At 41.3% G+C, this 72,089-nt stretch overlaps 3 long non-coding RNA genes across 3 annotated transcripts; 2 read left to right on the forward strand and 1 right to left on the reverse strand.

The window, feature by feature from the left end:
• Positions 1-22,094: 22,094 nt before the first annotated feature.
• On the reverse strand, positions 22,095-24,802 carry LOC143683512 (uncharacterized). Its single transcript, XR_013175505.1, has 2 exons — positions 24,569-24,802; positions 22,095-22,312 (listed from the first exon to the last, which is right to left on the reverse strand). It is a non-coding gene; the product is annotated as an uncharacterized LOC143683512 (long non-coding RNA).
• LOC143683514 (uncharacterized) lies at positions 24,765-25,774 on the forward strand. Its single transcript, XR_013175509.1, has 2 exons — positions 24,765-25,122; positions 25,441-25,774. It is a non-coding gene; the product is annotated as an uncharacterized LOC143683514 (long non-coding RNA).
• A 10,494-nt stretch (positions 25,775-36,268) lies between these two features.
• LOC143683518 (uncharacterized) lies at positions 36,269-44,272 on the forward strand. The gene is made up of 3 exons (XR_013175510.1): positions 36,269-36,415; positions 37,676-37,847; positions 44,118-44,272. It is a non-coding gene; the product is annotated as an uncharacterized LOC143683518 (long non-coding RNA).
• The last annotated feature ends 27,817 nt before the right edge of the window (positions 44,273-72,089 follow it).

Below are 72,089 nucleotides of genomic sequence, written 5' to 3' on the forward strand. Positions count from 1 at the left end.
AGATCAATAGTTGCATACTAGGTACCAGGCAATGTGTTGATTTGCTCAAGCAATGATACCACATCTGGAATAGCATCTGCAATTGGAGCCACCAAATTTGGTTAAGTTTATGATAATCTACTATCATCCTCCAAGTCCCATCTGTTTTCTGCACAGGCCAAATAGGAAAGTTGAATGGGGGATGTGATGGGAATCACCACCCCTGCATCCTTCAAATCCTTAAGAGTGGCACGAATATCTGTAAACCCTCCAGAATATGGCATTGTTTCTGATTCACCATTTTGCAAGGTTGGGGCAATTCTAGTGGCTTTCACTTGACCTTTCCTACTATAACAGCCCTCACTCAGTGAGTCAGAGAACCAATGTGGGGATTCTGCCAGTTGCTGAGCACGTTGATTCCAATTATGCATTCTGAACCTGAAGAGATGACCACAGAATGTGGGTCCCTGGACCAACTGGACCCATTGTGAGACAGACCTGAGCTAAAATTCCATCAATCACCTGACCTCCCTAAGTCCTTACTCTGACTGGTGGACCAGAGTGATGTTTTGAGTCTCCTGGAATTAGTGTCGCTTCAGAGCCAGTGTCTAATAATCCATGAAATATCTGATTTTTTTCCTTTTCCTCAGTGCACAGTTACCCTGATAAAAGGCCATAGGTCTCCTTGGGGAAGACCGGGGAAAAGGTTAACAGTGTAAATTCTGAGCAATGTAAAAGTGTCCTTCTCCAAGGGTACCCAGCCCTCCCTTCATTCATGGGGCACTGGATCTGTAAACCGTCTGAAGTCTGGGAATTGAGTGACTCTCTGTTTTTGTAATTCAAGTTAGACTTCTGTTTACTTGACTTAGAATTCTTCTACTTACACAGCTCAAACAACAATTTAGTAGACTGCCCATCTATTTTACTTCTAGCTACCCCATCACCTACTAGCCAATGCCACATGTCTCTTTGAACCAGGTTATTTTGACTACTGCTTTGAATCCATTATAGTGGCCATGCCCATCTAGTCTGTGGTGATTTACTGTTGCCACATGGCTTCTGTGAACTTGGGATCTTCTCATCCCCATTAGGTTTAAGGATTCCAGCTCAGTGACAGCAGTTCCCACAGTAATATCTGACCTACAGAGAAGCACAACTACAGAGCTCTTCAGGGATGATGAAGCTAATCTCACAAATGTATTTCTCATGTTTGTGGTAAAAGATGTGTCCTCTGGACATTCCTAGGGTGTGTGAGCATGTCTTCCATGATAAATCCACTCTAGCATTCCCATCTCTCTAAGCCTCTGGATCCCTTCATCTACATTATACCAGGGCAGTTCTGGCATTTTTACCTTAGGAAATATCAGCCATCTTTTGATTCATGTTTCAGCCAACCATCCAAACAAACTGCTAATGCCTTTCTAACCCCTCAAGCATCAACACTGAATGTAGAATCTCTGCTTAGTGGGCCCATATATTCAATTCAGCTTGATCCAACTTCATATTCCTTCCACCATTATTCCACATCCTTAATATCCATTCCCATACATATTCCCTCAATTTCTGTCTATATAGATTGGAAAACTCAGGCAGTTCTTTTGAAGTATAGCGTATCTCCTCATGAGGCATACTTTGTACCTCACCTTTCAGGGTCTGTTGAGAATTTAGTCTAGTTTTAGGTCTTGAACAAAAGAGGGGTGGGGGTTGGGTCATGAAAAGAAATAGAAGTGTCTTTCAAGCCAATTACTTCAGGGCATTCTGTTGCAGTTTCATCTGGTAAAACAGGATTAGTTGCTCCCAACAGAGGAGTGAGGGCTGTTTCCCCAGGGGAGGGGGTTACAAGGTGAGCAAGGATTAGAGGATTAATCTCATTAAGTGGAGGTTGAAGCAGACTCCTCTGGGGAGATTGGAGGCTGGGAAGCTCTTTCCTCAGGGCAGTCCATTACAGGTCTATCTAGCAAAATTCAGCAGATTCCAGGGATCCCATCTCCCCATCACCATCATTATCAAGCCATATATCACCATCCCATGTTTTAGGATCCCATTCTTTTCCAATAAAAGCTCCTGCTTTAATAGCAGACACCCTGCAAGGTTGATATTTTAGTTAATGTTGTAAATCTGCTACTCACACAATGGTGCTTTGTGTCTGGTTTTCAAAGATCTCAAGTCTGCGACCACAGGAAATAAGATTTTCTTTCAGGGCACACATGGAAACTTTTACATCATTCATCAGTGCTTAACATGCAACTTTGAAGCCTTCAGCTCATCCCTTTCCCTCATCACTGTATCCAGCATATCTAACAACAATGAGTCAATATCATTATACCTCTTAACACCACAAAACTCTGTAATGATGTAAAAAACATTATCACCCAGAGCCTTGCCTTATATAAGCATACAATCGGAGGAATGTAATGGTAATATTTTGAGTATCTCTTTCGCCAGCTCATCCCATGGACTGTCAGTGCCATCTTGATTATTGATAACTTAGTGATTAGTGCCTCTGTCTAGTCAGAGTAGAAAACCAATTGTAAAAACTCATTCTTAAGAGGCTATTTCTCAAGAACCCAGGACCAAGTTGTCTCTAGAGAAACAGAACCAACAGGAGAGCTCTGTAATATGAGATTTATAAAGGCATCTCATGAAACCATGGGAATGGAAGAGTCCAAAATCCACAGGGCAGGCTGTGAAGCTGGCAGCTCCAATGAAAGGTCTGAACGAACTCCACAGAAGAGGCTCAATGACTGAAGAAGCAGTGAAAGAATCTTCTTTCTTAAAAGCCCCAACTGAGTGGATTATCTCATTGTGGGAAATGCATTTTAGTTGATACAATCAACTGACTGATGGTTTAATCCACCAGGCTTCCGGTTTATTAACCAGCCACAAAATATCCTTGCAGCAACAGACAGGCCAGTACTTGCCTGACCACACAACTAGGCCTCATCCCTTAGCCAAGTTGACAACAGATCCTAATCATCACATGGAGTAACTAAGCCCAAGCCCAAAGTTGAACCAAAATGACATGTTGTTCCAGTAACGAGCCCCCAGCATAATTTTGACTTTTCAGTTTTACCATTTGCTGATCTCATAAAGGAAATGAGAGTACACTATTCACATTACCCATTACACATCAATAACTTGGCTGAGGCCCACCTCTCTAAGGAAGGGAGGGATACATGAGGCCACCATTCATCCTGGTTTACAGCAGTACCCGTACACACAAGATGTCCTGTGTTCCATGTGATTTAGGATTCGTCATCTTGCATTCTTTTACCCTTAAAAGTACTGGGTTATATCCAATGGGAGATAATATTTGGAAATCACATATCAGATAAGGGTTTAGTATTCAGCATCCATAAAGGCATTTTTCAGTTCAATAACAAATAGACAAACAACCCTATTAAAAAATGGACAAAAGACATGAACAGACACTTCTCATAAGAGGAAATACAAATGGCTAAAAGGCACCTGAAAAAATGCTCAACTTCCCTGGCTATTAGGGAAATGCAAATCAAAACCACAATGAGATATCATTTCACACCCACTAGAATGGTCATTATAAAAAAAACAGAAAATGACAAGTGCTGGAGAGGATGTGGAGAAAGAAACACAGTTATCCACTGTTGGTGGGAATGTAAAATGGTACAACTGCTGTGGAAGGCAGTTTGGTGGCTCCTGAGGGAGCTAAGTATAGAATTGCCCTATGCTCCAGTAATACCATTGCAAGGTATCTATTCAGAGAACAAGAGTGCAAGGACACAAATGGACATTTGCACATCAATGTTTATAGCAGCATTATTTACAATTCCAAAGAGATGGAAACAGTCCAAATGTCCATCAATGGATGAGTGACTAAACAAGCTGCGGTATATACATATGACGGAATGTTACACAGCTGTAAGACAGAATAAAGTCATGAAACATGTAACAATGTGGGTGGACCTTGAGGACATTATGCTGAGTGAGATTAGCTAGAAAAAAAAGAACAAATACTGTATGGTCTCACTAATATGGACTAACATTAATAAGTGAACTTGGATAATTTTAAGTTAAAAACACAGGTTATCAGGAGATAGAAATAGGGTAGAGTTTGGACATTAGGTGATGAAGGAATACATATTGTGCAACAGAACTGCCTGTAAAAATGCAGAAATAGAGAGCACAATACTACCTGATTGTAGCACAATAATATGAGTACACTGAATGAAGCCGAATGTGAGTACGATAGAGGGAGGAGGGCTGGGGGCACGTGTGAAACCAGAAGAAAAGATAGATGATAAAGACTGAGATGGTATAATTTAGGAATGCCTAGAATGTACAATTTTGGTGATTAAATGTACAAATTAAAAAATGTTTTTTGCAGGAGGAAGAAGAAAGGAATATCAGTTTTGCAGGGTGTTGAAAATAGATGGTAAATGGGAAAAAGTACAATCAATACAAGCTAGGGTCTATAGTCAACAGCAGCAATTCTAATATGTAAGAAAAGCATTATGTCAAAACTAAATGTCAACAGGCAGGGGAATTGGGAAAGGAATATGGATTCTTTGTGGAAGAAAAGTAAAGTCTTCAGATAGAGGATGGTGGTAAAAGCATTTCTTTCAGATAGAGTATGGTGGTGAAAGGCTGGATTGTATGATGTGTGAATAAAACTGTTTAAAAATGAACAGAGAGAAACAAATGCTAGAGAAAATGCAGAGAAAGAGATGTGCTTATTCGCTATCGGTAGGGAAATGAGAGGTGAAGCCCCTTGGAGAGCAGTGTGGTGGTTCCACAGGAGGGTGGGGGTGGGTTTGCCGTGTGATCCTGAAACCCCGTTGTTCAGTATATACCTGGAGGAACTGAGTGTGGGGACAGGAATGGACACTTGCACACTGATGTTTCTGGCAGTAGTGTTCATGATCCACAATGAATCAAGGTGGCCTAAGGGTACAACAATTGAGGATGGAAGCAGGGACTATGGTGTATACATACAATGGACTACTGCTGCAAGAAGGAATGAAGTTAGTAGGCATGCAACTAGAGGAATGAACCTTAAGAGCTGTATGGTGAATGAAATGTGAGGAGCAAAAAGACAAATATTATCATGCCTCAATCATATGGACGAACTAAAATATAAAAATTTGGTAAACTAAAGTTGAGAGAGCTTTATTGTAAAGGGTCCTAGACTGTAAGCTCCTACAGCAGTCACATATATTCAGAAGGTGTAACTGTTAATTCTAAGTTCTCAGATAGTAAGCTATTTGTATAGAACATGGGTTTTCCTAGAAACTTTGGGTATCTATGTGACACCAGAGACTCAGAGTTAGAGCTCCGAAGCTATGAAAATCAGCAGTTCCCCACACAGGAACAGTTTAAATAGTTGAAAAAGTGATCAGACATCGAGTAGAGATATGAATGAAGTTGATCTGTATAGGACTAAGATATAGCAGAAGACTGGGTAAAGGATGATATCATCCATATTTTAAAACCTCAACTTCTGTGTGAGCCGAAAGGGATAGATGTTTATTTGGTGCAAAATTTATATTTTGGGTAGTGCATTTCCTAATTTAATTTGTATGGTCAGTTTAGTTGAACACCGTAAGTAAGTACATGGAACCTTGACTAGGGCATGAGATTTTGTTGCTTTGTCCAGGTTTGTGTGATGCTCTCATAAAGCCCAGAGTGATGTGGACAGTGAATAAAGAAGTATTTGCAAAGTCCCCTTGGGGAAAGGGAGGAAATATTCAACTTCCCCATTTGGAGAATTTCTGATGTTCTCACAAGCAGTGGGGACAACCAAATCAATAAGCCGAGCCCTCGATCTTGGGGTTCACCCCTATGAAATTATTTCCGCAAAGGATAGGCTAAGCCTACTTAAATTAGATCTAAGAGTCACCCTCAGAGAACCTCTTTGTTGTTCAGATGTGGCCTCTTTCTCTAAGCCAAAGCAACAAGGGAACTCACTGCTCTCCCTGCCCCCACTCCCAACATGGGACATGACTCTCAGGGGTGTAAATCTTCCTGGAAATGTGGGGCAGAAACCCCAGGATGAGGTGGGACCCACATCAAGGGATTGAGAAAAGCTTCTTGATCAAAAGGGGGAAGAGAGAAAGGAGAAAAAATAAAGTGTCAGTGGCTGAGAGATTTCAAACAGAATGGAGAGTTTATCCTGGAGTTTATTCTTATGCGTTACGTAGATATCCCTTTTTTAGTTTATGGTGTACTGGAGTGGCTGGAGGGAAGTACCTAAAACTGTAGAGCTGTGTTTCAGTAGCCTTGATTCTTGAAGACAATTGTATAACTAAATAGCTTTTATAATGTGACTGTGGGATTGTGAAAACCTTGTGTCTGCTGCTCCTTTTATCTAGAATATGGACAAATGTGCAAAAAGTATGGATAAAAAAAACAAATAATAGGAGGAACAAAGGTTAAAATAGAATTGGGTAGATGGAAATAATAGTGGTCAAATATGTATGAGTTTTTTCTTTTTTCTTTTTTCTTTTTGTTTCAGTGCATGGTCAGGGAATTGAACCTGGGTCTCCCACATGAAAGGTGGGCATTCTAACCACTGAACTACCTGTGCACCCTCTTTTTTCTTTTTATTTCTTTTTTTAGAGTGATGCAAATGTCCTAAAAAATGATCATGGTGATGGATACACAACTATGTGAAGATATTGTGAACCATTGATTGTACACCATGTATGGAATGTATGTGTATTTGTATATTAAGTTTTACCAATAAAAAAAGCACTTTTTTAATAAAGTACTGGGTTAGGTGGGGACATCATAGGGCCATCTAGAGTAGAGGCTTTGTGGGTCAGATTGAATGATTCCAAGGTGTGGGGGCCATGCCCAGGCTGAGACAGTGCCTGCTACACACAATAAGGAGCACAGTGAGGCATGGGGACAGGGTGAATTCCCCTACTAAAAGTAGGGCATTGTTGGAGGGGAAGCTGGTAATCAATACTGGGAAGTAAATAAGAAACTCCTCTCCTGTACTCTAATGATAGATTCATATTGCTTTCTTTAGCTATCAGCCAACTGTTAATTCGTCCATTGAAGAGACTTTATTCTAGCACCTGTCATATGCCAAATGAGCTGAGGATACAGTGATGAGTATGATAGGGCAACTGGTGATGAAGCACTCACAGTACATGGTTAATTATAATATACTAGAACAACTGAAATGCAACTGCTGCAAGAACCCCAAAGAGGAGACCGTTATCTGGAGGATGAAGGGATACATGCTAGAGAGAGCATTTTCCCAGGTCTGAAAAGATGTCTGGTTTTCCTGGCAGGGTTGTGTTGGGGTGGGGAGAGGAAAGAAGTTTTTGCAGGCAGAGGGCATTGCATGGGCAATGGCACAAAGGCCTGGGCAAGGCAGCAGTTCCCAGGAACGGTGGAAATTTACCTGCAGGTGAAACTCAGGGTGATGGCCGGAGCACGGCGGGAGGCAGGGAGAAAGTCTGGGATGGGTCAGAGGTGCTAGTGGGACAGAGAAGTGACATTTCATATCAGTGGGTTTCTAGCCACAGATCAGAGACAATTGGCTGAACAGCTGAGGAACAAAAAAGTTTGTTTCTTATCTTTTACCATAAAAGAATATAAATTACATATTGAGTGAAAGTTATAGTGATGAAATGAAAACATGAAAAATATCCTGGCATTGGAGCGATATTATAAAGTGTACTAGCTAGGGGTCTCTAGAGAAACAGAATCAGCAGGAAATATCCGTAGATATAAAATTTATAAAAGTATCTCATATAAGCATGGGAATGAAGAGTCCAAGGTCTATAGGGCAGGCCGCAAGCTGGAAATTCCCGTGAAGTTTCTCAACAAGCTCTCAGGAGAGGCTGGCTGGATGACCGTGGAAATGGAAGAGTCCAAAATCCACAGGGCAGGCTGTGAAGCTGATGACTCTGATGAAAGGTCTGGACCAATTCCACAGGAGAGGCTCGCCGGAGAACCAGGAAGACAGCCTGTCTCTTCTGAATCCTCCTTACAAGGCTTCCAATGATTAGATTAAGCATCACTCATCGCAGAAGACACTCCCCTTGGCTGATTACTAATGCTATCAGCTGTGGATGCAGCCGATGTGATCATGATTTAATTCTATGAAATGTCTTCATAGCAACAGACAGGCCAGCACTTGCCCACAGACAAACAGGTACCACCACCTGGCTAAGTCAACGCATGAACCTGACCATGGCACCAAGTATTTCACAAAAGCTGGAAAACATAATGACTAAAACTGAGGCATAAATATTTGAACTCTCTTAAAATTAACAACTACATGTGTAAAATTTTAGAAGGGAAAATGAGGAAACAAACACCTATGTGAAAAGGAAATTTTGATATCTTCAGTTTAAAAAGGGATCTTATGATTCAATTAGGAAAAATTGTATAAAGTAATAGTCAAGGAATCTGAGAAATGAAACTATGGTAAGATCATGAAAATATGTTTCATCTCATTGGTAATAAAATGAACACAAATTAAAGCACATTATAATTTTGATCAAATTGGAAAAAGATTGTTTGTTGTTTTTTTCAGTTGTTTGCTTTACACAATACTTACCACTGCTGGTGTGTGGTGGAAACTCACCTAATTATGCGGTCTTTCCAAAGGACAAAATGGCCACAGCTATCAAAAGTTTTCAAAATGGCCCTGCCACATCACCTTTTAGAATTGATCTGAAATACGTAATTAAGGCTATGTACAGAAATTGTGCATAGAAAGCTGTCTATCTCAACGTCATTTATAATGGGGTAAATTTCCTTAAGAGGAAATAATCTAACACTCAATGACAAGTAAAATTAAGTAAGAGATATCTAGCCAGGATGATATTGTTCAGTAATTTAAAACTGATGTTGACAAATACTTATTGGCATGGAAAGATAGATATTATACAATTTAAAGCATGTTTTAAAATGTTTCATGTATTATAAAACACTCATTTTGTTAAGATGTATATATCCATAAAGTGCATTTACTGTCAAAATAAAGGAGGGAGGGTAGCTCACACACATAAATGCCAGGCTGTTTGTAGTAGCTACTCTGTAGGTGGCAAAATTATGGGCTTTCTTTATAATTTTTTTTGCAAACCTGTTTTCCCCTTCTTTCTTGTTCTCATTCTTTTAAATGCTAAACACCTGTTTATATATATTGAAAATATTAAAGTTATATTAATATTTTAAGATTCCATCATGCCTTAACTTAAATGTAATGAATGTGATAGTGGAGGGAGGTTGGGGTGAGGAGAAGAAAGAAGGCAGAGATGGAGAGGGGGTGGTGGGCCAAAAGCCCATGGAGTGGTGGGGTCTGGGGGTGAACTGCCCTCAGAAGAAATGGGCTCTGAGGGGTTCTGCAGGAGCACAGGGCAGGGCTCAGTCTGCTGAAACACTGAATGAAAGGATGGACGGGTGGTTGGGTAGAAGATGACAGAAAGCCTGAGAACCTTAATGTCTTTTTCTGAAAAAAATGGAATAATAGTCCTTTCCCCATTTCAATATTCTTTGTAAGGCTCCATATGAATTCTGAATATGCTGTGCTGGCAAGTGGTAAGCACTGAACTTGAGAAAAGGAGACTGTTTTGGGGGTGATTGAGGGGTGGTCTGAGCTTGGAGGCCCTCTGTGGACGAGGGACCCCAGCAAAACAGACGCTAACTTTCCTTTTCCCTGCATAGGGTCTTCCATAATACTTGCTCATGCTTGTAGAAAGCTTGACCCAGCATAGTTCTAAGCACTCTTACATGGGCTAACGTATTTATGCACACAAGGAAACTGAGGCACTGAGCAGTGATATGATGATGACCCATGGCAGTTAAGAGAAAGAACAGAGTTTTAACCCAGGCATTGCAGCCCCTGAGTTGTGCATTAACCACTGCTACTCCCCATCTGTGAACGAGGTGGGATGGGTAGATAGAGGAAGCAAGACATGAAGCTTGCATAGGAGGAAAGAGGAGGAAGACCATGGAAGTGTTACGCTGGGTGGGTGACAGACAGTATTGGGGAGACATTAAAAGAGAGAGCAATCACATCCAAGTAGCTCGGCAGGCATTTGCTGGGCCCCTTCCATGGCAAGGAGCATGGCCAGGGGATTAAACAGGGCAAGGAACTCTCACCCACCTTGGTTACCAAAGAGCGAATGGGGAGAAGAAATTTCTAGCAACCACGTTTTACTCCGACAATCAGGGAAGGCTCTGCTTAAAGAATATTTTCTCCATTAGAATTTCTTCATTTGATTTGTTCTGACTGGCTCAGAAATGTGGGGGCTGACCTGGCCAGGAGGGAGAACGCACCCCTTTGGCCAGAGGGCTCCCTGCAGGTGGGGGTCCTGGCCTGCCCGCAGAAACTTCCTCCGTGCACACTTGGAGCCTGGGGTCTGAGCGTCTCAGCCCAGACCTCCATTCCTGTCTTCCTTCCTCGGCATGGCAGTGCTCCCCACGGTGCTTAAGGGCTCTGTGCCTGGTGAACTGACTCACAGTCCAGGCCAACCCATGATGCTGAAGCAAGGTGGGCATTCGACCTGGGACGGAAGGGCAGGCCTTGCTTTAGGAAATGCTAAGAGAAACTGACTGGCTGTGCCTGCTAAACTAAGCAAGCTCTACCCTATATGCCAGTAATTTCAGTCCTAGGAAAATACCCAAGAAAAATGTGCATCTGTGTTCACCAAAAGACACATACAAGAATGCTCGTTAAAGCTTAATTCATAATAGCCCCAAACTGGAAGCAACCCAAAGATTCATCAACAGAAGAATAGATAAAAATAATAATTGTGGTATGTCCATACTGAGGAAGATGAACCACACAAAAAAATGAATGAATCCCATGGACATTCTGAGTGGAAGGAGCCAAACACAAAGGAAAAACTAACTCACTGGGCTAAGGTTCAGGGACATCCCTGAATAGTGTCTGTTGACTCAGAAGGAGCAGTCAGGAACCTTCTGGGCTGCTAGAAATGTTCTCTGCCATCATCACACAGATGTCTGCATATATAAAGCTTCACCAAAACATACAGTTAAGATATTTAGACTTTACTGTATATAAATTATGTCCTAAAACACCACTTAGGTGGGAAGTCTTCTAATTTCTTATTCCTGAAAATGTGTTATGGGATTCAAAGATACAGAAGTTGAATAATTGATTTCCATATCATAAAATGATCCAATTCCTCAGAAGTCAAAGCCTATTATAAAAGTCCAAAACACTTTTACATGTTTCCAATATTTCATGCACAGTCACTTTTGAGCATAGTGTTCTCTAGCTTAGGGCTGTTGAGTTAAGTTAATCAGTTAACGTCTGATTAAGGCTAATGACAAAAGCTTACTGTTCACTGGGTATGGTCTAAGCCCTTTAGTTATTTGAGTTGTTCAATTTCATAACAAAGCCTTGAGACACCATCACCAGCATGATCATTTCTCCGTTGTGTGCAGGGAGCAGAAAGTGTCATGGTGATCTGAGGGTACATAATTAAAGATTAGCAGCACCTGTGTCCAAACCCAGGCATTCCGGCTTTAAAAGCTATTTGCTTAACCCTATTCCATACTTCCTCTGTTTAAACAGTCACCTCCTTGCAAGCCTAACTGTGGCCGTCTTTATGTCAATTATCTCACATTTGGGAAACTCAAAGTTTTCAGCACTACATTAGTACTTCCATGTTGTCATGGCCCACTCTATTTGAAATAATATTACGTGCAAATTGCAAGAAGAGAAAGGGGTTCCAAGATGGCGGCTTAGTAAGGTACATGCATCTTAGTTCCTCCTCCTCCAAAGCAACTACTAGGTGAATTGAAACAGTGCAGAACAGCTCCCGGGGCTACGGCAGGGAATGGACACACAGCGTACCCCAGTCTGGACTGGCTAGTCTGACTGCGAGACTCGGCTGCGGTGAGATCCCCGAGCGGTGCACGATTTCCCAAGCAGCGGCAGCTGCGGCGGTCAGAGCTACTCCCTCCCTCCTTCCCGGGCCGGCTGAGAGTCTTGGAGAGGCAAGTTTCCCAAGCCGAGGTGGCCGGCGCCCCTCTTTTGCAGGCGGCTTTGAGTCTCAGCTTCGAGTCCGCGGCTACGAGTCTCGGATCAGAGGGCTATCCAAGCCGTGGTGGCCCACCCCTCGCGGGCGGATTCCTGGTCCGGTGGGGAATTCCCCAGGCCGCGGTGGCCGGTGACCGACGCCGCTCCCCCACGGGTGACATCCTGGTCCGGTGGTGAATTCCCCGGGCCCGCTGCGGCGGGCAACCAGCCCCAGGGTCCCCTCAAGCAGTGGCAGCTGATGCCCCCACCACGCGCGGCCCCTGAAACAACAAAGAGAATTGGATCGGAAATCCCCAGGCCACAGAGATCGGTGACCGGGGGGGATCCATTCCAAACACTTGAGACAAACGTGTGCCATGAGCGCCACCTTCTGGGCAGGATAAGAAAAACAGAACCCAGAGATTTCACAGAAAAATCTTACAACATTGTTGGGTCCGACACCCAGGGAAATCTGACTAAATGCCCAGACGCCAGCAGCAGAAGATAACTGCCCACGCTCAGAAGATTGAGAATATGGCCCAGTCAAAGGAACAAACCAATAGTTCAAATGAGATACAAGAGCTGAGACAACTAATGCTAAATATACGAACAGAAATGGAAAACCTCTTCAAAAACGAAATCGATAAATTGAGGGAGGACATGAAGAGGACATGGGCTGAACATAAAGAAGAAATAGAAAAACTGAAAAAACAAATCACAGAACTTATGGAAATGAAGGATAAAGTAGAAAAGATGGAAAAAACAATGGATACCTACAATGATAGATTTAAAGAGACAGAAGATAGAATTAGTAATTTGGAGAATGGAACATCTGAATTCCAAAAAGAAACAGAAACTATCGGGAAAAGAATGGAAAAATTTGAACAGGGTATCAGGGAACTCAAGGACAATATGAAGCGCAAAAATATACGTGTTGTGGGTGTCCCAGAAGGAGAAGAGAAGGGAAAAGGAGGAGAAAAACTAATGGAAGAAATTATCACTGAAAATTTCCCAACTCTTATGAAAGACCTAAAATTACAGATCCAAGAAGTGCAGCGCACCCCAAAGAGATTAGACCCAAATAGGCGTTCTCCAAGACACTTACTAGTTAGAATGTCAGAGGTCAAAGAGAAAGAGAGGATCTTGAAAGCAGCAAGAGAAAAACAATCCATCACATACAAGGGAAACCCAATAAGACTATGTGTAGATTTCTCAGCAGAAACCATGGAGGCTAGAAGACAGTGGGATGATATATTTAAATTACTAAAAGAGAAAAACTGCCAACCAAGACTCCTATATCCAGCAAAATTATCCTTCAAAAATGAGGGAGAAATTAAAACATTCTCAGACAAAAAGTCACTGAGAGAATTTGTGACCAAGAGACCAGCTCTGCAAGAAATACTAAAGGGAGCACTAGAGTCAGATACAAAAAGACAGAGAGAGAGGTATGGAGAAGAGTGTAGAAAAAAGGAAAATCAGATATGATATATATAATACAAAAGGCAAAATGTTAGAGGAAAATATTATCCAAACAGTAATAACACTAAATGTCAATGCACTGAATTCCCCAATCAAAAGACATAGATTGGCAGAATGGATTAAAAAACAGGATCCTTCTATACGTTGTCTACAGGAAACACATCTTAGACCCAAAGATAAACATAAGTTGAAAGTGAAAGGTTGGGAAAAGATATTTCATGCAAATAACAACCAGAAAAGAGCAGGAGTGGCTATACTAATATCCAACACATTAGACTTCAAATGTAAAACAGTTAAAAGAGACAAAGAAGGACACTATATACTAATAAAAGAAACAATTAAACAAGAAGACATAACAATCATAAATATTTATGCACTGAACCAGAATGCCCCAAAATACGTGAGAAATACACTGCAAACACTGAAAAGGGAAATAGACACAAATACCATAATAGTTGGAGACTTCAATTCCCCACTCTCATCAATGGACAGAACATCTAGACAGAGGATCAATAAAGAAATAGAGAATCTGAATTTTACTATAAATGAGCTAGACTTAACAGACATTTATAGGACATTACATCCCACAACAGCAGGATACACCTTTTTCTCAAGTGCTCATGGATCATTCTCAAAGATAGACCATATGCTGGGTCACAAAGCAAGTCTTAACAAATTTAAAAAGATTGAGATCATACACAACACTTTCTCGGATCATAAAGGAATGAAGTTGGAAATCAATAATAGGCAGAGTGCCAGAAAATTCACAAATACGTGGAAGCTCAACAACACACTCCTAAACAACGAGTGGGTCAAAGAAGAAATTGCTAGAGAAATTAGCAAATGCCTCGAGGCGAATGAAAATGAAAACACAACATATCAAAACTTATGGGACGCAGCAAAGGCAGTGCTAAGAGGGAAATTTATTGCCCTAAATGCCTATATCAGAAAAGAAGAAAAGGCAAAAATTCAGGAATTAACTATCCATTTGGAAGAACTGGAGAAAGAACAGCAAACTAATTCCAAAGCAAGCAAAAGGAAAGAAATAATAAAGATTAGAGCAGAAATAAATGAAATTGAAAACATGAAAACAATAGAGAAAATCAATAAGACCAGAAGTTGGTTCTATGAGAAAATCAATAAGATTGATGGGCCCTTAGCAAGATTGACAAAAAGAAGAAGAGAAAGGATGCAAATAAATAAGATCAGAAATGGAAGAGGAGACATAACTACTGACCTCACAGAAATAAAGGAGGTAATAACAGGATACTATGAACAACTTTACGCTAATAAATACAATAATTTAGATGAAATGGACGGATTCCTGGAAAGACATGAACAACCAACTTTGACTCAAGAAGACATAGATGACCTCAACAAACCAATCACAAGTAAAGAAATTGAATCAGTCATTCAAAAGCTTCCTAAAAAGAAAAGTCCAGGACCAGATGGCTTCACATCTGAATTCTATCAAACATTCCAGAAAGAATTAGTACCAACTCTCCTCAAACTCTTCAAAAAAATGAAAACGGAAGGAAAACTACCTAATTCATTCTATGAAGCCAACATCACCCTCATACAAAAACCAGGCAAAGATATTACAAAAAAAGAAAACTACAGGCCAATCTCTCTAATGAATATAGATGCAAAAATCCTCAATAAAATTCTAGCAAATCGTATCCAACAACACATTAAAAGAATTATACATCATGACCAAGTAGGATTCATCCCAGGTATGCAAGAATGGTTCAACATAAGAAAATCAATTAATGTAATACACCACATCAACAAATCAAAGCAGAAAAATCACATGATCATCTCAATTGATGCAGAGAAGGCATTTGACAAGATTCAACATCCTTTCCTGTTGAAAACACTTCAAAGGATAGGAATACAAGGGAACTTCCTTAAAATGATAGAGGGAATATATGAAAAACCCACAGCTAATATCATCCTCAATGGGGAAAAATTGAAAACTTTCCCCCTAAGATCAGGAACAAGACAAGGATGTCCACTATCACCACTATTATTCAACATCGTGTTGGAGGTTCTAGCCAGAGCAATTAGACAAGAAAAAGAAATACAAGGCATCAAAATTGGAAAGGAAGAAGTAAAACTATCACTGTTTGCAGACGATATGATACTATACGTCAAAAACCCGGAAAAATCCACAACAAAACTACTAGAGCTAATAAATGAGTGCAGCAAAGTAGCAGGTTACAAGATCAACATTCAAAAATCTGTAGCATTTCTATACACTAGCAATGAACAAGCGGAGGGGGAAATCAAGAAACGAATCCCATTTACAATTGCAACTAAAAGAATAAAATACCTAGGAATAAATTTAACTAAAGAGACAAAAAAACCTATATAAAGAAAACTACAAAAAACTGCTAAAGGAAATCACAGAAGACCTAAATAGATGGAAGGGCATACCGCGTTCATGGATTGGAAGACTAAATATAGTTAAGATGTCAATCCTACCTAAATTGATTTACAGATTCAATGCAATACCAATCAAAATCCCAACAACTTATTTTTCAGAAATAGAAAAACCAATAAGCAAATTTATCTGGAAGGGCAGAGTGCCCCGAATTGCTAAAAACATCTTGAGGAAAAAAACCGAAGCTGGAGGTCTTGCACTGCCTGACTTTAAGGCATATTATGAAGCCACAGTGGTCAAAACAGCATGGTATTGGCATAAAGATAGATATATCGACCAATGGAATCGAATAGAGTGCTCAGATATAGACCCTCTCATCTATGGACATTTGATCTTTGATAAGGCAGTCAAGCCAACTCACCTGGGACAGAGCAGTCTCTTCAATAAATGGTGCCTAGAGAACTGGATATCCATATGCAAAAGAATGAAAGAAGACCCATATCTCACACCCTATACAAAAGTTAACTCAAAATGGATCAAAGATCTAAACATTAGGTCTAAGACCATAAAACAGTTAGAGGAAAATGTAGGGAGATATCTTATGAATCTTACAATTGAAGGCAGTTTTATCGACCTTAAACCTAAAGCAAGAGCACTGAAGAAGGAAATAAATAAATGGGAGCTCCTCAAAATTAAACACTTTTGTGCATCAAAGAACTTCATCAAGAAAGTAGAAAGACAGCCTACACAATGGGAATCAATATTTGGAAACGACATATCAGATAAAGGTCTAGTATCCAGAATTTATAATGAGATTGTTCAACTCAACAACAAAAAGACAGCCAACCCAATTGCAAAATGGGAAAAAGACTTGAATAGACACCTCTCAGAGGAGGAAATACAAATGGCCAAAAGGCACATGAAGAGATGCTCAATGTCCCTGGCCATTAGAGAAATGCAAATCAAAACCACAATGAGATATCATCTCACACCCACCAGAATGGCCATTATCAACAAAACAGAAAATGACAAGTGCTGGAGAGGATGCGGTGAAAGAGGCACACTTATCCACTGTTGGTGGGAATGTCAAATGTTGCAACCACTGTGGAAGGCGGTTTGGCGGTTCCTCAAAAAGCTTAATATAGAATTGCCATACGACCCAGCAATACCATTGCTGGGAATCTACTCAAAGGAATTAAGGGCAAAAACTGAAATGGACATTTGCACACCAATGTTTATAGCAGCGTTATTTACAATTGCTAAGAGATGGAAACAGCCAAAATGTCCATCAACCGACGAGTGGCTAAACAAACTGTGGTATATACATACGATGGAATATTATGCAGCTTTAAGGCAGGATAAACTTATGAAGCATGTAATAACATGGATGGACCTAGAGAACATTATGCTGAGTGAGTCTAGCCAAAAACTAAAAGACAAATACTGTATGGTCCCAATGATGTGAATCGACACTCGAGAATAAACTTGGAATATGTCATTGGTAACAGAGTTCAGCAGGAGTTAGAAACAGGGTAAGATAATGGTAATTGGAGCTGATGGGATACAGACTGTGCAATAGGACTAGATACAAAAACTCAAAAATGGACAGCACAATAATACCTAATTGTAAAGTAATCATGTTAAAACACTGAATGAAGCTGCATCCGAGCTATAGGTTTTTGTTTTGTTTTGTTTTGTTCTTACTATTATTACTTTTATTTTTTTTCTCTACATTAACATTCTATACCTTTTTCGGTTATATTGCTAGTTCTTCTAAACCGATGCAAATGTACTAAGAAAGGATGATCATGCATCTAGGTGATGATGTTAAGAATTACTGATTGCATGTGTAGAATTGTATGATTTCTAAAAAAAAAAAAATGGACAGCACAATATTACCTAATTGTAATATGATTATGTTAAAACACTGAATGAAGCTGCATCTGAGCTATAGTTTTTTTTTCTTATATATTTTTGTAATTTTTATTTTTATTTTTATTTTTTCTCTGTGTTATCATTTTATTTTTTTCTGTTGTCTTGCTATTTCTTTTTCTAAATCGATGCATATGTACTAAGAAATGATGATCATACATCTATGTGATGATATTAAGAATTACTGATTGCATATGTAGAATGGAATGATTTCTAAATGTTGTGTTAGTTTATTTTTTTAATTAATAAAAAAAAAATTGCAAGAAGACAGGTGTCCATCTGCTTTTGAGTAGCACAGTTCTGTCTCTGAAATAAACATTTATCCTATCCCAAGAGCAATTAAAAAATGGAGCTGCTCCAGCTGAGGTGGGTTGGGTAGGTTGGAGGGTCACGGAAGAAGGTGGAGTTCTGGGGAAGAAAGCGAGGACCTTGGCAGCTTGTCCTCCCCTCTCAACTACATCCAAGTGATTCCGTAGGAAAGCTTAGACCTAAGGGATCCAAACAGTCTCAAACAGAACGGAGAAAAGATAGCACTTTTTTGTCTAAGATGGAAATGTGCTGATATAGAACTGCCGGCCAGCAGGTAGCACCATCTTGTACCAATGTGAAATTGTCTTTCACAAGCTGATGGCGAATGGCCTGAATTTTACATAGAAGTGGTGTTTCAGAGAGTCAACATGTACTGTTTGAAAGGGTGAGTTGATAAAAAGTTTAATGCAATCAACCCAAAGACCACAGGCACTTTAGAATCTAGAGAAGAGAGCCTTTGGGTGATATATTCTTTGGGCGATTCAAAGAGAGAGTGATATATTCTTTGGGTGATATATTGAGCCAGGCATTTGCTGGCCCCCTTCCATGGCAAGGAGCATGGCCAGGGGATTAAACAGAACAAGAACTCTCACCCACTGTGGTTACCAAAGAGCGAATGGGGAGAAGAAATTTCTAGCAGCCAAGTTTTGCTCTGACAATCAGGGAAGACTCTGTTTAAAGAATATTTTCCTCAAATTTCACCCACATATTTCCTTAAAGGAACATTCCCTGGACTGGGTTGTTATTTGCTTTCCACAGCATGAGGCTTAGAAACAAAAGAGCAAATATTGAGTGATCTCATCTAGAAAATACTTAAATTTGGGGCCTAGATTGTAAGCTCCTATAGCAGTCACTTTTAGTCTGGAGTGGTAATTGTTATTTCTGGATTTTGAGGAGCTGTTTTATATATGTATAACCTAGTATTCAGAGATAAGAATGAAGCCACCCGGGTTGGGATTAAGATAATTCAGGATACAGGGGTAAGGAAGACATTGCCTGCATTTTAGAACTTCACCTATTCTTTGAGACCAAAGGAAGAACGTTACCCTATGTCCAGAACCTAGGTTTTCTGTAATGCATAATTTACCTCAACTTGTCTGGAAAGATCACCTAAACAATCCACACACAGGGAGCCCAGAATAAGAATGAGGGCCTTTAATCCTATATGGCTTAATGAAATGCCTGAATACATCCCAGAGTATATTAAGCAGATAATCAAAAAGTTTTGGCAAAGTTCTCTGTGGAATGGGAGAAAAAAGAATGGAACTATTAAACTTTATCACCAGGGAACCCCCAGAAACTGTGGCAAACATTAGGCACACCAAAATCAATAGGCCAAGCCCTTGATCTTGAGGCTTGCTCTTGTGAGGTTTACGTATGGAGCAGAGAAGTTTAGTTTACCTATAGGCATGCTTAAGAGTCACCTCTGGAGGACCTCTTTTGTTGCTCAGATGTGGCCTCAACTATCTCTAAGCCCAACTCTGCAAGTGAAACCATTGCCCTCCCCCCTAGGCGGGATATAGGACATCCAGGATGAAAGTCTCTCTGGCATCATGGAAAATGACCCCCAGGGATGAGCCTGGCCCTGGCACCACAGGATCAACAATGCCATCCTGACACAAAGGAGCAAAAGAAGTGTAACAAATATGGTATCAGTGGTGGAGAGAGTTCAAACAGAGTTGAAAGGCTACTCTGAAGGTCACTCTTAGGCAAGCTTCAGTTAGACATTGTTACCTATCATAACTTGCCATACCCCAACCAGGACTATTCCTGCCAATCCTAAAGAAAACCTAGGGCAAAGTGTGAGGCTTTTTGTTTTTTCACCTTCCTGGCTTCCAGTTTTGAAAGATCTGTACTTTCTTATTACATATATTGATTACCCTGAACCAACTTTTCTGAATCAATTTCATTTGCAGCTTTAGATTTATTTTCATGTAAAAAGTAAAGAAGCGTATGGTCACAAAGTCATAAAATAAATAAAATAAAGCAAAAGATTCAAATGGCAGAAAAGGATATCATGAAAGCAGATCTTTCCATACCAGAATTGCAGATGCAACTTCTGTAACTGTTTCTGTTTGATTTTTCCAAAAATGTTATTTATAATGCCAAGTGTGTGCTTTGTGTCTGTTTTACATGCCTTCCTGAATCATGTTATTGACATTTTATTTACTTACTCTTTTGTTTGTTTTTACTTGAAAATATATCTTACAAAGTTTGTAGAAGTTTACCTCATTTTCTATTAAGATGAGCTACTTTCCCATGCATTGATGAAAGAAGTTATTCATTTAGTCCCCATTGGTGGGAATCTAATTTTTTTTTCTGATAGTATATCTTTGTAAGCAAAGCTATAGTGAGCTTTCTTATGCAAGTATTGTTGCATCCACATTTAGGATAAATTCCTAAAAATCGACTTGCTGGAACAAAGTTCATATGCATTTAAAAAGTTAGTAGAGGTTGGCAAACTGCCCTCTAATTCACACTCCAAGCCATTTAGAGGAGGGGTCTATCTCCCTTCATTGTCCCCAACACTGTGTGTCATCAAACTCAGACATTTGTGCTTGAGTTAAGGGAGGAGGATTTGGAGGATGCAATAGGATACACTTTACCGGCCGAGAGTTCAGTTCCTGGCAAGGCCCTGTCGTTGTCTGTAGAACAAGGATGAGCTGGTAAACAATTTTAGTCACACATGGACTTAATGGGTCCTCCAAAATCTGTAAAAATGGTGAAACCAAACCGGGATTAGTTGTGTCCTCATGCTGTTTGGGCCATGCTGCCTGGAGAATATCTGGGACCAAAACCTGTAGTCAATGCCACTGGGCTGTGACGTGAGGGAACTTCTGGACATCAGACAGAGGGTCCTAGAGAGTCTGGCACGATAGAGAGTCCACTTACCTCCGAAGTGAGATTCTACAGTGTGGGTGACCAAGGAGAAGGAACCAGTGTCCTCAGCGCTTCTCTGGGCACACACGGGCTCAGGAACGGAGAAGCCAAGAGGGGAGACGGTAAGCACGTGTGGGCAGGCCTGGACTTCAGGCGGGGAGGGGGGTCACACATGCCAGCCCAGGGCAGACAGAGCTCCAAGCTTTAGGCTCATATGACCATTTACACCGCGCCTGCCTGGGAGGTCATTTTAAAGAAAGGCTTTAACACACAATTTGTAGGTCTGTAGGGCAACTGAGTGTGGCCAAAGTCATGTGGTTCCTATCTCAAGTTCCACATTCCTCAAGGAAGGAGATTTTATTATTCAGAGCTCAGAGCTCACAGAACAGACAAACCAGTGGGGGGTTAAGGTTAGGGACAGAATTTGGCACAGGGATCATTTATGACATTCCCTATGTACTTATGTTTAAAATCAGATTTAATTTGCTGGGGAAGCTGTGGTAGAGAGGAAAAACCAGGACTTGATTTCCTGGCAGAGTTGTCATTTACGGGCTGTGAGACCTGGAAATAATATGACCCACCTCCCACGTGCTAATGTGAGCACTGAAGCAGTTGATGAATCTGAGGTCTTCAGGAAGCCAGAGCGCTGTAACAAATGCACAAGCTCGGCTTTTCTGGCCATGGGAGTCCTGGTGGAATTGTGGGTGACAGCCACAGATTTCTGGTTCTGCCATAGCCATGAGCAGGAAAGGGCCAGCCCTCCTTACACGCCCCCCAGGTATTTCTCTGTGACCCCAGGTGTGTCTATGGGCTCTTGCCAACGTGGACCTCTCTGTCACTCTACAGCATCCTTTGCATTCTTTGTTTCTGCTTCGGGTCCTATCCCTGAGGCCCCTGACTGAGGCCCCCGTCACCCACATGTCCCAGTAACACTGGGGATATCTCTCCTGCTCACGCTGAGGCAGCCAGTTCCACCTCCTGCTAAAGCCCTTGGAAAGCAATACCCCCTTTGTCTGATTACTGTGCCCACCACTCTGTGTGGCTGTGACTTTGTTCCATGTCAATATTATCGCTCAAAAAAAAGAAAATACCTTTGTTCTAGTGATGTGTCGACACATAAAGAAATCACTCTAGAAACGTAGCTGCTTAAACATTGACAGCATTTATTTTGCTCATGAATCCGCAGTAGAGCAGGGCTCAGTGGATGGATCTTCACAGTTGCACAAGGTGTCAGACACAGGCCTGGAATTATCCGGAAAACTCACGAACTCCCATCTCTGAATGTCAACTGTTAGCTGGAACATTTTCTGGGGCTGGGGCTGGGACACTTCTAAGGTGACCTTTACATGTAGCTGCTTGGTCTGCTCATGGCATGGTGTGCACAAGAGAGTGAAATAGGAAAAAGAGAGAGAAAAGAGAGAAGCTATAGCTACAACATCATTTATGACCTAGCCTGAGAAGCCACAGTGCCATTTGTACCATCTAATGCTTGCTAGAAGCCAGTTACTTCTAACCTCTAAGACTGACATGTAATCAAGGAAAAGGGAATTCACTCCACCTTTTGGGGTAGAAGTGTCAAAGAATTTACAGACATGTTTTATAACTACCCCAACCTTAAACCCAAATCCCTAAGTATTCCATTCTTAAAATATGGGCTACAATTCTGCTTTGCCTGGAATTAGTAGTTCTGACTCTTTATTACAATTTATTAAGGAAACACCTCTTGCCATGTGATTGGCGGTGTCTTCTTGCCATCTGATTGCCTTGGGCCTCAGAGAACAGTTCTTTGGTGCTAGATTGGAAGAATGATACCTTCTGCATTCTGAGTCACACTTTCATTTTTAAACCAGAGTTGTGTGCTATGGATTGCACTGGTTAACTACTGTATAATAAACCATCCCCAAATCCACAAGCTGGAGTTCAGCCGATGCTCCCTGGGGTGCCTGGAGGGACTCAGCTGGAGCATCTCCATTCCACCTGCCTCTCACCCTCCTTCTGGACCTAGGAGCCACCAGGACATGGCCTTGTCAAGGTGGTAGAAATACAAGGCTGAAGGGCTAGTCTCATAACTGGCCAACTGTAACTTCCAACCATAAACCATTGGCCCAACAAATCACGTGATACACTCAAAACTAAGAAACAGAGAATTATACTCCACCCATGATGAGGCCGGGGGCTGTGTGTGAGTGCAGGGAAGGGGAGATGATAAGAGCTGACAATGCAATCTAACCCAGGGACAGTCTTTTATATGTTGACTTTCTCTGTCCTTGAGGCAGGGTCACCCGTACACCATCTCAAACCTCTGTCTCCATGACCTTTATGGCAAACAAATTCCTGAGTTCTTTATGACTGGCCCAGAGCACACCCTCAGAACCTTCCTCAACACAGTACTCCAAAGATTCACCATGACTGTACTGCATCTGGAAAATGACATAAAACACACTTGGAGTGCATGCCACCCCGATGTCCACTGAGCCTAACCACGCTAAACTCTAGGCTTGCCCAGACATGTCATCGTGCTAAAATGGGAAGAGCTGAAGCTCCCAATACAGAGGCATGCGAAAATTGCCATTTGAACTAAACACATCTTTTGTTTGTTTGTTTGTTTCTCCTCATAGAATAAGGGATGACAAACTGGTATTATCTTGTGTACAAAACATGTTAAGAAAACATAGTTCTGGCCTCAATGATAAAGTCTATCCTCAAAGGGGGTGTCTTTTAAAACCCTTCCCTGTGTACGGGGGAGGTCAGGCCCTGGACGGGAGGGGATCCCTGATAATGCTGGAAGTTAGACTATAGCCCTATTTTACAAGCATGCACACAAAGTGCACCCATGTGTGATGCATGAACAAGGTCTGGTATCAGGCACCCAGAGATGAATACTGTAACAAGGGTCGCACATCTCTATCAAACAGGCTCAGATAAGGACTCTAGGACATAGCCCCTTTTCCTTTTCTCCAATGTTTACTGCCATTCAGAAGGATTGCATGCCCAGAAAATAACATGTATGTTAGATTAACTTATTCCAAAAAAATGAAAAACCCTTTTCCCGACTATTTGTTGTCACTGCTCAGAAGTAAACAGTGTCTTTAAGATGCATAAATAGCATCTGAAAATATGAAAAGGATAACTAGTTAAGCAGAAGATGTCCCTCTAGGAAATCCCTCTCCCTCTCATTGACCCCAGCCCTGTTCTCCTCGGCGATGGTCAGTGGCAGAAGGGGCCCAGCCTCCGCCAAACTGACCGCAAGGAGAACCACAAGGTTAGGTGCCTGCGGTCTGCAAGAGGCTGCAGCAGGGATGCCTCAGAAAGGAAAAAGCTCCAGAATCTGTATCAGAGGCGACAGCGACCCGCATGGAGCTACTTATCTTCCGATCTCTAGACAAGCTTGCCTTGCTTAGGCTTGTCTCCTCTGTGGGTCTCAGTCCTCCTGTCCCAGACCATGATGTTCATCTCGCAGGAGAGAAGTGTCATCTTCTAAAAGAAGGGAGACCCCTAAGGCTTGAAACCTCCTATGGAAAGATAATAATGTCCCTAGGCTAAAGCACCCTCTTCCCCCATTGTAGGACAGATCAGATGACCCATCTAGATGGGGGGAGCATCGTGCTGCTACTTACCGCAAAACACTCCGGGAAGGTTTCTAAGCCACATCAGGCAATCCAGTCCAAGTGCTAATTGGTTTGCCATTCCCTTATTAGTTTGCCATCTACCTGGACAGCTTTAATGGCTGGCTGGAAGCCCAGACCCTGCCCAGTCAGATTCGCAGCTCCTGGAATTCGGAAGAGTAACACAGTGACAATTCCACACCTTGTCCACATGTGGGCGTGCCCACCCTCACAGAACACACCTTCCCGCTAAGATGTCACAATAACAGGTTCCGGCAATGTTGCTAACAATCTCATTAGGATGTGTAGTGTGAGGAGGAAGCAAGAGAAGTTCTAACTTTGCTTTAACGTTTCGTGAGCCAACTACAGAGCTGGTCAGACCCGCTTCATTATTAAGCAGAGGCTGCAGCTGTGGTGGAAGGAGACATAGGGGTTCCTGGCTCCCGAACAGCTACTCCATCAAAACTACGAGACAGAGAGCCAAAGCTCTTAGCTGCTGGCTATTCATTCCATAAATAATCTGCAGGCGTGGGACGATCCTTAGAGCCCCAGGCTTTTAAACTTGGGTAAGATCAGAGCCCTTTTTTATAAAGGAAAAAAAATCATCACATGGGTGTCTAGTGTTGATATAAATTATTTCTGTCATATGTAACTTCAATATATGCAAACATTAATCTCCATACTAACTGTTTATCCTCTTAGCTCATATACAAGTATAACAAAACACATCTACCGCCTGAATAGAAACCAAACAACAAAACTCATTACATTTGAATTAACAGTATTAATTCAATGTGGCATCTTGCTTTGTGTTCCTGAAACTAAATTGTCATTTGAAATCTGAGCATGACACTGATTGCTATGTTTCCATGATATCTTTTCAGACTGGCGAGCCGATGCCACAATGGACTGTGTGAAGATCCAACCCCTATCCCCACCTCCCGCACGTCATTTCCTCGTTTGAGCTGCTGCAAAACCCTTGTTCATACAAATGGATTCGGGTTATTAATTAACCTTCACTTGGAATGGACACCTCATTTGTACAGCAAGGCTTTGTCCCCATCATTTTTGGTAAAAGTACAAATGCAAGCATAGGGAAATGAGTATGTGGCTCAGTATTTAGTGATAGAGCAGTCATCTCTATGACCCAGAATATATTTGTATCACTGCTTTCTTTCTACTATTATCAAAACGATAAAGACACTGTTGGTCAGATAATTAACGCTTGCTCATTATGGAGAATTGTACACCTGCCTTTTTCCTTTCCCTGGAGCTCTTTTGGTCTGCATGTAAACTGGCCCCAGCAGTCTTCCAGAGACCCCTAAAGGGTACGGTGAGCCCGTCTCAGACCAGTTACGCTCCCATTACACATGTGCAAACACGGTCTTTGCAAGATTTTCCTTTCATATCACAGCTTCACAAAGCCCTGCGTTTTTCTAATATAGCCTAGGTTAAGCTAACAATACAGAGAAAATTAGATACTTTTAGACTTTGAAATGTGTAGACCTGCCAAATATGCCTGGAGAATGAGGCAGCCAGTATTAGGATCTTCTTCAATGTATAGAAAGGTTTAGAGCTGTTATACCTTCTAGAAGAAGCTGGGCACTTTCCCAGAACCAGGGCCAGGACGAGGGTGAGGCACGTGCCTCACCTGCTTCAGGTGCAAAATTTAAGGTGGACACCAACAACTTCAGTAATCAGCGCAAGTAATAATTTTTTAGAGAACAGGATGAATGCAAAAAATCCATGATGAATGAAATACTGAAATTCTAAATGAAGACCATTGCTGCATTAAGCCATGTTGAACCTGGGGGAAAATGAAAATGTGTGGCTCTAGAGACATGTTTTTATGGATTTTGTCAGTGGTTAGTTTCCTTCCAGAACATTAAAGCAGTGGGAAAATAATTGAAAAAAAAGAAATGTAGGCATATTAAAACACAGCATTGTTTTGAATTTAAGTGTTTGTTTTTATGAAAATACCTATCTACCTAATTTATCATCTGTCAATCTACGATTTGTCCATTATCAATCCATTTTCTGAAAACTTAAATATAGTTTATAAATACAATGCTCCTCGAACACTTAAATCTGCCATATATATTTCCTAAGAACAAGGATAATCACTTGTGTAATCACCTTAAGCGCAATTATCACGTTCAAGAAATTTTATATATAAATTTAATATAAAGCTTATTGTCCATAGTCTAGATTTTTCATACAACCCAATTATGTCCTTCTGAACCTTTTTCCTCCTCTGTTAGATCCCATTCCAGATACTGTAATGCATTTAATTGTCGTCATCTCTTTAGCTGCTCTTTTTTTTTCAGTTGTGCAACCGTGGGAATGTAGTTATATTAGTCCACAACATAAATTTTCCCATCTCAACTATTCCCAATCCATTCAATAGGATTAATCACATTCGCGATATTGTGGCGCCCTCGCCACCTCCCGTTACTTTCCCATCTCCCCAAACAGAAATGCTACATCCATTATATATTAGCCCCCACTCCCAACTTTTCCTGCCACTCATCCTTTGCACCCTCTATCTAATTTCTGTTTCTATGAGCCTGTATGCACTCTAATACTTCCTTTGTAGTTCCCATGGGGCTTAAATTTAGCATCCTAAATCTATAATGATATCATTTGCTTTGGTAGCCACGTAGCTTCAATTGCATGTAAAAGCTGTGTTCCTATATCCCTCTGTGACTGCCACCTTTCTATAGCTCTTGTAAAAAATTGCATGTTTATACATGACAAGTCCAAAACCACTGATTCATCATTGCACTTTATGCATTTTGCCTTTCAGTTAAAAAATAGAGTTATAAACCAAAGATACAATAGGTCTGGTATTTATACTTAAGTACATCTTTACCTTCACTGGAGATCTTTATTTCTTCATGAGACTTTCATCTATTGTCTATTGTTCTTTCCTTTAAACCTACAGAAGTCACTGGAAAGACAGTTTCGCCAGGTATAGAATTCCTACTTGTCAAGTTTTGCTTTCAGCACTTTAAATATGCCCCCCCACCCACACACACACTACCTTTTTTGCCTTCATGATCCTATGAGAAATTGGTGCTTGTATTAGTTAAGGTTCTCTAGAGGAACAAAATCAACAGGAAATATCCGTAAACGTAAAATTTATGAAAGTGTTTCAGGTAACCGTGGGAATGCAGAGTCCACAATCCGTAGGGCAGGCTGCAAAGCTGATAATTCTGATGGAGGATCTGGACGAACTCCACAGGACAGGCTCGCCAGCCAAAGCAGGAAGAGAGCCTGTCTCTTCTGAATCCTCCTTAAAAAAGCTTCCAGTGATTAGACTGAGCATCAGTCATGGCAGAAGACATTCCCCTGGGCTGATTACAAATGGAATCAGCTCTGGATGCAGCCAACATGATCATGATTTAATTCTATGAAATGTCCTCATAGCAACAGACAGGCCAGCACTTGCCCAACCAGACAAACAGGTACCACCACCTGGCCAAGTTGACACATGAATCTGACCATGACAGTACTTAATCTTACTAAGGCTCCTTTGTATATGGCACATTGTATCCTTCTTGTGGCTTTCAGAATTCTCTCTTTATCTTCAGCACTCAACAGTTTATTATATGCTGCATTGTGGGTCTATTTGTGTTTCTCCTATTTGGAGTTCATTGAGCATCTTGGATGTGCATATTCATAACTTTCATTCAATTTAGGAAGCTTTCCACTATTCTTTCTTTGAATAATCTTTGTCCTTTCTCTCTTTCTTCTTCTTCTGAGAATCCCACAGTGTCTATATTGGCACATTTGATGATGTCCCACAGGTTCCTCAGGCTGTGTTCATTTTCTTTACTATTTCTTCCTCCTGCTCTTCAGACTAGATGATTTCACTTGTCTTATTTTCAAGTTCTCTGATTCTTTCTTCTACCAGCTCCAGTATACTGTTGAACCCCTCTAGAGAATTTTTAACTTCTGCTTCAGCTCTATTTGTTTCCTTTTCATGATTCCCATCTCTCTGTTATTGTTATTCTCTTTGTGTTCATCTAATGTGTTCCTGAATTCCTACAGCTCTTTTGCCATGTTTTCCTTTAGCCCTTTGAGCATGGTTAGGACTTTTTTTCAAAAAAAAAAAAATCTTTGTCTGGTATGTCCCAGGTTTAGTCTCCCTCACTGATGGTGTCTAATGCTTTAAATTTCATCTCTGCCTGGGCCATCACTCCCTGTTTCTTTGTATGTTTGTAATCTTTTGTTGAAACCTACACCTGTTAATATTTTTAGGATGTGTCACTGGAATTTAGACTTTGAGGCTTGTGTTCCTTAAGCTTGTATCCACTGAGTATTCTGACAGAGCTGTCCGTCATTGCCAGGAGCTAACAGAACAAAAGAAGAAGGAGGAGGAGGAGATGTGTTGGAGGAGGAGAAGGAGATGAAAAGGAAAACACCTTTTCCATTCTTTGCAGATTGGCCTGTGCAAGTGCTCTTCTTCAAGGCTTATCCACAGAGTGAGTTTAGAGATATGCACATAGGGGCCTCGCTGATTTTCTGTGCATGCATCTTGTTTGGAGCACGTGCAGGTGGCTCCAGGAATTCCCCCATTTATACAGTTCCAAATGTCCCCTCTTCCTTAAGAAACAGTTTTCTCATGGTCCCAGGCACTGCACTGGTTTTCCTACGCCACCAATCCCCTGCCACAGGCATCACAACCTGCTTGTCCTTCCACAGCACTCTGTAGGGAGAAGTCTGTGAGCTGCCTGCTACATGCAGGGCAAATTCTGGGACAGAAGTCCCTCATGCCACCATCGGGCAGACCAGGCCAGACATAGAAGCTCCCAGCATGTGTATGAAGTTTACTCTGTCCCTCGGGAACTGGGACCAGGGATCTGCTCTGGCAGCCTAGGCCGCTCTGCACTGAGCCAGTGAGGGGGTGAGGGAGGGGCAGCCAAGGCACCAGGAGATCCTGCTGCTTTTTAAAATATACATTTGTATTTATTTATTAGAGAGGTTGTGGGTTTACAGAACAATCATACATACAAAAAATATAGGATTTCAGTATACCATCTTATATTATTAACACCATGCTTTGGTATGGTACATTTGTTACAATTGAAGAAAGCACAGCATTTATTATTGTACTATTAACTACAGTTTTTTTGTTTTTTTTCATGGGCAGGCACTGGAAATTGAACCCAGTTCTCCAGGATGGCAGGCAAGAACTCTGCCTGCTGAGTGACCGTGGCCTGCCCTGTACTATTAACTACAGTTTATAGTTTAACTTATGGTTCACTGTGCTGGGTGGTTCCATGGATTTTTTTTTTTTAATGTTTATTCTAGTACCATATATACCACCTAAAATTTCCACTTTTAACCCCATACAAATGTATATTTCTGTCCTAATAATTACATTCACAATATTGTGCTACCATCACCACTTTCTATTACCAAAACTTTTCCATCATCCCAAATGGAAACTCTGCACATTTTAAGCCTTAACTCCCTAACCTTACACTAAACTTACTTTTTAACAATGTTTTTGGAATTAAATGCCCTGATTTCTATAGAGTGTCTGAAGAAGTACCTGGCACATAGAAGAACCAGAAAAAAATGTCTATTAATTCAAGAAGAAGAAAGGAAAGTATGTGTATTATTTTTCTATTGCTGCATAACGTATTATCACAAATTGAATGATTTAAATCAAGACTTAGGCTAACTCACAGTTACTTAAGTCAGAGTTCCAGATGGGCTCAACTACTTTCTCTGCTCAAGTTCTCACAAAGCCAAATTCAAGGTGTTACCCAAGACCTGAGGATAAATCTGTTTCCAACCTCATTCAGGTTGCTGACAAGTTCCAGTTCTGGGTGGTTTTAGGGCTGAAGTTCCCATTTCCTTGCTGGCTATTAGTCAGCTCAACTTCTGGACTTTACCTTCATTTCTCACCATACAGCCCCCTCCATCTTCAAAGCCAAAGTCAAATCCCTATACTTTAATTCTCTCTGCCATCTTCTTCTGTCTTCCTCTTCTGTTACCAGCCAGAAAAAAAACTCTGTTTTTAAAGAGGCTCATATATTTAGATTAGGCTCATCCAAAAAAATCACTGTATCTCAAGGTCAATTGTGCTATGCAATCATGGGAGTGATATCTGGTCACAACTGGGTTCCAGATATTAGAGTATAGAAACTTGGGGGCCATTTTTACAATTCTGCCTACTAGAAAATGGAAGAACAGAAAGAGGAAGGTACAAAATAATAAAATATTTTTCAAAATGCCAGCCTGGTTCCATGTAAGATCAATTCTCTTACATTTAATCCTCAGAGCAACATCGTAAGAAATGTTTGATGGTTTTTTTCTGATAAGGAAACTTTCCCAGAGTATCAGTCTAATCCAAGACTCCAAATTTGTGTTTGAAAATTAGAGAAAATATACATTGAATGTAAAAATCAGACTGCATTTCTCTTTGACGGAAAATCGAATGGTCATTGACAAGCTTACCCAAGACAACCATCCAACATAATTCCCTACTTCCATATTTCCACTTATCTTTCTTCAACACTTGGGTGATCTGTGATTTTAGGATTTTATGCAAATTAAGCTGATAAGTTCCCTGAGTCCCTCCAATGATGTAGGAAGGAGCACACTGGGTGGACAGTAGGCTGTGAACCCTGGCACCTGTTGACCTGGGGTTAGCTGTGATAAGCCTAAGCTTTTACTACTGGTTGGAAGTTGCCTATCTGTATATGACCTTGTTTTCTAACACCCCAGCCAGGATACGTGGCCTGAAAAAGACTCCTTATGGCATTTCCAACTTTGGAGGATACAGTTCTGGTGTTTGAGAAAATAAATCCATGGATTTAGCAAAGCTCTGGGTGAGAATGTTCTGAGAATATGCAGGTAGACATTCAATGGCTCACCTCCTCTGGTCTAGGGGGCACAAGCCACAGGAGAAATTTCTGTGACCAGCAAGGCATAACCTTGGCCTTCATTGAGTTGTGAATCCTGGGCAATTGTGGGACTGCGCTTTGGCCCCTATCCTGTAAGGTGGACCCAGGAAACATTTGCTAACTCAAAGAGATGTTCCCCACCAAGAGATTTCCCTGAAAAGACACAATTGATGGATGGTGTGTGGTCAATACTGCGTATCCCTGTAGTCTAACTAGTACCAGTGAATACAACCTATGTACAAAATGAAACTTGGTATGAAACTTAGGACTCTTTATATATTTACTTGTTTAACTTTGGGTCTCTGTTTTTTCCTTGTTTCTTAGTGGAAATTCTTTTTTGAGGACTCCTAACCTCTTTTGGAGAACCAACAGGGGAATAGATTTTTCCTCTATTAGGTCAGAACAGACAGGGAAGCAATGTGACCCTAGATCATTAACTCTGGAGAGCTGGTTGTCCTTGGGAGAGGGCCAGTAGCCCAGGAGAAAGACCAGATGGGGTCAGAGACCTCAAACCAACAGATGTGGCAGTGGAGGATTCCAGAAATAAGGATCAGAAGTTGGCCGGGAAAGAGAGCTATTGCCCAGATGCCAAAGCCCCGAGGGGTGAAGGTAAAAGCTGGCAGTATTTTGGCTGAGTCATGGGAGAAACTGGTCAGCAGCTAGGGTGATGTTTAGGACACAGAAACACTTCCCAAGAAGCTTGAGAAAGGAGGGGCAGGACAGGGAAGAGGGGATCTGTAGGACCCAGAAGAATTACTTGTATTATCGACAAAATAGTCTTATTTAACCCTGTTTGCATCCCTGCAATGTATATCGAAATGTGACAATATGTCCATCTACTAAGAGTCAAGGGATAAATTGCGGCAGCAGATAGACCAATTTCATTGTATAGGGGTTAGGAGATTAAACCAAAAAAAAAAAAAGCAGGGAAAAACCTGGAGCAGAGGAATTGAGAAGGAACTTCTTGTGAAAGTCACCTGCTTCTCCTCAGCTATGCCATCATAATGTTCTGATTCAGCTGAGTAATTTGCTGACCCACAGGCAAAGGATGGTGCCAGGTGTGACTAAAGCCTCTACCTATGCAAGAGCTGGTGATGTTTCCACCTGAAAGAGGAGAGGACGGAATCTTCAACTTGAATCCTTCTCTCAGCTAATGAAAGGAATTTGGGCCATAACTTATTTATTCTGACAACTTGGCAAAATGCCTTTTCCTATGGTAATTAAAAAAAAAAGGCCTATTTCAATTGCAATCCATTTAAAGTTTATTGACTAGTTCATCCCATTGCGTTGGCATGTTTTCTTTAAAACAATGCTCTTAATTCAAATGTTTTAATGATAACACTAAGTAAGTAAGTAACCAAAACAACTCACACATAATGCCTTCTTTGGGCCATACTGAACAACGAGAACACAGATGCAAAAGACATGTCAGAATTCCAACTAATAAATGTAGAAGGAAGGGTGGAATTAGAAAATCACCCCTTGGCAACCACCACAGTAATAATTGTTTCAAGCAAGGATCATCAATAGATGCTAAAATTAGTGGGTGAAAGTACCATGAGAAACAGGATATTTACATAGTCTCAAAGTATCTCTCTGTACGAGTCTAATTAATTACAGAAAGAAAAATCATAACTTTACAGTAGAGAGCCTGTCAGATACCATCTCCCCAAGCAATTAACATTAACATCACAAAAAAATAGGACGAATCAACATCATGTGCCTCATGATATGATGCACTGAGAAGAATATAACATCACTTTTGTGGCTTTCCTGCCAAAATGCATAGTCTGAACCTAATTATGAGAAAACCTCAGACAAACCCAAATTGAGGACATTCCGCAAAACAACTAGTCTGTACTCTTCAAAAGTGTCAAGATTGTGAAGGACATGCAGAGCTGAGGAACTGTTGCAGATTAAAGAACAAAGTGCTAAAGGGAACTGGATAAGATGCTGGAGCAGTCCGTGGATTTTAGAAAGACAATTAGTGAATTTGAATAAAGCTTGCAGATAAAATATTAGAATTGAATCAGTGTTACTTTTTATTTTAATAATTGAGCAGTGGTTATGTAAATTTATACTTAAGTATTTAGAGGTAAAGGGGTATTACATATGCAACTTTCATTTAGATATTTCAGGAAAAAATTGTGTGTGTGTAGATAGATGGTAGAGAGAGATAAATATCTATCTCTAGATAGACATGGACAGATAAAATGATGAGACAAGTGTGGTAAATGTTAATATTTTAATATATTTTTAATATTTGAAGAGAATCTAAGTGAAGACCACACATAAATTATTTGTGCAATTTTTACAACTTTTATGTAAGTCTAAAACTATTTACAAATTACAAAGTTAAAAATAATTTTTACAAGCTGATAAAATAAGACATGGGCTCTGTCACAAAATAGTCTTCACAGCCTCATGGTATGGATGGGCAAGCCAACATACAAAGATAAATGTGGGTCCATGAACTACAGGCTGTCACAAGGGCACAATGGATAAGATGCAATTTCTAGAAGTGAAAAAGGTCAGACATTTCTAGAAAAGACCTTAAGTCTGAGTTCAGCAAACTCATTGTCTCCCTAGCCTTTAAGGAAAATATTTAGGCTCATCATTCTGAAAAGTCAAGATTATTTCTACTTGATATAAAAAAGGCTTTAGCTCACTGATCAATCTATCCAACCATCTATCCATTTGTCCATCCAGTAACATGCTCAGCTATACGTCCTTAGCGCCACTAAACTATTAGCACAAATTAAGCCATTTCACTGCTTATAACCTAATTACAGTGACACTGGGCATCTTTTACTTTACTAACAAAGGTCCAAATATCCCCAGTGCTCTACAAAAAAGTGTTGGAAGTTTCCCACAAGAATGGGTTTCCATGGACTAGTCCTCAATCTCATTTAACTTTGCCCTGACAACTCCTGAAATGCACCCACTTTTCTCTAGGAAAGGAAGAGTAAGTGCCTGCTATGTACTGAGGCAAGGGTCAATGCAAGTAAAGCAAAGTGTTTCAAAGACAAGGCACTGAGTGCACTGACATAAGGAGACACTGGTACACCTGATTAAAAGGGAGAGGGATGGATATTCAGAAGTCAAGAGAGGAAAGCCATTTCCTCAGAAGGCTTTCTTAGGTGAGGGCAGAAACAGGAAGCTCCTAGCAAGCTTGAGCCACTGGAAGCAGGAGAATTTGGATGCATCTCCTTATCTTCAGCTCCTAAAATGCTGTTTTACTTTTTTCTAGAATCATTGGTTTTGACTGAGCTTGTAAATTAATTGGCTTCTGAAAATTCACTACCTAGATGACCTAGCAAACAATATTTGAAAATCAAAACAAAATCAGATGCTTCCTTGCTTCTCCCTGATATAAGTCAGTGCCAGCGTGAGACTCTCATTGTCTTTGCTTTCTGCTGGTACTATCCACAGATACTCGTGCACGACCAAGAGCTGGTGGCCAGGAGTGTGGGCATGTGATGGGGAATGCATGCTTTACTTAAAACTAAATTCCTAAAAAAATATTCATGTTTACTTTTTCAGTATCTATTCATTCACTCAATAAGAATTCATTGAATACCTACCATGAGCCAGAGGACATACTCTTTTACCAGAAGGGGTTAATTTCAGACTTGTTGGCATGCATGATAATTGAGGAGAAGTTGGGCTAGGAGACAGAAGGTCTAGTTTGGGCTCCAGTCTTGCCTCTGTGTAACTACTGGTGCTGGGGTAAATGACTTCTCCTCGCTGATCCCTGGTTATCTCACCTGTGAAATAAGGATGCCTTAACAATTTCCTAGGTCCCTTCCAACAGTGTGATATGGCCAGCACTGACTGTCCATCTGAAGTTGCAGAGGATCCCTGAGTCAGACTGAAAAACTCATTTGAGGGAAAATACAAATAAGAGGAGAGGATGGACATGGTGGCAAGATTATTCAGTACAGATTGGAGCATGGTTCCTGAAAAGGTGGAGAAAGATGTGCAGAGAGGAGGTTAGAAGAAAGATAAGCAGTGGGAGAGGAGCAAGCCTGCTCGTAACAGAGATAAGAGAAGACCCTCTTAGATCAGAGAGTGGCTCTATCTTTAGATCATCAGGTCACCTGGGCAAGACAGATACAGGCAGAAGAGAGAGATGGAAATAAAGCACAGACTGGAGTTTGTTTGTAAGGAAAGCAATTAGCCTGTCAACATTTCCTAAGGAGAGCTTTGAAATACCCCTTCTTTATAAAGTAAAGAAATTTTTCATTTGACTGAAAGGGAAAAAGGCTGAGGGCTGACTTGGGAGTTATTTCCCAGCTCTTAGATGTTAGTGTACAGCTCATCAAGCAACCATGGTGTTAAATGTTGAATTTGCTGTTCCAGATGAAGGACTGTTTTCTGAAAAGACACTTGGGATGTTGAGGCACTTGACCTGTCTCCTTTTCCAAATGTGACAGGATTTTGAGTTATAGCTTCATGAAGGAACTGGAAAACATCCTGAAATGCTGTTTATTTCTTAACTGCTTTGCTGTTAGCTGCTGTTTTAAATTCTAAACAGCTTAATAAAACTTTCCAACAAATTCAGCATTTTCTAAATTTGAGAGGCCATCTTTATGGTTTTTGGAAGAAAGTCCAGGACTATTATCACTAAACAATTTCAGGCAAAAAAAAAAAAATCCCATTTTAATAGATGAAATAATAACAATTGGAGTGATGTAGTTCAAAATCCCCCAACAGCTCAGAGTGCATGTGATTGCCGTCCCATGACCTGAGCCGGCTGAGTCAGAGAGAGGAGTGTGTGTCAGAAGGAAAGCCCGTCCAAATGTCGGCCTCAGCCACTTTGCCTGAGCTCAATAGAGAAACTTACTAAATCAGCTAATGCGCTGACCCAAGATCATGGACTTCTTGGAGCCCAGAGAGTTGTGCTCCAGGAGAGTGGAGGATGAGAAAGCGCCTTAAGGTAAGCTCCCATCTGTGTGCCCTTCCCTTCCTCAAAACTAGGTCTTTTGCCAAACAGTCCTGGAGCCAAGCCAAGGGCTTCCTATCCCTTGTAGCAAAATCCCTTCATCCTCAGAGCTATTCCAAATAGTAAACGTTCCCATTTTTCAAAAGAGATCGAGGCTCAGAGGGGTGAAGTGACTTGTCCTAAGGCTTGCAGCTTGCAGAGCTGGGATTTGAACCCAGATCAGGCCGCTAGATTCTTTAGAGAGTGATGCTCTCGCCCCAGGGGGAATGGACCGCTCTGCCTGGGCAGAGGCTGAGCCCTTGCCTGCAGGGAGCGGGGCTTCCCTCCTCCCCTCCCCTCCAATCACTACCTCTCCCCTCCTTGACTTTGGGCCACCCTCCCACTCTCTTCCTCTTGGGCTGTACTTTCTGTACCTAGGTACTGCCTCGACCCTGAGAGAGGGCAAGTCCAGAAAGCAGAAATGCAGGTCAGCCTTGAATGGCCGGTCTCAGCCCCGGGTCCATCACAGGCCAGGGCAGAAGCTGTTTCCGGGCAAATTAACTGCTGAAGCAGACAGCCTGGTGGGGACCGGCCAAGTGGGCGCCCTTGGAGGAACCCTGCTTTTCAGAAGATCGCGCTTTCCTGTTTCAAATGTCATTATTGCCACAGAAGGAAATGGGAGTATCGGGGTTTGTGCTAGTGATTGAAATTTGGCAGGGTTTGAGTTCCTTGGGGTAGATATTCAGATTCCCCAGATGTCCCCTCCTATTTCAGAGCGGATGGCTGATTTTTCTGAATTAAAGGCCAAGTCCGGCCCCTGACGGAAAGTAATACCATCACAGGGGGATCGAGAGGCCTTTCCCTGCTCGTGGGAGACAGGGCAGGTGTATCACGACATTCCCACCCTATCATTGGACAGTTTCTGAGTCAAACAGTTTTTGCCATGATATAGTATATAAGACATATGCCCTGAAACCCAGGGCAAGTCCCCAGTACTTCCATCTCCCAATCCATTTTAAAGAAAACCCTGTGGATTTTACCACCTAAACCTTCCTTAAATCCCTCTCCTTCTCCGTTTCCATTGCCACCATCCTACTCCCAGTTCATCCTCTCTCCTGGGTTAACCAGTTATTCCCTAGCTGAGCTCCTTCCCTTCACTCTGCTCTGAAAATGATTCATTCCCCACGCAGCGGTCAGGGGGAGCTTTCGAAATGCATGTCCACTTACTCGACCCACCTGACCTGAACATTGTAATTGTCCCCCACTGATCATAAGACAACAGCGGATGCTCTGGACCCACATCACAGCTCCCCGCCTGCCCTGCTGCAACGCCGCACACTTCACTCTCTCGCCCGCCTTTGCTGAAGCTGCTGAGCCCACCAAGCCCCCGGGCCCCCCGCCTTGAAACACGCTGTTCCTTCTGCCTGGATGTCCGCTCCCCACCTTGGTGAGTTCTCAGCTCAAAGGCCACCTCCTCAGAGAAGCCTCCCCTGATGCCCTGACTAGGTCATGTGCTCCAATCCAGACTGCTCTGTCTTTGCCGCTGGGACAGCTGAGACTTTCATTTTCCAGGTGATAGCTTTGATTTTTGTCTCCCTTGTCAGATAGTTAGCTCCCGAGGTCAGCAACTGAGTCTGATTTTTTTTCGACCCATAGAACTGCTAGTGATATAGAAGATTTGTGAGAAGTCTTACAAAATTAGCCTCTTCTAGTTATTTTTGAATTCCTACTTGTATAAATCTGTGCAAGGAGGAAGACCTTCCAAAATGTTGCTAATTTAATGTCAATGTTCTCATAAATGAGTGTGATTAAGTACGAGTTTAGTGATGTCTTACTCAAGGGGTTAATAAGTATAAGATGGATGAGCAAGCTTCACTTTTCAGAACACTGTTTAAGTTGTAAATGAAAAAGTGTGATTCTCCGCAACAAACATTCAAATATAATTTTTAATAACCAACATGCAAGTTACAAGTGGAAATTCTTTGCAGATACATTTAAAAAAAATCTTTGGATGTTATATGAAAGCACTTTGTACTTTTTAGGAAATTGAATTAGATAAAAAAACAAACATTATGGCTCCAGGATGGAGAATAAGTATGTATTTAACTTCAAATAGAAATTTGATAACTGACATAAAAATATTTTTAATCATCTTCTTATCTTCCTAAAAACTTGTAGAAGTCTAACCTAGTGTGTTGCGTTTTCAAAAATATTTGTGTGTCAACAGCTTCTTGACTAACGGTTTCTGAATGACACATCCCTTAGAGCTGCATCTATGGGTTTCATCTACCCATTTGACAGATATTGGATCAAATCATTTGGTGTCTTAATAAAGTCTGTCCACAGAGCTTCTCATGGTGTTGGCCGCTTAGTTGAAACGTAATAATATATGTTGAATGAATGAGCAATCAACCAAGCTGTGGCATGGCCTGGAGGGGACAGGATGAGACAGGACCTCCATGCAAATGGTCACAGCTTTCCTTAAGGATGTGGTTTCTCAACCTTGGAAGAATCGACATTTTGGGGCTGGATATTCTGTTACTGGGGACCTGTTCTGTGCATTGCAGCATGTTTGCAGCATCCCACTTCTCTATGTACTAGATGCCTATTATACCTACTGTTCCCCCACCTTCACACCCAGAAGTGACAATCACAAATGTCTCCAGGCATTGTCGTATGTCCCAAATGGGGAGGATTGTCCCCATTTAAGAACCATCTCTTCAGAGATATAGACAAAGTGCAGATCAACTTCCCATGAGCTGTGGCTCAGCCAAACATGATGAGCAGCCATCTCAGAGCAAGGCTCATACAATGCTCAAGTTTGTGAATAATAAGTGGAGAGATTATGTTCATCGCTCAGTCTCCTGGCCTAACAGAAAGGCCAAAAGCTTGGAATTCGACGGCTTTGTTTTGCCTCTTATCCCCACCCCCCACCCCCACACTGGCTGTGTGATACTGAGTGTCTGACTCAACCACCCAAAGCTGTAGCCCAAGCAGAACACCTGCTGCAGTGTCTGATGCACAGTAAGTGCTCAGTAAACAGTAGCCTGGGGGTTGCTGCGGAAGTTGTTGTCATTATTACTGCTGGCCACCTCCCCGCTCCCTTCCCTGCTGAGCACCCTTCTGTCCTCCTGGAGACTTGCCTCACCAGAGCTCATGCTCCTCTACCCTTTCCCAGCCTCTGCTGCTGACTCCATGATATTTATGCCTTCTGGATCCTTCTGTATGTCTCAACAATAAGGCTGTACCAGCGCATCCTCTCTTTGAGGCCCTGAAATTCTTTCCTCTACCACCACCATTTATCTCTGGTAAGTTTCCAACAAAGAGCATCTCCTCTTGCGGAGAGGCAGGTATTACTGCAACAGGTATCTTCAGCTTTGGCCCCTGCACTGTCACTTAGCAGGCAGCAGCAGGCTACGATGCCATTGAGCCAAGTATCTTCCTTTCCCAACACTGCTCAGCCGGGTGTCCTGATCGCCGCCACTTGTTCGGAGCTATGAGGGGTGACAAGAGCACAGAGCAAGCTCCGGATGCCTCGGGACAGGGGGAGACAGAACTTCTGCCAGAGGTTCTCCATAGACAAGGAAGATGGGGAGGCAGAGGCAGCCAGTGTAGTCGGGACCGACCTAAGGTACCCCATTATCCCCCCAAATTCTGCACATCAGTCTCTGCAGCTGTGAAAAGGGAGCGTTCTCCTGACCTGTCCCCTGTGAAACATCTCCCTAGCGGGAAGGAAGCCTCTGTGTTAGGAAACAGCTTCTAGATATGTTCACAGGTGCCAGAATGGTCATAGGGCCATATCTTTCAAAATCTGAAAGCTCTCCGAATAGTTTGTTAAATCCACTTTGTTTGTTTTGTTTCTGATTTTCCATTTTGTCTATTAAAGGAAGGGGGGCCTTACATGTCTCACTGCCTTTCTAAATCAAATTCAAGTTTCCAGATGAGTCATGTTAGGTTTTGTTTTTCATCTCACATGCTCAATATGCTTAGCCTGCTTTCATCCAGAATCCACAGATTCATCATCTATGAGTTGCAGTAGGGACAGGGCTATGTGAGCCAACCTTTTGGGGAAATTGATATTTTAGCCAGCGTTGTAAAAGAAACAATGTGTAAATTGTTCCCGTGCTGTTAACATATAATCAATCAGAAATTATCCTTATCTATTCAGTAATGAGAACTCTAGATCAGCAACATCTGATAGAAATATAATATAAGCCGCATATGCACTTTTAAGGGCTCTAGTAGTTAGTTAACAAATAAAAAGAACAGGTGAAATTCATTTTAATATATTTCATTTAAACCAATATATTCCAAATATTATCATACCACCATGTAATAAATACAAAAATTATTAGTGCAATATTGCACATTCTCCTTCTTGTACCAAGTCCATTTTATACTTAGAGCACTTCACAATTTGCACCAGCCACAGGTGAAGTGCTTAAGAGCCTCTTGTGACTAGTGGGTACCATATCGGACAGCACAGCTCTAAAGAGTTTCTTCTCTTTCCCTTTCATCTTCCTTCTCGCCCTCTGCCTCCTTATTGCTTCATGAGTCATCTTGGTTCCAGATCTTTTTCTGTTGCTATTGTCATCTGTTTACAAAGGTAGCACAAGTTCAATACAGTATGTGCAGGTACTTCTTTGTCTAGAGCCCTCGGTAGGAATGAGCTATTATGAGCTATTATGAGTACATGCTTATAATAGCCCTAGTACTCAAGTCCCAAATGAGGGGACATAGCCTGCATGTTCAAGTGAAAATAAAGGGAAAATAAGAATGCAATTTTTAACTTGAGTAAGTCCTGGAAACTCAGGAACATGCAACCAACTATTACAAGGCCTTGGGATTTACAGAGTAGAACTTTAAGCTCTGCCACATTGAGTTCCCAAACACAAAGCTTCAAATGCACACTTTAGCCTTGTTGGGCCTGCACTCGAGGTCTACACTCATGGAGACCATTCCAAACTGGTACAGCTGTCCATGTTGGCCCACTGGACCAACGCACTAACCTATCAGGAAGGAAACAGACGCATGGAGCACCAAGAAAACTAAGAGTGTAAAGTATCTTAATTTTTCTTCTTAGCGAAACTGGTGAATACATTCAATTCAAGAAATGGACTTTTAGGAACACTGAATGCATTTGCAACTTTTTTGTTGACCATGTATAATTGTTAGCTAAAACACGGGAAAAAAAAAAAAAGTTGCCAGGTGAACACCCAGCCTAAAGGAAAACTAAGAAAAACCAGACCAAGGCCGCCGTTCATGAGATTAAAGAAGATCTGTGTACATTCAGAGGGTCAGATGTTCATGATGTAACAAGATCAGCAAATTATAGGTCATTGTGTGATCCCATGGCAAACTGTATATTTGAGAATTTAGCTGATATAGACAGATATATATACATGTAGGAGGAAGAAATAGTAGGGGGAGTGAAATTGAATGAAGAAGTGGACACATTTACTTTTTACTTTGCATAACTTTTAAGTAGTGCAAACGTTTATTTATTTTTATGTGATTTAAGTATTATTAATATTGTTAGTAACAGTGGTAGAAGAAGTAATAGTCATACTACTAGAGCAAATCAGTTGTGTTCAAAAACAGCTCTGGTGACAAGGCTCTAGTATTGAAAACCTCTACCTGTTTTTTGAGTCCTTGACGTTCACCTGGCCCTGACCTAGATTCCCAGCTCATTTAGCTACGATGAACCAGTGAAAATTTAAAATAATGGAAATAGTATCTAACATTTACTGATCATTCAGTAAGAGAGCTTCACTTGCATCCACTGAGTCTTTCTTATGACTCCATTTTACCAGCCAGTAAACCAGGACGTAGAAAGATTGACTCAGGCGATTGACCTCACGACAGCTGCCCAGCATTAGACGCAGAACGTGGTTTGGCACCTCAGCCACGGCCAGCGACAACAAACTTCTCTGTGTTTGGTGTTCCTTCTGGACAGCAAGCCCCCACGGACCCTGCCACCTCAGCACGGTCATCACTTGGATGAGGCGAGGCGTGTTTCACTGGGGGAAGAGAATCCCGGCCTGTGCTCACCTAAGGACGGGTGGCAGCCAGAGTCGAGAGTCTACTAACGTTGGCCTCTCGACTGGGGTGTCACCAGGCAGACTGGCCCACACCAGCCAGTGCATTTGAGCACTCAGTATCCACTAAAATGGAAGCCAGAAAGAGTACGGCATGGAGGGAGCGTGGATGTGGGTTTTCAGCACATTGTCACCATTCTAAGGACTGCAAGTTTAGTTTTAAAGTGGATTTGAGCTACAATATGTGTCACTGCCAACAGGCTGCAGTTTTAATGATCTAGCTTTAATTGTGAAAGTGGATTTCATGCTTGTGAGAAGTGTGGAACCAATCGACAGATTGAGTGAATTAACTTGACTGCTGCATGTCTAATAATCAGTGTTGTTTTGTTTGTTAATTGCTTGTTTAGCATTGACTTTGGGTGGGTTTTTTAAATTATTATTATTAACCCAAAGGGCTTCAAGTCACAAGCAGTTGCAGACACTATTAAAGGCGGCAACTGAATATCATGATGAATTATTAAAAATCTCCTTCCGGTTCTTCCTAAAACCATAATATCATCCTAACAACCAACATCCATCACCATGCGTCAGCCCAGAAGGAGTTTTGGTGTCACATGTTTCACCCAGACTTTTTAAAAACTTAAAATAAAACCTCTGCAGCTAACAATTTTAAGAGATTATTCCCAAACATTTTCTCTAAAATTGTATGATTAAACCCAAGCTAGCCTTTTTGACACTCTTCACAGAACCCATCCTAATACTCCACAATCTCCTGTTTTTTGATTAGCCCAAGATGTTTCTATTTGACTCTAAGCATGTTGCTTCTTTGGTCACCCAAAGATGTATTTGGCTGAAACATCTGGCCGCATCTGCAATGCATCTATTCTGTGGTTTTCCTTATGCATGTCCCTTTCCTCTCTATGACCTCATTTTCCTATCTGTAAAATGGGGATAATAATAAGTCCACAGAATTGCTAGGGCAACTACAGGAGATAATAGACACACTAAGTTTAGCATAGGACATAAATTATTTCTCTTTTCCAGCAGGATAAACTTCAGTAAAATGGAAATTGATCCAAGAAGAATAGGACATAAGAAGTAAGATTAAAAAAGAAATTAGTAAACATGATAAATCTTTTAAAAATTGCTTTAAATGTAATAATTGTGTGCCTAATTTAGGGGGTAGCTGATAAATAAGGACAATTAAAATACTGGAAACCAGTAGCATGGAAGGTGGAAGGTGGAAAGATCCAAGTTAAAGAATTTTAATGTCCTTTTGGTATTAAGAAAGGAAGCAGATTGCCTAACTTAAGTCCTTTTAATTAAGCATAATTCTGGATAACCACTAAAATAACAGGTAATATATAAGTCCCAAACCAGTAAAGAAGATGGAAAAAAAAACACAGAACAAGGTCATCCTAACAAAAAATGAGAAGAGATGAGAATGACAAAGAAAATCATGCACGGTAAATAAAAAACACAGTAGAAATAGGTTAAAAACTATTACGAGAATGAAAACACTGACAAATTTTTAAATATCCACATGTTCATGTACAAATAAGCAATTTCACCTATTGTTTATGGTTGTCCACATGTGTAATAAAACTTTAAAATGGTTTTAAATGGTCAGGTAGGAAACAAACAACAATTGCAGATTACTAATTGCCTTTGGTTTTCAGATGGGATTGATGGAAGAGGGATGAAACAACTAGAAGGAATCCTACCAAGCAGACACATCAGTGTGTGGACTTGGAGGACACCCACCAACTCTTCTCCAATACTTTAAGAAAGTTTCGAGTTGAGACAAAATTTAAGCCCTGCATATAAATAAATTTCAGATCTATATAGGCATGTTTCATGGATTGCTTGGAACTTGCTCTTGGATTACTATAAACATTCTTGTTGAAGGGAATAAATGCAGAGAGAAAACCCTTTAAATTTAGAAGACTCAAGACTCAAGGCAGGGCTTCACACTGTGCTCTTCCTGAAACGCGTCAATTCCCAGAGGCTGAGACTCTTCCCTCTTGATACTGGAGAAGTTGGTTTTCTTTTCCCCTCCGCTATTACTCCATGAAATCCATCTCCCAAGCTCTTCTCTACCACTTCTATTGCATGACTCTGACTCTCCCTTGAAGCCCAAGTCCCTTACCTGATGGCCGCCCATTGCAGGTGTGCTTGCTCTAGTCAGTGCCCCCATGTCCCTTTGTGCTTCTTCACAAGCTCCTTCTCTCTAATTAGAGGCGCCCTTCTCAAACTCAAATGTCTCCCAGACCCAGGCCAGGAGCATAACTGGAGGAGGCAAGCTGAGTGCGAAGGGGAAAGGGTGCTGATGGCAGCTCATCTTCAAGAGACTTTCATTCCTCTGGAAGAAATGGAGCATAAATTAGCCAGGACATGCCCCTCCTCAAGAGAATGTGAGAATTAGAATTTTATGAGAAGTCTTATGGATTTTTAAATACTGACTACCAGTGTGATATTTTTGCAAAACTATGAGAACCAGATCAAATTCACTGAAGGGCTGCATTCAGGAAGTGGTTCTCCAGGTTAGGTCATCTCTCTTCCAGACTCCTAGGCCATTTGCAGAGTCAAACAGGGCTGCCCAGGGCTGTCTCTAACACAGAATTAATTTACTTCACACCAAATAAATTCCTTTGTAGGGACAATGGTCCTTACATTTGCAATATATCCAGAGAATATATTGCACATGACAAGGAGACACAGAGGTTAGGCCACAGGCTACAGAGTGTACATTTGAATCCTGGCTGTGTGACCTCTGGAAGGTTACTTAACATGAGTTTAGTTTCCTAATCTGAACATGTATTATAATCTTCTTTCATAGAGCTGGAATGAAGATAATGTATGTAAAGCACTTAGCATGCCGACTTACATATATATTTCATACTTAATAATGTAAGTTATTTTATAACAGCTTTGTTAAGATATAAATCACACATCTTAAAATTCACACAACAGAAAATGGGAAAGGATGGGGAAGACAAAGAAAAGTTTACAGTTTTGTTTTTTTTTTTAGTATTTCCAGAGTTGTACAGCCATCACCACTATCAAATCATCAAATCTCATCACTCCCCAAAGAATCCTATACCCTTTAGCAATCATTCCCCATAGACGCTTTTTCCCAGCTCCACCACTAAGCAGGCTATACCACTAATCTATGTATTTGCATATTCTGGACATTTCATACAAATGAAATCATATAATAGGTGGATTTTTGGTTTGGATTCTTGCACTTAGCATAATGTTTTCAAAGTTCATCATTAAAAGATGATTGCAGCATATCTCAGGACTGCATTGCTTTTTGTGGCTGAATAAAATTCCAATGCATGCTATACCACATTTTGCTTATCCATTTGTCAGGTGATAGTCAAACTTTTTGGTTGTTTTCACTTTTTGGCTATTCTGAATGATGCTCCTGTGAACATCCATGGCCAAGCTTCTGTGTGGACATTTGTTTTCAATTATCTTGGGTGTACAACTAGGGGCGGAATTGCTAGGTCATATGGTAACTCTCTGTTTAACATTCTGTGGAATACCAAATAGTTTTCCAAAACGCTACACTATTTTACACCTCAACAGCAATGTGTGAGGCTTTCAGTTTCTCCACATCCTCCTACCACTTGTCATTGTGTGTCTTTTTTATTTTAACTAACCTAGTGAGTGTGAAGTGGTATCTCATTATGCTTTCGATTTGACTTTCCCTAATGACTAATGATGTTGAGCTTCTTTTTTGTGCACTTATTGGCCAATATGCCTTTTCAAGGTTAGCTTAGATAGTTTCCAACTAAAGGGACATTTCTCTCCTCAGGGGGTCCACATGTCTGCCCAGTGGTATGACTCTTAGCCAAACCATGAGACTCACCACTTACTCATTTCCACACTTCCAGACTGGAGGGAACTGATCCCCAAGCAAGAGGTAGAATGCTGGAGATTTATGCCCCCCTCCTTTCTCCCTTTCCTGTCAGATGCAGCTGTGCCTTTCCTGAAACAAATAACCTTGGACAAATTCTCCAGCAGACCATCAACTCAGGAGGACAAATGAGGAGCTTGATGCTAAGAGTTTGGCTGAACCACCCAGGGCTGCCGTGTCAGGTGGACATGAATAGGGGACGAAATCACCCATTACTAACCGCTCACCCATGACTGCCCATGAGGTATTTCTCAGGCTTTTACCAAGCTTGTTTCCTCTCTCCCTTCCAATGACTAGCTCAGAGATGCATGATATTATCACTCAGCAAATGGAATTTTTTTTTTTTTTTGCTTATTCTAAGAAATGTGATCCATCAAAAATGAGCTGACAGGCCCTTTCATTTCCCAGGACAGTGTCCACAGACTCCAGGTTGCAACCAGACAAAGCCAGCCAGGGGTCAGTGAGGACCCTACAGAGCTCTTCAGGATTGATGCTTCAGCTCAGATTTAAGGTCCAGTCTGTACAGTCAGGCCGCCTGGGTTTATGTTCCCTCATTCACAGCCGTGAAAACTGGACAGGTCAGTTAACCATCCTTTAATGCCATTTCCCCAACTATAATACAGTAGTTACTGGGTGGACCAGGGTGACTCAGCAGGCAGAGTTCTCACTTGCCATGCCAGAGACTTGGGTTCGATTCCCAGTGCCTGCTCATGCTGAAAAAAAAAAACCAACAACAAAAAACAGCAATTATCATGCTCCCTTCTTCACTTGACTTTTTTGAGAATTAAATAGAGTAATAACTGCCTGGTTCTTCACACAGGGCCTGGAAAAAACCAGTTAGTCAACATAAACTAGTTATTGATGTCATTCGGCTATCAACTATGAAAGGGAGGGTCCTTCAACTCTGATGAGTTTTGTTAAACTCTCGCCGTCTCCTTAATAGCCACAGCAGAATCTATTAAAGGGTTTTGTCAACCTTTGCCTTCTCCTCAAGAGCCACAGCATAATCTTAAAATGCAGTTATTTTTAACCAAATTAAACAACTCATGAGCTAGGTAACTCACACTTGGTGATCTGAAGGAATTGACAAAATTTACATTTAATTTAAAAGAATCAGTTGCAAAGCTATGGAATTAAGTTGCTTTAATCAAAGCAACTTAACTTTGAAAAGAATTTAGGATCTGGTGGGTAGCAAGTGCAGTGAGCTGTCACAGAGTTTGTGTTGATTTCACCTGTACAGGAACTAGCTCTAGACAGGGCAAATTCGGTGATATGTTTCTTTTGTGAGGTCATGACCAGAGTGATGAGGAGGTCAAAGCTCTAGCAATCACATTTTTACAAACTGGATAGTGATCAGAAATCACTTCCAAGCTTTTAAAGTATCAGGAAACCTTGTACAAGAAAGACAGGTGAAGAAACTAAGCAATTAATTTGGAAACAGAAAATATAATGAAATATGGTATCTCACCTCCCTCATCCGAACAGATATTGTGTGAATGAGAGAAGCGGGTGGAATTGAAACAAATGGGTAGAAGTGGCAAGAAGGTGAAATTTTACAGGAGAATTTTATAAAGATAAAAGTGAGTGAAGATCGTAGGAGTTGTTGTAGAGGATGTAGGCTCTTTAGCACTGTTCTCCAGACATTCATCCCCTCTGCCCATGTCAGGGGATTGGACTGGAAAGACTCTGAGGGTCTTTACAATTCTAAGAGCCTGTGTCTTTGACAAGCGCTGGGGAGGTGTATCGGTTAGAATGGGCTACTGTGGAATAATCAACAAACCCCCAAGTTTCAGTAGCTTCAATCAACATATCCATTATGGACTGGGGGCGCCTCTCGTCATTGTACTTCCACGAGGGCGGATGGCGCAACCGCTATCCCAACTGCAACTGGCCCCTGTGCCAGAGAAAAGGAAAGTTCTGGGGGGCCTAGAAAGAGAAATTCAGTGTGCTGGCTCAAACGTGGCACACTTCGCTTTTGCTAACAACTCAGCAGCCGGAACTCATCGCCAACCAAGCAAAAGGAGGACCAGGATGTGCATTCTTGAAGGCAAGGAGAAAGAAATGCTTGATGAGCAAACATTTCTTATTTGCTACAATAAACAAGTCCTTGTTCCCTTCCCCCATCAGCTCTTAATTTTGGCCATAAATTCTATTCTTTTTTACCTCTAAAGAGGGTTGCTCCAAAGCAGCATATTAGTCAGTGTCTCAAGAGAAACAGAACCAATAGTGTGTGTGTATGCACGCGCACATGTGCATATAAAGATATTTATTTTAAAGAATTGGCTTAATCAATCAAGAGGGCTGGTAAACCCAAAGTCGTAAGGCAGGCTGGCAAGCAAGGGTTGCTGTGTTCTTGAGGCAGGATTTCTTCTTACCTGGAAACCTCAGTTTTTGCACTCAAGGCCTTCAAGAAACTGGATGAGGACCGTCCATGTTATCAAGAGTCATTTCCTCCACTGATGGTAAAAGCTTGTCAGACCTACAAAATACTTCACGGCAACACTCGACTGGAGAGTGGTACTCCTGGTCCATTTTACAGGTGAAGAGGTTAAGAAACTGGTCCAAGATGATTCAGCTGAGAACAGGTGAAGCTCGTCTGCACGGATGAACAGTACTCTGCATTAAAGAGAATTTTGGTTTGGGGAAAGGGTCAATGGTGACAGTACAGTGAAAACTCCCTTGCCCATGCAGAAGCGCTCCATTTGCAAATGAAAGCCCCCTTGCAAGTACTGTTCTCTGGCTGTTCCTCTGCTGACGCCTGCTGACTTTGAGGGACATGGCTACCTTCAAGGCATGTGGCCCATGGCCCCGTTGACAACAGTGCAGAGAAAAAGCAGCTTCCCTTCCCAATGGGCCATTCTAACCCATTCCTCCACTAAGTTAAAATCGGCTCTGTCAAGGCAGTGAGATGCTCTGAATAGGGCTTCCCCAGACTCCCTGCTAGGGCTGGCACCTCCTGTCATTTCCCTTGTCATTTTTGCTGAAACCTACTCCCAACCCCCACAGGAGCTCCCGCATGGAAGTCTCCTGTCTGGAGCCAGCGAGGTTTGTCTGCTTTCTTGGGTTTGGCTAATAAATTGGGATCATGGGGTCAGGCAGCAGGGGATCTGGCACCCAGGGAGTCCCTGACACCGATTTTATTAGATTTTTCCTTGCAGGGCTGGGGGATGCCATCCCAGCATGGAACCCACAACCACTCCGTAACCAAGATTTTGTCATCTCTGGCTTGACAAGGTCATTTTTTACTAGAGGAGGAAAAATCCCACATTAATTATACAAGCAAACTGGGGCCAAGGCCGTTGGAGCTGACCTCCCTCTTCTGGGAGGTGGGGGGAAGGAGAGAAAGTTGGTTTTCTTTCTGCACGGGAAGTGAAGCTGGGAGAGGGGGGAAGTTTGGACTTCTCAGAACCTCAGGCTCAGAAAGGCAGGTGTGCTTTTGGGTAATATTTATCTGCTTATCTGAAATAAGCTGCAAGGAGACTGAGCCAAGGACCATACATAATTACCCCCAGGCGCATTCACTCTTTCACCACACTTTCATAAAGCACTTACTAGGTGCCAAACACAAGACTAGGCATTCAGAAGGAAAAATGAAAGACTCACAGTTGCTGACCTTTTAGGGGTCTCTTGGCATCTTCATCCCCCAGAATCATGTCCTACCAGCCCAGGCCAGATTAGCTAAGATGAGCACACGACCCATTCTTGCTGAAAGTTAGAAAAATCTTGCCTCCCTCCTCATAGACTCTCATGCCAAATCCTGAACCATGATGCCACCATAGCTTTTTGACCTGGTGCTGCTACTTGCATTGAACTAGCAGGAGCAACTATAAACTTGAAGCCCAAATGCTTTCTGAAAATTCAGTGTCAGCCACATTGCTCATAAAGATGGAAACAAGAAATAGAGTCTCTTATTTCAGAGTTAACAATGTCTTGTCTGGATGTCACAGGGGAAGAGTCAATCAACTCTCTAAGCATTTACATTAATGTTTGTTGGAGTGAACTGGACAGGTTTCCTGGGTCGCTTCCCTATGGATCCCCTTTCACCATCTTACTTGATGACCTGCCTTATAATTGGAGAGAGTCTTCCATGCCCCATCACTTCCATTCCCCCTTGTCTCACCAGTACTGGGTTGTCCATTTGAAAGAGCCAGGATGGCCCATGGTTCCCTGCGCGCAGATACCCCCATACCTATGACATTTGTGCCTCAGCTATCTTCCACGTGTAGAAGGATTTCCTTGGATTTCACTAGTTTATTTGCTGTTCTTTCAACAAAAGACCCTTTCTTCTGCCCACTTCTAACCCCCACCCTCTTGCCTCCTCCACTGAACCTGGGCATGCCCTGCCCTCTGCAGCAGTCCCCAAAGCATTCTCAATACAGAGCAGCAAAACAGCACTGGCAGGGAACACATGTCCCCATGGCACTTCTGCAAAAAGGTTCCAGTGCATCGACCTTACACCATGACACTCAGAACTGGGTTTGTTTCCCAATCCTGCCATTTCCCACTTGGGCGACAATAAGCAAGTAACATCATCTGTCTGAATTTTTGAATCCTTACTCATAAAATGTAGAAAAACAACAGCTCTCATAAAGAGGAGGTGAGACCTAAGCAAAATGATCCATTCAAAGCAGTGACTTATTGTCACCAATATTTTGCTACTCCTGGAAGACCTCTTCCCTTCTCACTCTCAGATAAGCTGAGCCCCTGCTTTCTTGGGAAGATCAAGTCATACGATATAAATGCAGCATTTCTTCTTATCAGCTTCTAAATATTGATAGAGGTACATTCTCACTATTTCAAAAGTCCTCTGCATCCTCTACTGTTTGTCCTTTTTTTCTTATATGACAAAGAACAAACTTCCTTAAGACCTTCCCCAAACAGTTCCCTGTCTACCTCTCCTGGTCTGTCTGAAACTCTGATAAGACCCTTCCAGTATAGCCATTGCTCACACATTTCCCCACCTAAAACAGCCCTTTCTATACCATTTCTTCCTTTAGTTGTATCTTTCGATCAATTCCAATTTTTCTTTAAAAAAAAAAAAGGGCTTTTTCTGTGGATGCCCCTTATTAATTATCTCTTGCTACATAACAAATTATCATAAAATTGGTGGCTTAAAACAACACACATGGACTGCTGAATCATTATATTGCTATTTCTTTTAGTCTCCAGTATCTTGGAGCAGCTAGAAGGAAAAACCTAAAATTGTGGAACTGTAACCCAACTCTAAAATGTTCTATAGCTACTTGTTACAATGTACTTTGAAATATATATGTGTTTTTTGAAGAAACACATGCATGACTTCATAGTTCCTGAGCATAGCTTTCCTGGATCTTCTGCTTCAGGGTCTTTCAAAGTATAATCAAAAGTGTCAGTCGGGGTTCAGGTCTCAGTTGAAGGCTCAACTGGGGAAGGAGCCCCTCTGACCCCACATGACTGACTGCAGAATCCAGTTCCTCAAGGGCTGTTAAAATGAGAATTTAGGCTCCACTGGCTGGGAGCTGCACTCAGTTCCTTGCCACAAAGTTCTCCCCAGTGTGGCTGTATGTTTCATCAAAGCCAGTGAAACAGAGAGAGAGGGAGTCTGGGAAGGAGGTTCACAGTTGTATGTCACCTCATCACAGATAACCCCATAACCTCCATAGCCCCTGCTCACTTCTATTGGTCCTGCCCACCACACTCAAGGGCAAGGGATGCTATCACTGGAATGTTCCTCTTTGATCTACCAGTTTGTCTTTTTTGAGTCCTACCTTCCTCCAAAATTCTGCCTTAGTTTCATAAGCTGCCCCCTTCATTAAACTTTCTATGAGCATCCTAGCCCTTGGGTCTTCCAGCCCTCCTCTGAACTAAGGGAATGAGCAGTTTGCAGCAAGCTTGGAGCCTTTTTTGCACAAGGACTTGAACACCATGAAGCTGGGATCCTGGGGCCATCTAAGAAGCTGCCTGTCACATGCTCTTTGCCAAATTGCTTTCTTAACCCATAAACTATTTTCAGCTACTTCATGATAATGTGTGGGAGAGACCGAGAGATGCATAAGATACATTCACTGTCCTCCAATGTTAAAGGGAACAAACAATGCAAGGAGGTTTGAGCTAAAGGCTCCAAGCTTGCTGCAAACTGCTCATTCCCTTAGTTCAGAGGAGGGCAGGAAGACCCAAGGGCTAGGATGCTCATAGAAAGTTTAATGAAGGGGGCAGCCTATGAAACTAAGGCAGAATTTTGGAGGAAGGTAGGACTCAAAAAAGACAAACTGGTAGATCAAAGAGGAACATTCCAGGTGATAGCAAACCCAAGAGAAAAGAAGTGTAAAGGATAACAAGAAAATAGGAATGAGGCTGCTACTCTAGGAAGGGCAAAGTGGAAACAAGAACATAGCAGAGTTGAGCACCAAAGATATTGTGGTCAGTGGAACCAGGACCAAAACTGCTTGATTCTCTGCTCCATCCTGAGCAGCCAGTGCAAGTGCTCAACCGATGTGAATGGATGAATCACCTGGGAAAGCACTTAGAGACCAGGATGCCCAGTGAGGACGGTGTTGCAGTCGTCCCCATAAGAGAGGATGAGTGAGGGCAGCACGAGGTTACCACCAACTAAATTTCTCTGTGCCTCTGATTCTTTTCCTGAAAGTGGAAGAAATATAGAACCTTCTGGGGTTATTGGAAGGATTGAATGAGAGAGTACTTTAAGAGTGCTTCGGGTAAGTCCTGGCACATAGCAAGTTCTCTGTAGGTGTCAATTATTGTTCTTGTCATTTATAATGTACTTCACCTGGTTTTGCCTTCTCTGACTCACCCCTGACAGGTCTCTGCTTTTTCTCTGGTCTTTCCTGGCTCAGAAACACAGTGCATCTTGCTTCCCTGCTGACCGTGACATCTCTCCAAGACTGCTCTGGGAGGGGCCGTCTCTGCCTCTGATGTGGCTCTGCAGGAGCAAACCAGAGCCTCCCGGCCTGGTCCTCACCTTCAAGCTGAGCTCAGCGCTGAGCTTCGAGGGTGAGCGACTAACTCCCCAGTCGGAACTTCTATTGTGGTTTCCTGATTGGTTCAGGATGGCTGGGTCTTTGCTACCCGCCCCATCCCCAAGGGTTCCCACTCTCGCTGGAGTCTGAAAGGAGAGTGACTTAGTCATTAGCTCCTCTGGCAACAGCCCCTGGCAGCGGTTCAAGGCAGCTTAGAAAACAGGGCAACAAGTGGCTCCAATATGTATTTCCAAAGCCTAGCAGACAAGAATGGGAAATGAAAACCAGAGAAAGCAGGGATAGTCATGTCTCAACCAGGAGTCACATCCAGACACCACTGGACACTGCAGACAAGGCTCCCAGGCTCCCAAGGTAAGGAACGCAGGAGGGCAGTGCCAGCAAGGGAGCTGTGCTGGACAGCAGGGCTGAAACCTGGGAAAACCCCTGGCTTTCTCCCATCTGCAAATCAGAAATGAAGGAGGACTGTTTATGCGTCCTGGTAGGCCCCTGCCAGGAACACCTGGCCGGGGGTCTGTGCACAGGGCACAGGGAGGTTGCTCCTTTCCATGTCAGCCCCTTGCAGAAACCTTGTGGCTCAGGCATCTGAAATTCAGAACCGGCCCAAGTTGGACTTCTAGAATCTAGCCTCTCCTAAGGAGAGTATTTGGGGGGATAATGATAACCGAACTGGGATCTCTTCTTTCGATTCCAACTTATACTGTCTCTTACAACATGAGGGGGGTGTTGTCAATGACTCCATTTCTTAGCTGAGGGAGAAACTAAGGCACAGAGATGTTACATAACTGCTGAATTAATGCATTTGCTATGTGCTTGTTTTCCATATGCCTAACTAGAATAAAAGCTCCACGAGGGCTGAACAGTCTGACCTGTCCATCACTTTATTACAGGTGTCTAAAGAGTGACTAAAATGTAGTAGATGCTTAAAGAAATATTTTAAAGGCTAAGTTGATCAAAGATCACAGAGCTCTTAAACCGTGCTCAACTCTTGGCGGCTATGCTAAATTGTCTCTCTAAGTCAGCTCGGATAGATACAAGGGCTGGGGCAGGAGTGGAGAGGGAAACAGACACGGTCTTCAATAACATTTCCCCAGTTGATTCTCAAATGTGGAAGCTCTTAATAAGGGCTCCTCTAAAGAGTGAAGTGGGGTGCTCATCCTTTGACTGTGGGAATGCTCCCTCCTTTCTGGAGAACCCCATATCCTGTCTTGTGTTGACTTAATTTCACGCAGGAGATGGCCCCAGCCCACCCTTCAGTATCACCTCCTGCCGTTCCCTCTCCTACTCACCACGTTCCATTCAAACTGAACTTCATCTTTTATCTCCCTCATCTATTCCTTCCCTTACTTTCTATCCTCCTTTCCTCCCTCCTCCTTCCCTCTCTGCTTCCCTCTCTCTATTTGTTTCTCTTGCTTTCTTTTTATCATGTTGAACGTTTGCCCACCTCAATGCCTCTCTCAGTTCCCGTCTTAAATATCAGCAGTTTGATCTTTAGAAAAATGTATTCAAATCAGGACACTCCCTTTCTTTAAACTCACTAATCCCTTCTCACTAGATTTAGGATAGATCTTTAAACCATCATCCCCCCTACGAGGCACTCCGTGGTCCAGCTCCCACCTGCTCCCCAGACCTTTCCCATACCTGGACGTCCGACCCTCCTTTCTCAACACCACCCAGCCATACAGGCCCCCTTTCCAGTCCTCAAACATTTCACAGCCCTTCCTGGCTCGTGGGGTTTGTATATGCTGGTCCTTCTGCCTGGAAACCCCTCCTCAGGATCTCAGCATAACTGGCTCCTTCTCTTTCTATAGATTTTGACAGAAAGGACACATCTTTACAGAGGCCTTCCGTAACCACTTACATTAAATTGGCCCCCGATTCTCCATCCTGGTATCTTTTTGTTCCCTTCCAATGATTTATCAGAATATTTTATTGTCTTTATTTATTTTTTGTCCCCCTTCTCAGATGCTAACTTTCTGAAAGCTGATATGTTTTATTTCCAGTTGTAATCCCAGCACCCAACACAGCCTGGCATGGTGTATGTATTTGCTTAGTAAATAGTCCTCAAATGAATGAACAAATTAAATTGCTCAATAGCCTTTGATTTGAGCTTTTCTATCAAGTATTTTGCAAGAAGAAACTTGAAATGATCTAAAAGATCTATTCACTTTTGAATATTTCAGGCAGATTCTGAAATTATTATCTATCAAATATTTATCCAGGTCCTCACATCTCACCCACAATTTGAATGAGTTCTCTGCCACATATTTGACCCATTGATGGATAGTCAGCACCAGGGATTTTTCTTAAACTTCTTGTCTCCATCAAAACTGACCAGTGTGGCATTTCAACGCGTCAGGGTCTTTCTCTTCACAGGTGAAACCTGGTAACCCAATCAGGCAGATTTCTGTAGAAGTGTGTATCTAGAGTTCCAACTTGAAAATGAATTGAACTCACCTGATTCAGACATATTGGAGGCCAAATGGAGAGGAATCCAATAGTCATCTGGGAAAAAAATGCATAATGAAGAGAGAGATAGTTTAGAAATTTACAAGTTTGGATTGGTTAGGGAAAGCCAAAGAGTAGGCTTAGGGAGAAGGAAATTCTGGGTGCAGAAGAGAGACTTGACTTTCCTTTGGCCCTTCCAAGAATGAGGGGCCTCATAAGGATGAGGAAAAATTAAAAACTGGGTAGCAAAGTGTGCACTGTTGGTGCCGGCAGTTTCTACAGCAAACAGAGAAGGCGTCACATCTCAAACGTCACCAGGAACTGTGCCTGTCGCATTGGACAGCTACTCTCCTCATTGGCAGGCACTTTCTGGGAGTTGGATGGCAACCATGTACTAGCTGGATGACCTTTACAAGCTATTAATCTCACTGAGCCCCACTCAGTATCTCCTAAGATTGTCATAGGAGCAGGCTGAACTGTCCCAAGTAAAATCCTTAACTAGAGCTTAGTTGAGTAAGCACTCAGCAATTTTGGTGATACTACAACTAGACTCCTATTACTTTATTCATTGAAAAACCTTTGCCTCTCAATTACTTGCAAAACCCCATCCCTTACCAATTCCAAGGACTTGAGGCCCATCAGAACCTCCTTAGAGGGTTTCCTCATCACTAACTACCTAAATTTGTTCCTCCTCTATTTTTCTCACCTAAGTCCCTTGAAGCTTTAAAAAGTGTTTCTTAGATTTCCCCCTTTATTTCACAGGACTGTAATGCCTGTTTCTATTCTGTTCACTGATGTTTTATCAGCACTTTGATTAGTGACTGGGCATGTATTCAAAGCTCAATAAATACTTACAGAATGAACCAATTAATTTAGAGAAAAGGAAAAATGTACAAAAAATTAGGCATCAAAGCAAGCTTCCGAAAGACTCAAACTAAGGCATTATTCCAGGGATAATGGAACTGAAGGTTCGTATAAGTTTCAGCAATAGCTTAAATGAGAATCTCAAAAACAGTTGTCATCTTTCAAGCATGGCTCAGTCCAGACTCTATGAAAGATGCTCAGTATTAGCTTCTAACACAGTATTCTAGCTCAGAAGACCAAACCCAGTATTTCCATCTCTCTGCATGTCAATATCAGTTTCAGGGAAGTGCTCTGTTTGGTCCTGTGACTATGTGCCTGTCACTTGAACCACTGAAAGAAAGACGGAGACTGATATCTGCAGTCCCACTAGAAACCCATGGAAATGGAAGGAATACTTTCATCTATAGGATTCCAGACTAGAAGCAAACAAACCAAAAAATAATATGCCCAATGGGATTCTATCCCACTAAGGCCTTAATTGTGATTATTAAAAATGAGGACTAAATTATTAGCCCAATATTCTCCATTTACACTCTTTCAGCTTCCTTTGCCCATGCTCAAAGCAAATTCTGCTCATGATCAGGACACTCCTTCCTGTTGAGCCCAGATGTGCCTTCAGACACATTCCCCATCTGCCTAGCCTTCTCCTCTGCTGCTCTGGCCACTTACCTTCCTCAAGTCCCCGCACACCCATCAAACCCGAACATTGCTAATACCTTACCCTTTCAGCCCCCATTTCCAGGACCAATCCAACCCCAGGAATGGGCAGACAAGGCAGCAGCCCTCATGATACAGCTGGGGCAGAGGGCAGTGGAAACTCTGAAAGCTCCCAAATATCCGTTCAGGGTCTGTCATCATATTGCTGCCGTCTCTCCTACTAAGTTGTCAATTTTAAAAAACTGTGGTTAGCATCAGCCTAGATGGGGTTCAAATCTTGGTTCTTCCGCTTAAATTGGATTGATTTTGTGCATGTCATTTAACCTCTCCGAGGTTACTTACTTTCCTTAACATGTAAATAATAATCTCAATTATCTTCCTTGCTGCCCTCCTAGTTAGAGTATTCCAAATTCTCGGAAAAATTCCAAAGTAGCCACTGATAATTCCTCCTTTGCTCTTTATCACATTATTTCCCATTATGTAGGTACAAACAATGGGAGCACGTGCCTCCACTAGCGTCTGCTGCCCGTGACAAACACAGGTAAGTAGTTACGACACTCTTTCCTACTGAACTCCAAGAGGTCCCTAGCTTTCTTCTTAATAGAGTATATTGCCTCAGTTGGGAGAAATCAACCCTAGAATAAATACTGGTCTGGTCCCACTTAGCAAATCTTAAAAGCAAGATCCAAAATGATCAAGCTATTTTCAAGTCACTTAATTCAGATAAGAGTTCCAGAAAAAAAGATGTGTTTATGTAAATATACATACATACAATATATAATATATACGTAAAATATAATGCATATATTATGCATGTATGCATATATACACACACGCAAATATCAAACACACAACAAAGTAAACTCCACAAAGTCTTGCATGCAATCGAGAATTATAAGGTATGCAAGCAAAAATTTAAATAATCGAGAGAAAAATCAATCATTCAACACTCAGAATGTGCACAGATGTTCAAATTAGCAGACAAAGATATTAATAGTCATTATAACTCTATTTCATATATTCAAAAGTTAAGCAGAGACAGGGAAGATATAAATATAAAACAAATCAAATTTCCAGTGATGAAATATAAAATGCTTGAGAAAAAAATATCAGTGTCTGCAGATTGGATATTATTGGAAAAATGATTAATAAACTTGAAGACATAGCGATATAAATGATCCAAACAAAACACAGAGGAAAAGTTCTTAAAAATGAAAATAACTTTAGAGGGTTATAAGACCATTATTTCCGGTGACCTAATATCCCATAAATGGGGGTACATGAAAGAGGAGAGAGGTGATGGTACAGAAAAAAATATTTAAGGAAGCGATGGCCAAATTTTTTCCAAGCCTGATGCACACTATAAATACACAAGTCCTAGAAGCTCTGTGAACATTAAATTCAGGCAGTACAAAAAAAAATCACTCCAAAGCACAACATAATCAAATTTCTCAAAACCAATGATTATGAGAAAATTTTAAAGTGACCAAAGAAAAATAACATGTTAAACACAAAAGCACAAACATATGGATGACAACAACTTTCATGTCGGAAACAAGAAAAAAGATGGTGAAACAATGTTTTAAGGTACTGAAATTGGAGGGGAAAAAAAACAACTGCTATCCTAGAATTCTGTACCCAGCAGAAATATCTTTCAAACAAAATAGCAAAATAAAGAAATTTTCAGACATGCACCACTGAAAGAATTCATAACCTGCAGATGGTGAGGTAACACTACAGGAAATGATAAACGAAGTATTTCAGGCAGAATGAAAATGGTAACAGTTGGAAATACACATCTAAACCAGTGTTTCTCAATTGCTTTATCATTATCACCACCCCACCCCACCCCCAAGCAGTTTTTTGAACAATTTTTCTCTAAATGCCACCGTAGTAAACTATACATCTGTTTGTATATCGCATGCATATTTGTGCTTTATATGCGAAAGGGAGTAAGATGTCCCTGCTCTAGTTTGCCAGCTGCCAGAATGCAATATGCCAGAAATGGAACAGCTTTTAAAAGGGGGAATTTATTAATTTGCAAGTTTACAGTTCTAAGGTCATGAAATTGTCCAAATTAAAGCAAGTCTATAGAAATGTCCAAATTAAATCATCAACAAGAGGTTACCTTCACTCAAGAAAGGACAATGAAGTTCAGGGTTTCTCCCTCACCTGGAAAGGCCCATGGTGAGCATGATGACGTCTGCTAGCGTCCTCCCCAGGCTTCTTGTTTCATGAATCTCTCCTGGAGGCGTTTTGCTTCTTCATCTCCAAAGGTCTCTGGCTGCGCAGGCTCTGTCATGACTATATAAAGGGGCTCTCTCCAAAATGTTTTCTCTTTTAAAGGATTCTAGTAAACTAATCAAGATCCACCTAGAATGGGTGGGGTCACAACTCCATGAAAACCATCTAATCAAAAGTCACCACCCACAATTGGGAGTCTCACATCTCCATGGGAACAACCAAAAAGCTCCCAGCCAGCAGTATTGAATGAGGATTAAAGGACATGACTTTTCTGGAGTCTACCAAAGATCCAAACCAGCTCACCCCCCAGGAACCAATTTTCACCCATGTGGGGCTGATATCATCCCCACTGATAATGTAATGGTTTTCTATTGCTGCTGTAATAAATTACCACAAATCCAGTACCTTAACATATACCAATTTATTATCTTACAGCTCTGAAGGTCAGAAGTCTCACGTGGTTTAGTGAAGCTGTCTTTCTTTCTGGGGACTCTAGAGCATAATCTGTTTCTTTGCCTTCTCTGAGGCCACCCACATTCCTTGGCTGATGCCTCCTTCCCTCCATGTTCAAAACCGCAAGGTCATATCTCCTTGACCATTATTCTGCAGTCACATCTCCCTTTGACTTGGCTTCAGTCAGGAAAGACTCTTTACTTTTAGAGAATGATCTGGTTAGGTCGGATCCATCTGGAAAATCTAGGATACTCTCCCCATCTCTGAGTCTTCAACCTTAATCACATCTGCAAGGTCCCCTATACTGTATATGTTCTAGGGATAGGATGTGGGTATCTGTTGGGAATCATTCTCTGCCTACCGCACATGATTTAAACAAAGAAACGAATGGCAATAGATATGGCAACTACATGGAAAAATGGATAAAATTTTGTTCTTATGAAATTATTTAAAATATAATTGATTCTTTAAACAAAATAACCATACGGTGCATGATTTATAAAATATGTAAGATTAAAATGTATGACAACAATAGCAAAAATGTATGATAACAATAGCAAAAATAAATTGTTCTTGAGGAACAAATTGGGATATGCTATTTCAAGATTCTTATACTATACATGAAGTGCGTAATATTACTTGAGGGTAGACTGTGAAAGTTAAGGATGTCTCCTATAAATTCTGAAATGACTACTGGAAGTGAAAGAATAAAAAACAAATTATATATAATTTGTTCCAAAGGCAATAAAACGGGGTCATTAAAAAAACACTCAATTCCAAAGAAGCCAGAAAATAAAAGGAACAAGGAAGAGATAAGACAGACAGAGAACAAAGAACAAGATGGTACATTTAGAGAGAATCGTATTAATAAACACAGTAAGTGTCAATGATTTAAATACCCAATTAAAAGACTGACATGGCTAGGTTGGATAAAAATGTGGAACCCAACTAAATGCTGTCTACAAGAAATCAATGTTAAATGTAAAAACATACATTGATTAAAAGTTAAATGATAGAAAATGAGAATATTCTAATGCTGGTAAAAAGAAATCTGGCTTTCAGCTTGGAAATCATCACTTGCAATAAGAAAGAAAGCAAACTGTAAAGCGAGGACTTTTCTTGGACCAATCAGGGAATTTAGATCAGAGGCAAATTGTCACCCTAAAATCTGGAGGGAAAGGTGGCTACAGAGGGTCACTTGGAAGGTCAACATCCCTGGAGCAGAAGCTTCTGGGACCTTAAACTTGTAGGAACATTTAAATGATAATTTGACACAATGCTGGAGGCCTGGCTTGGATGAAGTGAAGAGCTGGAAACCCCTCAGGGCCATGTCTTATGTCTTATGATGGCCTGACAGTTTTGGGTGTTTTACCTCCAGGAACCCCACCATGTTCTCACAGTGAAGAGTCAAGATAAAATTCTCATATTACTGGTGGGTGAAGGGGGAAAGCTACTATAGGGAAATACGCTTGGCATGGTCTCCATAGCAGAGGCCCACTCAGCAAGGTAAAAGACTTTCCCAGAACCTTGTCCTTCCTGGGGGGAGGGAAATTACCTAACCCCAGCCCCGTCTAGCCTTCCTGTCTCATGTACACACTGGTAAAAGTAAGCTCAGAAACATGACAGTCACAGCCAGGGACAAAGACCAATAAAGGCTCAAATTTAATCATAGGCTTATAGAATGCTTCCCCTCCCCAATATCCAACAAATATATCTAATAATAGTGGATTACAGCTGAAAGGGATGCACGGCTCAGACACTATTTAAGAAGCAGTTTTTAGGGAAACCAAAAGGCAACAGGGGAGACAAAATCAAGGACACAAGAGAAAATTGAAGTATCCTGGCTCCTACAGCTACAGTGAACATTTAATATAACCCACCACCTAGCCAGATTAGCAGAAAACTTCAAGCTAAAGGTTTATTGATCTCAGTTCTCATTACCCAATCCATTATGTCTAGCTTTTATCAAAACTGGTTAAAGCATGAGAAAAGGCAAGAAAAATATCTGAAGAGGCAAAGCAAGCATTAGAACCAGACTCATAGAGGGTAAAGGCTTTGGAATCACCAGACATGGAATTTAAGATAACTTTGATTAATATGTTAAGGATTGTATTGGTCAAAGTAAACAAGATGTAAGAAAGGATGGGCAATGTAAGCAGAGAGATGGAAACCATAAGAAAGAATCAAATGGAAATGCTAGAAATCAAAAGCACTGTCACGCAGTGTGACCATGTGATTGTGAAAACCTTGCGACCGATATTCCTTTTATCCAGTGTATGGGCAGACAAAGTAAGAAAATAAAGAGAAAATGAATAAATAAATAATGGGGGGTAAGGGGCATGGGATGTTTTGGGTGTTATTTATTATTTTATTATTTCTCTGAAGTAATGAAAATATTCTGAAATCGATTGTGGTGATGAATGCACAACTATATGATGATGCTGTGAGCCACTGATTGTATACTTTAGATGATTATATGGTATGTGAATATATCTCAATAAAGTTGCATTAAAAAACATAGGGAAAAAACACTAACTGAAATTAATAATGCCTTTAATGAGCTAGACATGGTTCATGAAAGAATAAGCCCCAAGATATGCCAATAGAAACTTCCCTAAATGAAATGCAAAGAGAAAAGGAATACTAATAATAATTAAGAACAGAATATTCAACAACTGTGGGACAATTGCAAAAAGTATACCGTATGTGCTATTGCAATACCAGAAGGAGAACAGAGAAATAATGGAGGAGAAGGAATATTTGAAATAATAATGCCTAATAATTTTCCAGAATTAATGATAGATACCAAACGACATATCCGGAAAGTGCAGAGAACACAAAACCTGATAAATACCAAAAAATATAAACTTAGGAATATCATATGCAAGCTATAGAAAACCAAAGACAGAGAAAAAATCTTGAAAGCAGCCAGGAAAAAAGAAAAAGCGTCTTAACTATACAGGAAAAGGAATGAGAATTACATCTGATTTCTCATCAGAAGTCATGCAAGCAAGAAGAAAGTGGAGTGAATATTTAAAGTCTTGAAAGGAAAAAATACCCCCCCAACCTAGAATTCCATAGCCAGTGAAATTTCCCTTTATCTTTGAAAGAGAAATAAAGATATTACCAGACAAATAAAATCTGCAGTAATTCTTTGCCAGCAGACCTTCCTTGGAAGCAATGTTACAAGAAATTCTTCAGGGAGAAGGAAAATGAGATATATCAGAATATCAGGTATACAAACAACCAAAAAAGGGAAACATTTTGGAGAAGTGAGGTATGAAGGCAATAAAATATTGTATTTTCTTATTCTTAATTGGCCAAATAGATAACTATTCAAAGTAATAATAGTAACAATATATTACACATATGGTTAAGCGAAATGAATGACAGTGTTATAACTGTTGGAGGGAGGAATTGGACACGCTCTGTTATAAGGTACCTGTACTATCTGTGAAGCCATTTAGTGTTATTTGGAAGTAAAATTAGATTAGTTGTAGACATATATCTCACACGCTAGGGCAACCACTGCAAATTTTTTAAAAGAGGTTTAATGAATATGCTATAAGAAGAGAGAAAATGGAGTCATATGAAATCCTCAATTAAAACCAGAGAAGAAAGAAAATGCTTTTGAGACAAACTGTATTCTGGCCCATAAAATAAGTCTTAATAAAAAATTAAAGTAAAACATTTAAAAAAGTGTCAAGTTATATACAATGTGTCCTCTGATCAAAGAGGAACTAATTTAGTAATCAAAAACAGAAATATGTGGAATAATTGGAAACTAAATAATACATTTCTAGGTGACCCATTGGCCAAATAAATAAATAGATAAATAAATAAAAATAAGAAAGCATTTTGGCCTAATTGAAAATGAAAACAATACATTAAAATATATGAGATGCCTTAAAGGAATTATAACAATTCCCTTAAGTACTTCTAAGGGAATTTATAACAATTAATGACCATATTAGAAAAGAAGAAAAGTCTCGGTGTCCATTTCAAGAAACAAGAAAAATAAAAACAAATGAAATTAAAAGAAGAAAGGAAATTCTAAACATCAGAGCAGAAATTGATAAATAGGAAAACAATAACATCAACAGAATAAAATAGGAAAACCAATTGCACCAATATCTGTTTCTTTGAAAAGACCAATAAAATTTATTAACTTCCAGCTACACTGATCAGGAAACAGAAACAGAAGAAATGAATCTCCAATATCAGGAATGAGGGAGGTGGGCTCATTATTGATTGGACAGATATTAAAAGGATAACAAGGGAACACTATGACAGCTTTTTGCCAAAAATTTCAAGAACTTAGATAAAGTAGGAAAAATAAATAAGAGTATCCAATTCAGAAAGGACAAAGTAAACTTTATTTGCAGATGTCATGATTGTCTACAAGGAAATACAATTCAAACTACAAAAACTTACTAGAACCAATGAGTCAGTTTAGCATTATCAGGATACAGGATCGGGGTACAAAAATCTATTTATTTCTATATAATAGCAATGAACAATTGGAAATTTAAATTAAAATAACTGCCATTTAAAATGGCATCAAAAAAAACAAAAAAAAATGGCATCAACTATATGAAATACTTGGGACAAATTTGACAAGAGATGTGCAAGACCTGTTCACTGAAAACTAGATAATGTTGCTGAAATTAAAGAAGGTCTAAGTTAATGGATGATCTGCTGGGTTCATGTGTCAGATCACTAAATATCAAGAGATCGATTCTCCCCAAATTGCACTGTAGACTCAACGCAAACCAGATCAGCCAAGTGCAGAGGCCCTGAAGCAGGGACACACCGGTGTGCTTGAGGAACAGTGGGGAGTCCAATTGGGTATGATGGAGTGAAGGGGGGCCGTGCGGAGGGCAGCCTGGTTTGGTGGGGGGAATGCATGGGAAGAGAGGAATTCAAGGAGATATCAGTGGTAACCCTCTCGATGAGAAAGCATTTGTTGTCTCTCTTCCCTTCTCAGTTTCCCATGCCACTGCGATGTCCTCCCAGATAACCTACTTTTACCTCATCCTTATCTCTAAATTGCTTCTGGGGAGACCCAAATTAGGACAACTGGGAGGAAAATATGAATCTATTTCTGGAGTGTTTACCCTGTATCTCTTAAGAACCAAAGTGTAGTAGCAGCAGCAGCAGGCAATTGTTGAAGGATCTGGGATCTGACATCTTGACCTGCTGTCTTCTGGAAGGTCTTGACTAATAAGAGGAATGTCTCTTCAGCCCAATGCTTTGGAGATGGTCCCTGAATTAGATTCCTTGCTCTTACTCATTTCTTGTGTCCCTGGCTTTGTATGCTTTGCTCTGCCTGACAGACCGGACTAATAAAATTTCCTCCCTGAGGAGGACTGAGATTGGAACCCTAAGTGTCAACAACATACCCCTTTGTTTGCAGTAGAGAGCCCAATGCAAACTGATGGAAGAAAAAATAAAACAAAAATGGCATTTATTTTATTCTTTTACTGTAAAAGAATGGTTCCATTTTCAGGCATAGATTGAGCAAAGGGCTCAAAGTCAACTGGACCTAGCTTTTCTCTTTACCTTTCATTCCTGTCTCCTGATTTGACCCCATTCATTCATATTCCCCTCCCATGGATGCAGATTGCCCCAGTCACAGCCTCACAGCTCACTGGGAAAGAATGAGAACCTCCCTCCCCATTGTCTTAACAAATGTCTCAATGTGTCTTATTGAGTCATAAGTCTATCTCTGAGCCAATCTATTGTGGGCAGAAGAATTCAGCGCTCTAATTGACTCCTGTGTAGGTCACATTTTTCATCCCTGAAACAAGGTTGGAGCTCCCAAGGCCCCTGGGTTGAGAGCGGGCAGGAAGTGAGTGCCCAGTAGGCAATCTTGGTATGATTCCTGTAGGAATGAACTCCTACTGGGAGGTCAGAGCTAACAGAGGTCTTCCTCAACGGCTTTTTCCTAATATGAAATATAAATATTCTTCCTTTTCTATTTTTTCCAAGGGCGGCAACTTGGAATTAATTCATCTCTTGATCACTTTAAGAAGCTTTCACTGAATCAGAAATGCTTTTCCTCTCTCCTCTGTTTCTCCTTCATATTTCTCTCCTCCTTTCTCATCAAACTCTCATTTGCATTTGGAAGTCGGTATGGCTATCTTAAGGCTGAAAAAAAAAAGTCAAATTTGGCCAAACATTGTGTATGTTCAGAAAAAAATGTAATCTTTCCAAATGTCCCTCCTCCAGACTGCCAGTTGCACAAAATAAACTATTTACCCGTATTTTCACCAATTCACTCTTTCATTCATTCATGACCATTCATTGAGACCTCATGGAGTAGAACTCACATGTTCTCCTATGTCCCTGCAATGTATTTGCAGCCCTATTTGGAATTTTTCTGTTTTTATCTTCTTTTCTCTTTTCCCATATGGTGAATTATTTACAACAGAGGCAAAGTTTTGTTTATACTACCAATGTCTAGCAGGGAGCCCCACACATCATAGATTCTTGGTAAATATTTGCTGAACTAATCAATAAAGAAATGACTGAATGAACACCTCCTGTTGCATGTTAGTGTCCCTTTCACCTTCCATACTTCCATCTCCAAGATGCCTGATAGCTGCTTTCATTGTTTCCTGCTGTGAATCATAGTGGCTGTCTTGAACTTTGTCTCAATAAGGATGATAGGATTGTGTCTATGATCAATAGGAAGAGTGCCACCACGGGTTAGTGATGTCTGCCATGGGTGATAGAGTGGTGAGAAATAGCACTCATTGTGTGATGGTTCAAATCTGCTGTGTATCCCAGAAAAGCCATGTCCTTTAACCCTCACTCAATATTTCTGGGTTGAATCTTTTCATTGTTTCCATGGAGATGTTACCCACCCAATTGTGGGTGGTAACTTTTGATTCTCTGATTTCCATGGAGATGTGTCTCCACCCATTAAAGGTGGGTTGCTTACTGGAGCCCTTTTGGAGAAAGTTTTAAAACCAACAGTGCCCACACCTCTCCAAAGGTCTCTACCTTTGGAGCAGAAGAAAAGCGCCCCCAGGGAAGCCTAATGAAATGAGGAGAGAAAGATAGCAGAAGTCACCATGTGCCCTTCCAGCTGAGAGAGAAACCCCAAAATTTCATCAGCCCTCTCTTTGGAGTTAAGCTATCTTTCTCTGGGTGCCTTAATTTGGATATTTTCATGGCCTTAGAACTGTAAATTTGGAACTTAATAAATTCCCTTTTTAAAAGCCATCCCATTTCTTGGATATTGCACTCCAACAGCCTTAGCAAACGAAAACACATGGTTGAACTTCTGCAGTTGCAGCTTTATGCTATACCCTCTACCCAGTTTTGCCTGTTGACCAGCTGAATAGTCATATTCCAGTACTGAACCCAGCAGAGCCCATCTAACCATTCTTGGTCAAGGGATGCCCAGAATCTTTATGAAACAACAGTTATATCAGGTCCATGTTGGGGCATTTACCCTGATGAAGAAAGGCACAGTGACCACATTCAATCAACGATCCCTGACATCTCCGATCACACAGTCCAGGCCTCGGGAAGTCAGAGCTCAATGAAATCCATGTTGGCTCCTCCCAGGCTGACCATGACCCAGGAGACAAAGGCAGACACAGCTGGATCCTCACATGCTCTTCTCGGCTTCTATATCATCAGCCAATTTTTATGTTTTTACACACGTAATACAGCACATGAGCAATTTCTGTTGAGTACCATCCTCTGCTCAAAGTTGTCTTCCTCAGAGGGAAATGTTTGCTGACATCCCTGAATAGTTCCCTCCTTGATATCATCCCGTCTTACTGAATTTAAGCAAAAAACTCCAGTTGTGTGCTGTTGCAACATCCATCTAAGGTGACAGCAGACATGCTTAAGAGGTTTCTCTCTTTTTGCTGTACAGCATCTCCTTCTTTGCCTGGCTGTCTTTTTTACTTCTCTGCCCACCTTCCTTCAACTCATACCTGTCACCCAGGTGATGAAGTGATGCTCACCTTTTGCAGTGATCCCAGCCAGGCTTCCCAGCATCTGGCAGGTAGTTTGAGGTGCACATCACTGTACACAGCTCACATCAGTGGAATTGCTTGCATAGCTTTTGTTTCTGGATGATGTAAAGGAACAATGCAGATGCTGTGTTCTACATACTCCTCATTGCTCCAATTTTTGGGGTGGCTCTATGACTTTCTATGCTGCAGTAGCAGGTGTTTCCCAAGAAAGTTTGTGTCCTACCCATCAGCCATCCTATAGTTGAGTGTTTTTGTGTGTGTTTTAGCGCTGTCATCCAGTTTAGTGACATCCACGCATTGCAGAGCACACCTGTTCTACACCTTCCTGACAATACTCATCATGGGCCCAGCCAGCAGCCACCAAGGGCAAGCTCTCCAGTCTTCTCACTTTACCCTGACACTTAGCTGTGCATTTCTCATTTTCACTTTAATGACGTTAAACTCAGGAAGGAAGAGGCAGAGAAGATGCAATCAAGGAAACTTCAGATGGCTCAGGAGCCCTCCTGCATTTGCTCTACCCTGAGGGAATTCTGGGTGACTGAAATACAACAGGTCCCATTTTTTCCCTGCTATTAGGAATAAAGCTTCCTGCAAAGTGATCCTTTGTGTCTCTCAGAAACAAGCTTCTCCTTTCCTTTAGCAGAAATGAAAAATAGATATATCTTCCAGCTAAAGATTTTAGATTTCCTGAACCCCACATACCCAAGGAAGGTTTAATAAAGACTTTGAAAAGCCTACCAAAACCAGAAATCTCTGCTCTCACTGGGTCCAGCAAATCAAAAGTATTCAGTACATACTTGTTCTATAAGCGAATGAATTTGTTCTTGCGAGTGTCTGAAATCCATGATTGTGTCTATCTTGCCTCTGTCGCTTTGAAATGGATTCATGCACAGCTACACACGTATCTACCCTTTACTTGAAATTGATTAAAAGACTCTCAGGGCTGATTGGTTTTATTTCTCTGGTCCTTCCTACACTAAGTCTGAGCCCTGTGAGTCTAACTCAGAATTTTCCACACCTTAATTTCGATCTTCTCTTAGCAAACTGAGGTTTCTGCCTTCTGAAGATACACCTACCAGCACTGGAGGAAATGTGGGCAAGGCATCCTGAGCATTCAGGAGGTTAAATGCCAGGCTTTTGTGAGCATGTGCATGGGAGTTGGTTCATGCAGATAAGTTATAACCAGTATTCTGGACCACGCCAGAATTTTAGACCCATCAGTTGGATGGCTCAAAAATCTTCCTTTATGAAATGTCTGATGGATTTAATCCTTAGCTAATTCTACCAGGACAGGGGTACCATACTAGCCACATTAATAGTTCCACTAGATACACAGCAGTGAACACCCTCTCTTCACAACCTATAGCAGAAATGGTGGGAGCCTAAGGACAGAGGTCTGCAAAGCAGAGGCTCTAAGGTAAGAACTCAGAGCCAGCACATTTGGCTTCAAAATCGGATGGATTGGGTTTAAATCTTGTTCCTACCACTTATTAAATGTTTTTATCTCAGATAAGTTATAAATCTCTTCGGAACCCAGTCTTCTCATGTGGAAAAGAGAGACAATAACAGTGTCAACTTCAAAGGAATGTTATGAGAATAAACTTTAATGATCTGCAAAAGCATTTTGCATGCCACCTAGTGCATAATTAATGCATTCCACAGGCAAGTGTGTTTACTAGTTCACCATTGAGTTGAAGAATGACTTGGGTACTGGACCAATTAGCCTCTGTGGAGGGTGGGGAATTATATAATGACCTGAAAGTTTGAAGATTCTTGAGCCAAAGGAGATAAGGAGTGTGAAGTAGAATCTGGGGTTTTGTCTTTGCTATTAGTCTGTGAGCTCCATGAATTGAAGTCAAGGACCATGTATGTCTTGTTCACTGATAAATCCCGTGTACCTAACACCACACACCATGCATAACAGTAATAGCTAATGACAGACAACTTCACTAATCACTGAATATGTGTTAGGCAATTGTGCCAGTGCTTGACGTGCATTTAATCCTAACACTTAACTGTTATAAACTCTATTTTACAGAAGAGAAAAATAGAGCTTAAAGAGCTTCAGTAACTCAATCAAAATTTGCATAGTTATACAGTGGCAATGCTATAACATAAACTCAGCCAATCTGATTACAGACTCTATATTTTTAATTGCTTAATCACTCAATGAATATGCATTGAATGAATCAATGAATGAGTGGATGGATAAACAATTGGGGGGGTGGTAGTACAGAGTGGTGCTCAACTATAATATGGAGCCTTCAATCCCATTTCTAGAACTTGTAGACTTATTCTAATCCCCACCAGAGAGTGAGGTGGAAGTTCTGGATCTTTCTGGTCTTGGCCAGAATTGGACAAGATTTGATGCTATCACTGAAATAAGAGGGTGGGGGGTGGCAGGAGGAGCTGAGGACATTTCACTTTTTAAGTGAACGTAGTGGGAGGAGGAGCAGAAGGGGTAAGAAATCCCCATCTCCCTTTCTTCCACGCCTAACTTGTGGATATCATCAGGAAAGGTCCACGAGGAAGGCTACAGGTTATCTCTATGGAGTCACAGTGTATGGAGCTTAGGGATCCCTGGCATGCCAGTTGGATGGCAAGATGTCTTAGATGATGGTGGAGCTGGGCATTATCTCTTACAGAAATTTATTTCATCCCCTTTGGAGAAGAAAGTCCCAGAAAGACTTTTTAGGATTTCCCTACCGCCCCCACCGGTAGCTTTTGTCTTTTTCTCCTCTTTCCATTTCCTTGAGGACTTGACAGGTACCTTACATGCAGTAAGGAGAAAAATAACACCCCAAATATTTTAATCAAGAGAGAGAACCCAAGCTGTAAAGAAACCTTGGCTCTGGTTCTTGCTAGTTGTGAGGTGTAAGATATTTAGAGAAGACATTCAGCCTGTTGTCTTCAGCCTGTGAGCCTGTTTCTCATCATGAAAACTGAAGAATAGTTGCTAACTACCATAGCTATTATGAGAAGTAGACCTCTCTCCAAAGTCTCTAGCGCCGTGCAGAACAGAGCAGATTCTCTATGCAGTTTGTTTTTGATATTATTTTTATCATTGTCATTGGCTATTTTATAAAGCATGTGCATTTCAGCAGAGTCTCAGAGCCACATGACCCCCAAACACAAGAGCTGCAGCTACAACTTCCCAAAATCCTGATACCCAGGGGGATGAAATCTCAGAGACTTAGCAGGGTTTATCATTTGAGTGGAGAGAGGAGGGGGTTCAGGAGGTTTTGAAAAAAAGGGCATCCCAGCTGGCAGAAGGAGCCCTTTCTAAAGCCTCTAAGTCCTTTGCTTTAATCACTTAGAGGGGGAAATGCCATCTCGGATTCAGCGGCTGCTCTGAAAAGATGGTCTGTGTTATCAACAGCCAGACTGGCAATGAAATTCAACCTGAACACTGGACACGGGGCAGATGGATTAGCAAGAACATCCACAACCAACAAAGTCCAAACTAAATCAAACCTTATATTTTTGTGATATTCCCTTTGATTTCTTTTTCTTCTTTGTGATTTAACTCTGATTGATAGAGTTGAAAATAAGACAAAACAGTGCCTTAAAACCTGAAAGCCTGCTCCAGGTCTCCCAGCAGAGTGAAGGTGCCTCTCTCGGTTGTGGGTTCCTTCCAGCAAGACACAAATGGAATGTCTTAGCAAAGCCCTGCCCTGATCACTCCCACCAACACAGGAGACAGATACAGGATACAGGGCAGGGCTTTTGATGGTGGGATCTTCCTTGGAAGAGGGACCTACCATGGCTCTAGGAGTACAGGACCTCATTTTTTCTTTGTACGTCTTTTTAAGCAGAGTGGTGTCAACTGAATCATAGCAACAGCGGTGACGACTATAACAGTGCCTCCACCACTGATAATGACAATGACGGTGATGTCAACTGTACGGATGGAAATTTAACACCAGACCCGGGAAAGAGGAAAGCAGGGAGAAGGAAAGAAGAGAACGGGATGGAAAGGAAGCATTGGAGAAAAGAAACGATTATGCGTTTTAGTACCAATTTTATACCACCTAACAATGGAAACATTTTATATATTTTTTTAATTTTATCCTCACTATTACCTCATAA

The sequence above is a fragment of the Tamandua tetradactyla genome, chromosome 1 (assembly GCF_023851605.1).
Source record: "Tamandua tetradactyla isolate mTamTet1 chromosome 1, mTamTet1.pri, whole genome shotgun sequence".
Taxonomy (NCBI): domain Eukaryota; kingdom Metazoa; phylum Chordata; class Mammalia; order Pilosa; family Myrmecophagidae; genus Tamandua; species Tamandua tetradactyla.